The sequence below is a fragment of the Salmo trutta genome, chromosome 7 (assembly GCF_901001165.1).
Source record: "Salmo trutta chromosome 7, fSalTru1.1, whole genome shotgun sequence".
Taxonomy (NCBI): domain Eukaryota; kingdom Metazoa; phylum Chordata; class Actinopteri; order Salmoniformes; family Salmonidae; genus Salmo; species Salmo trutta.
In genome coordinates, this window is record NC_042963.1 from 43,014,005 (window position 1) to 43,076,748 (window position 62,744).

At 42.2% G+C, this 62,744-nt stretch overlaps 3 protein-coding genes across 20 annotated transcripts in view; 2 read left to right on the forward strand and 1 right to left on the reverse strand.

The window, feature by feature from the left end:
* LOC115197446 (lysine-specific demethylase 7B) overlaps positions 1 to 9,220 on the forward strand; it is a 44,461-nt gene extending 35,241 nt beyond the window's left edge. Inside the window, exons 8-21 of one of the 4 annotated variants that reach the window (XM_029758975.1) lie at positions 397 to 484; positions 3,459 to 3,565; positions 3,664 to 3,755; positions 4,010 to 4,096; positions 4,369 to 4,599; positions 4,833 to 4,957; positions 5,249 to 5,457; positions 5,539 to 5,633; positions 5,727 to 5,875; positions 6,050 to 6,198; positions 6,305 to 6,363; positions 6,568 to 6,853; positions 6,981 to 6,998; positions 7,612 to 9,220. In XM_029758975.1, the coding sequence (XP_029614835.1) occupies positions 397 to 484; positions 3,459 to 3,565; positions 3,664 to 3,755; positions 4,010 to 4,096; positions 4,369 to 4,599; positions 4,833 to 4,957; positions 5,249 to 5,457; positions 5,539 to 5,633; positions 5,727 to 5,875; positions 6,050 to 6,198; positions 6,305 to 6,363; positions 6,568 to 6,853; positions 6,981 to 6,998; positions 7,612 to 7,625 (1,709 nt within the window). In that variant the 3' untranslated portion in view covers positions 7,626 to 9,220. Of the gene's footprint in view, positions 1 to 396; positions 485 to 3,458; positions 3,566 to 3,663; positions 3,756 to 4,009; positions 4,097 to 4,368; positions 4,600 to 4,832; positions 4,958 to 5,248; positions 5,458 to 5,538; positions 5,634 to 5,726; positions 5,876 to 6,049; positions 6,199 to 6,304; positions 6,364 to 6,551; positions 6,854 to 6,980 lie in introns of those variants that run through there. The other 3 variants (XM_029758973.1, XM_029758974.1, XM_029758977.1) reach the window with 3 other exon arrangements.
* A 3,267-nt stretch (positions 9,221 to 12,487) lies between these two features.
* Positions 12,488 to 54,102, forward strand: LOC115197447 (CCR4-NOT transcription complex subunit 1). 14 transcript variants are annotated; one of them, XM_029758978.1, is made up of 48 exons: positions 12,488 to 12,596; positions 14,672 to 14,966; positions 17,233 to 17,340; positions 17,549 to 17,647; positions 17,816 to 17,884; positions 18,002 to 18,056; positions 20,314 to 20,517; positions 20,656 to 20,824; positions 20,958 to 21,084; positions 21,179 to 21,289; positions 21,380 to 21,550; positions 21,709 to 21,836; positions 21,948 to 22,308; positions 25,337 to 25,468; positions 25,577 to 25,728; positions 27,375 to 27,546; positions 27,708 to 27,909; positions 28,000 to 28,137; positions 28,539 to 28,663; positions 31,423 to 31,709; positions 31,834 to 31,912; positions 32,073 to 32,312; positions 32,726 to 32,866; positions 32,995 to 33,174; positions 33,270 to 33,386; positions 33,536 to 33,646; positions 34,262 to 34,339; positions 34,432 to 34,645; positions 34,916 to 35,067; positions 35,158 to 35,454; positions 35,550 to 35,690; positions 35,808 to 35,912; positions 36,063 to 36,182; positions 36,330 to 36,524; positions 36,651 to 36,793; positions 36,909 to 37,017; positions 37,181 to 37,350; positions 39,746 to 39,977; positions 50,578 to 50,826; positions 51,041 to 51,204; positions 51,321 to 51,438; positions 51,536 to 51,637; positions 51,722 to 51,895; positions 51,998 to 52,210; positions 52,410 to 52,590; positions 52,673 to 52,805; positions 52,934 to 53,068; positions 53,274 to 54,102. In XM_029758978.1, exons 2-48 carry the CDS (start codon positions 14,865 to 14,867, stop codon positions 53,350 to 53,352), a joined length of 7,284 nt encoding a protein of 2,427 aa, XP_029614838.1. In that variant the 5' UTR covers positions 12,488 to 12,596; positions 14,672 to 14,864; the 3' UTR covers positions 53,353 to 54,102. The 14 variants fall into 14 exon arrangements, with proteins under 14 accessions (XP_029614838.1, XP_029614846.1, XP_029614845.1 ...); XM_029758986.1 differs by having other exon boundaries at positions 51,998 to 52,147; XM_029758985.1 differs by having other exon boundaries at positions 34,432 to 34,609.
* Positions 54,103 to 54,130: 28 nt separating this feature from the next.
* setd6 (SET domain containing 6, protein lysine methyltransferase) lies at positions 54,131 to 59,238 on the reverse strand. Of its 2 annotated transcripts, none has more exons than XM_029758993.1 (9): positions 59,077 to 59,238; positions 58,726 to 58,797; positions 58,427 to 58,571; positions 58,203 to 58,344; positions 57,910 to 58,104; positions 55,579 to 55,702; positions 55,309 to 55,489; positions 54,999 to 55,141; positions 54,131 to 54,784 (listed from the first exon to the last, which is right to left on the reverse strand). In XM_029758993.1, the coding sequence occupies exons 1-9, from the start codon at positions 59,101 to 59,103 to the stop codon at positions 54,464 to 54,466; spliced, it is 1,350 nt and encodes a 449-aa protein (XP_029614853.1). In that variant the 5' UTR covers positions 59,104 to 59,238; the 3' UTR covers positions 54,131 to 54,463. The 2 variants fall into 2 exon arrangements, with proteins under 2 accessions (XP_029614853.1, XP_029614854.1); XM_029758994.1 differs by having other exon boundaries at positions 59,192 to 59,232.
* Positions 59,239 to 62,744: the final 3,506 nt, after the last annotated feature.

The following is a 62,744-nucleotide window of genomic DNA, read 5'->3' on the forward strand; positions in this document are numbered from 1 at the left end:
ATCTGGTATCAGCCATCCATATAATCTCTTGAGCGGCTACCGTCCTCTCTGCTGGGGCCACAGCAGCTCCATGTTCACCCTCCATGACAGAGCATTTATTATGTTTAGGGTCCACCGGCACAGCATTGTCACACCTGTTTGGCTGCACTGCTGCCACATGGAAGGATATATCCTCTGGTGTAATACAATCCTTCCAAAATGTTCCAAATGAAATGTTTAAATGTATTGCATGCAAAGCAGCTTTCAGAGAAACTTGGAACTGGAGAGGGTGATGGATTGATTTTCAGTTGGCACACTGTGTGTGCGTGCGAGTGTGTTTGCCTCGTGCTACTAGCCTTTTGCTCCACATCGGTAGGTCAGCCGTTGATTTGGTCCATCCTCCTCTGTGTTCCCCAGGATGGATCCATGCTGTTCTCACCTCTCAGGATTGCATGGCGTTCGGTGGGAACTTTCTCCACAACCTCAACATAGGCATGCAGCTCAGGTGAGCACCTGGAAAAACTGCCCCACTGGCCTATGCGTATTTTATGAACTTTCTTTGTATTAACCGAAGTAATAACATTATGAAATGAATGGCCAAATACACTGCTGTTATCTTCTTTTTAATGGCCAGTGATGAAGTAGTGGTAGAATGTCTATGGTTTGACCGTGATCCCACTGGGCACAAACTAGATGAATCAACGTTGTTTCCACTTCATTTCAACAACAAGAAAATGTGATGAATCAATGTGAAAAACTGACTGGATTTTGGGAATGTGTGTGTATACTGAACAAAAATATAAACACAACATGCAACAATTTCAACATCCATATAAGGAAAATATGTTGATTTTGAAATACAATCATTAGGCCCTAATCTATGGATTTCAAATGACTGGGCAGGGGCGCAGCCATAGGTGGGCCTGGGAGGGCATATGCTCACCCACTTGGGAGCGAGGCCCAGCCAATCAGATTTTTTTTTTCCCCACCCAAAGGGTTTTATTACAGATAGATACTCCTCGGTTTCATCAGCTGTCCGGGTGGCTTGTCTCAGATGATCCCGCAGATGAAGAAGCCGGCTGTGGAGGTCCTGGGCTGGCATGGTTACACGTGGTCTGCGGTTGTGAGGCTGGTTGGAAGTCCTGCAAAATTCTCTAAAACGACGTGGGAGGCTGCTTATGGTAGCGAAATTAACATTCAAGTCTCTGGCAACAGCTCTGGGGGACATTCCTGCAGTCAGCATGCCAATTGCATGCTTCCTCAAAATTGAGACATCTGTGGTGTTGTGTGACAAAACTGCACATTTTAGTGGCCTTTTGTCCCCAGCACAAGGTGCAACTGTGTAATGATCGTGCTGTTTAATCAGCTTCTTGATATACCACACCTGTCAGGTGGATGGATTATCTTGGCAAAGGAGAAATGCTCACTAACAGGGATGTAACCAAATTTGGGATTTGGGATGAGTTGGACCGCACACCAACAAGTGCTTAGCATATGTGGGAACTCCTTCAAGACTGTTGGAAAAGCATTCCAGGTGATGCTGGTTGAGAGAATGCCAAGAGTGTGCAAAGCTATCATCGAGGCAAAGGGTGGCTACTTTGAAAATCTAAAATATATTTAGATTTGTTTAACACATTTTTTGGTTTGTAGAAAATAGTAAAATAAAGAAAAACCCTTGAATGAGTAGGTCTGTCCAGTCTTTTGACTGGTACTGTATATTCACTACATAACCAAAAGTATGTGGACATTTGCTCGTCAAACATCTCATTATAAAATCAGTTGGCATTAATATGGAGTTGGTCCCTTTTGTTGCTATAACAGCCTCCACTCTTCTGGGTAGGCTTTCCACTAGATGTTGGGATATTGCTGCGGGGTCTTGCTTCCCTTCACCCATGAGCATTAGTGAGGTCGGGCACTGATGTTGGGCGATTAGGCCTGGCTCGCAGTCGGTGTTCCAATTCATCCCAAAGGTGTTTGATGGGGTTGAGGTCAGGGCTCTGTGCAGGCCAGTCAAGTTCTTCTACACTGATCTCAACAAACTATTTCTGTATGGACTTCGTTTTGTGTTCCATACCGCCCTTGTGCAATCTGCAGAATTCACTGCAGTTAGATGTGTTGGTGCCACTCAGGCAGTTTAAATTATTGATTGAGGACCTCTATGCAGTTGAATGTGATTGCTTTTATTAAATATGTTTGTGTGCTGAATTATATTGTTTTATACATGTATGTTTTATTATTCTGTTTTTATTGTAATGTTATACAGGGCAAAATATATTTTTAATCTCAGTGTGACTCCCTGTTTAAATAAAGGCTAAATTAAATAAATCGTCACGCTGAAACAGGAAAGGGCCTGTAACCACAAAATTCGAAGCACAGAATCGTCTAGAATGTCGCTGTAGCATTAAGATTCTCTTCACTGTAACTGAGGGGCCTAGCCCGAACCATGATACAGCCCCAGACTATTATTCCTCCTTTACAGTTGGCTACCTGTGCGGCGGCTCGGCCATGGAAACCAATTTTCAAGTTACCGACGAAAAGTTATTGTGCTGACGTTGCTTTCAGAGGCAGTTTGGAACTTGGTAGTAAGTGTTGCAACTGAGGACAGGCAACAACAACAAAAAAATTAGGCACTTCAGCACTCGCGGTCCTTTTCTGTGAGCTTGTGTGTCCTACCACTTCGCAGCTGAGCCGTTGTTGCTCCTAGACATTTCCACTTTACAATAACAGCACTTACAGTTGACTGGGACAGCTCCAGCTGGGCAGAAATTTGATGAACTGACTTGTTGAAAAGGTGTCATCCTATGACAGTGCCACGTTGAACGTCACTGCGCTCTTCAATACGGTTCATTCTACTGCCAATGTTTGTCTATGGAGATTGCATGTCTGTGCGCTCGATTTTTATACTCCTGTCAGCAACGGATGTGGCTGAAATGGGCATATCCACTCATTTGAATGGGTGTCCACATGTAGTGTATCATTTTAAAAAACTAGACATTGAACTGACATCTGTGCCCAGTGAGATGGGTCTCTTAGGGTGACCACATGTTCTGGACAGTCCCGCATTTTGTCCCGCGCCACGCTACCAAATAATTTCCTGAATTTTATCAACAAATTTAAAATGCCACTAATTTATAAAAAAAAGTTTGATTTGTCCTATATTTCAGTCAGAATTCCTATTCTTTCGATGTGAATTGACTTTCCAACCCACTTATGACAGGACGTATAACATAAGAATGTGTTACTGGTGATGTTAAACACTTTTAAAATCGTTGTTGAGATCTGATATTCTGCACAGCGCAAGAAGAGACATGGGTCAATGTCTTATCGTCAACCAATCACGTACTTAAAAATATTAATGGAGGCTACTGTCCCATAAAATCATCCCCTTGTCCCGTATTTGAGTATTTTAAATGTGTTCAGCCTAGGTCTCAGCCCTGTGGAGCTGTGTTTGATCTCCATTGCTGCATCCTCAACTACAGGTGTTATGAAATGGAGTGGCGGTTAAAGACTCCGGACCTCTTCAAATTCCCTTACTTTGAAGCAATCTGCTGGTACGTGGCCAATAATCTACTGGAGACTCTAAAAGGTGAGAGAAATACCACTCAACGGAGGAGTTTGTTGCTGTTTTGGTGATGTGACTTTTTGCCCTTTTTTTTCCAAACATCCTTCTCATATGATTCTCAGAGTTACGAGAGGATAACTGCCAGCCCCCAGTCTACCTGACAGATGGAGTGAAAGCCTTGATTACTGCACTGAAAAACTGGCTGAAACGAGAGGTAGGATACTACAGAAAAACAGATTCTCGATGGCAAATCGGCTTCTTTTGTCTGTGCAACATCTGACTACAGAATAGGACATTTGTTCACAATATCTACATTCTAATGTAATCTACATTGGGCTCCTTCAAGGCCAATGGTGGGCAGGTTGTATCTGGTGTGATGGTATGATCTGGCTGGGAAACTGTAACCACCATCTGCAGACAAGACTGTACAAGCCCCTCATTGTCCCCCTGCTCTCTGCCTCTCCTCAGGTCACAGAGCAGGCCAGCGAGGTCCCAGACCATATCAGACCCAACCATCTGATTAAAGAACTCACAAAGGAAATCCGCTACCTGGAGGTAAGGCCTAGCGTGGAGACTAGAAGGGGAGAGAGGGCCTCAGGCTGTTATGTGAGAGCATAAAGGAGAAGAAATGCTCAGTGACTCACAAGGACACTGAAGCTTCTTACTTGGAGCTGGTTGTAAACATTTTGTGCTCATTGAGTAAAAGTTGGCTGTCCCTGAATATTTTCCTTTTTCTCTTTTTATAAATACCAGGTCAAAAGCACTTTCTTTGAAGCTGGATATTGTAGCGTTGTGGTTCTGTACTAACTAGCATATCTTGACCACAGGAGGAGGAGCAGAGTGGAGGTAGTAAGCCAGTGAAATCTCAGGGATGTGGACCGTGCCCACTGACGCGGTCGACTCTGGACAAGGCTAGACATCATGCTCGCAGGACAGCCAGACGGCTACGGCACCACCACCATCATCACCATGCGCCCAAGACCCCCTCCAACCTGGAGATCCTGGAGCTGCACACGCGACAGGTGCTCAAGAGGCTGGAGGTGGGACCCTTTGAGGAGGTGAGGGCATTGGCACACTACCCTCTCCCCCATGCTGCTTGTGTAACCCATAGTTTTTAAAATTATTTTATTTAACCTTTTATTTAACTAGGCAAGTCAGTTAAGAACAAAGTCTTATTTACAATGACTCCATTTCTCCTGGTTTATCCATGTCTTCGAGGACGTTACCCATACACTGAGGCTAGGTTAATTATAAACTTTTGTCATAGTAAATCTCTATGCCCTTTTCTCAGGATGTCCCGTTCAGCTCCACGGTGATGGCCAAGTTCAACAAGACGTCCATGGCGTCGGCTGCAGCGGTGGAGAGGAGCCTAGACAACAACCTCCTTCTGGTGATGTGCAACGGCAGGATTATTAGGTGAGCTGGAAGAACTCAACACCCAACACCTCCAACTGGCTTTGACGATGCTCCGCACTGCTCAACTTATTGGCTGGAGCGGTTTCATGTTACAACTCAGAGCTGCCGTTGTGCAGCCTTAACATGTTAGGACGTACCACCTGCACTATGCGATCTTTACATGTTTCAACTCATCACTTAAATAAACTTGAACCTAAATAACAGGAGTTAAGATGGCTTTCAGTGCCATATGCTGTGGTTGTCTATTTGTTTGCCTCTAGGCTTTTTCTCCTCTTACTATTGTGTGCACAGAGATGAGCGTCGTCACACAAGGGTGAAGAGTAGTCCGGTGCGGGATGGTAGGAGGACTGGCGACCACCAGAGGGAAGGGGTCCTGGTGAAGACCGAGCTTAATGACAGCAAGCTGGAACAGCATCAAGACCAAGATAGAGAGGAGAATCCCAGCCCCCTCAGCAGTGAGTCTAACTGGTCAACTCACCAGCTGTCAATCAACGGTTTAGGTAGGCTCATCTTTGAATGCACCAGAATTTCACGTAACATTTAGGTGCAGATATTTAATTCATCCTTCTCTTTTTCCTCAGAGTTTTTTGAAAGAGTGAATTCCGATCTCAGGAAAGGAGCTGTGATGTACTCCGACATTTCAGACTCTGAGTCCGAAGAACGTTGCTCTATGCAGGTAGCTAATCCCACATCCTCCCCAAAGCCCTGTCTCTCCTTCACACAGAACTGTTTAAGTTATAAAGGCTGACACATATGTGTGACTGTGCAGAAAAAGGACTCCTCGGGGGAAGATTCGGGGAGCTCCGAGGAGGAGGAGGAAAGGGAGGATAAGGAGCATTGCAGGATGGCGCGAGGCAGTGTGAAGGACCTACACCAGGCCAGCCAGGCCCTTCACCACTTCCACAAACCACTCAAAGGGTACAGGAAGCATGGATGAATGGACCAAGTGGCGTTCTTGTTCTAAGGATTCTGTATGCATCAATCCAATGCAATACAAATACAATGCGGGAAATTAGTGCATACAGTGCATGATTCATTCATTATCCAGTTGAGTTAAGAGATTCTTTAAGTTGTTCCTATACTCGTTTGCAGACAATGCCCTACCTCTCCAACCACAGAAGAGGAGGCTATTGAGGGCATGCTGTCCATGGCAGGGCTGCTTTATCCTCAGCGACCAGAGGAGAGCAGCACTGCCCAGGAGCCCTGGTGGTCCAGCCTGGCTCATCAGTTCTCCGACAGTGGTACACTCCAGTCCTGAAATGATTATAAACTTCAAGATTTCAATTTGACTAAGCCCCTAATTCAATCAATTTCAGATAGTCAACTTTCTCTGTATTTGTCCTGTAGGTGGAAGAGAGCCTGTGTCAGGGGATGATTCAGACAGCAACTCCACACTGAGCCTTCAGGTAATAATAATAATCAAGAGTGAATGGGTCATGCCTGCACATGCTGAGACTGACATCTCTTAAGACTGATGAGACTACAATTTGAGACTACATCCTAATCACTCTCTGTATTTGAATTACTAATATTCCTCTTTAGGTAACAAGTTGGGATGTTATTCAAAGAACAGCAGATCCAATTTAAAGTATAGTCTCCCCTTCCTTTAGGATGAGCGGAGGGCACAGCAGCATGTGCGTAAGGAGTGTCGAGCCGAGCTTAGCCAGAGGATCCAGGAGAACAAGAACTTCATGGACAATCAGAGCAGTGGGAGTAACAGTAACAGCAGCGAGGCCTGGGGTGACCAAAGCCCCTCTCAGTGTGCCTCTAGCCCCCTCCGCCTGGACCCCAGCTCAGGGACTGACTACCAGTACAGTGAGACTTCCCTGTCACCCCGGCACCCCTCCAAGAGGCCCGCTCCAAACACCCCACCCATCAGTAATCAAGCGACTAAAGGTTTGACTCCATATTTATTTATTTTATCTAGCTAATCTATTGGAGTAGTAGCTGGAATTAGCATAGCATTATTCCTCTCTCGCTCATCCTTTTGTTATTGATCTCTGTGCAATGTTTTTCTCCTCAGGAAAACGTCCTAAGAAAGGTATGGCCACCGCTAAGCAGAGACTAAGGAAGATTCTCAAGCTGAGCAGGAACAACCACTTCTTGCTATAGCACTCAAGACCCTGATGTCTACAGAAATTACTTTGAGAAGGGACAACTCGCCCCCCTGCCCATATACTCTTTCGGTTGTGACTTACATTTTACAAAAATCATTGCTTGGATGGATTGACCTGACACATTAATGGCCACATGCTTGTTGTGCAAGTATTGGATGTAGGGCTTTGAGTTAATCAGTTAACTTGAGTTAATTTTAGTGCACTCTTTTCATTACATTTTTTGTGTGATTAATCGCATTGTCTGAAAGTGTTCAAAATAAACTGAAACATCCAAAATACATAATCTATACAGATAAAAACAACGATGCAATGTCCAACAAGTTGACATTTAGGTTAAAGAAAGTGTGCTTTATCAATTTACCTGATTTGGCTAACTGTTACTTTGGACAAAATGAAGACTTCAATATTCTTGTAATGCTTTTCGTATCAAAAATATAAAATTACAGCTCAATTTGAGCATATTCTGAATTTGCGATTTAATCGTGATTAATCACAGCAATTCCTGGAATTAACTCAATTTATTTTGTCGTTTGACAGCCCTAATTGGATAACAAGATAATGGATTTACACAAGAAAGCACACAATTTCCCATGGTGAAGTGATGGTGCGCTGTAAAAAGAAACTGCATGGATCCTCAGCAATGACATTGGATTGTATATGATCTAGCCATCAAAAGAGCTATACAGTAAATATGGCTTTGTTTCAGAATTGAAGCACCGCAACAACACAGGATTATAGAAAGACGCATTGGCATTTGGAATTTAAATTACGTTTGATAGAACAACATTTGCATCTGAGCCACGAACTGTCATATCCATTTTGGCTGTTGCTTTTTACCTAAGGCTTGCACTAGCCCTTCCAACCAACACTACTTGTTATGCCACAAGAAGCAAATAGTGTTGTTTAAGCCAAGAATGGCAAGTGAAGAAGGCTGCTTTCTGCTACCAGAGTTTATCACCTCTTTGGGACATTGTCATGTGTTGGTTTGGTCTGACTTAAGATCAATAATGACGCTATGGTGTTTAAATGGTGCTGAAGTGCATATTCATGTTGTCCTTTCGTCTACCCTCTTGTTACAATCACCAGTGATTGAATTTGAGAGGGGGGTATATTTTGATGCAGCACTCCAGGCACCTCAGCTTTTACATACTGCAAGGCTATCTGTCGCTAATGCATTAAGCCATTCCAAGAATACCTCTCCCAACACATTAAGTTTACTGGTTCTGTTTACTGAAGGGGTTACGACTCCTCATTGCTCTATAGTTGGATCACTGACCATATCAAATGTGTTCCTTTGGTCCCACCTATTGGTCAAAGGCAGGCAGGAGCTTGAAAGTGCTGTTATTATGAAAGGTTTTTGAAATTGCAAAAAGCTATCAAGTAGCAAATGTACAGAATGTATTTAGAGAAAATATAAGTTATCCTTAATTTATTTAACTTTCTCTTTTGGTGTTTGTGTTTTTATTGTTTTTCTTTTGCTGGTATTGAATTATGTATTGTGAAAAAGTTAATAATGGCTTTGATATGACAATCCTGTTACAATGGTTAATTAACGGGGGTGTGATTATTTTTTTATATTCGCAAACGGGTTGTATATGTTGCCTCTATCACATTTGTATGGGTGGATTTAAGCAAAAATCTACTAACATGTGGATCTAAATTAGATTTTAAATGTTTTGGAGATGATACACATTTCTTATCTTCTAGGTCGGCTAAGATTGATATTATCAAAGAATATTTGTCTTACTCGTTAGTATGATTTTTTTATTTAATGTAAATGTGTCAAGTGACACTGATCATTTTAATATTGTACAAAGTGTATGTGAGAAATGTAATTATGGCTACTGATCTAGTTATTGTTAGTGTCTATCACTATACCCTTTGCTTGAAAGACCTCAGGTTGGATTTTGAATTTGTGGTCTTTTTTTGTTGGTGATAATGCCACATGTGATTACCATGAATGGGCGAAGTGAGAGGTTGCTCCTGTTGTTGTCTTTCTCAGGGACACATTCTCTTGACTTAAGAAACATATATTTTTTTTCATAAGCAACATGAAATTACCCATCATCGTTGACACTTTCTGATCATTGATTTTATTTACATTAAAAAAGTGGCATTGGTATTACGAGTGTTACTAGGAAACCCCTTTAGTTGTGACCTTGACTCCTTTTTATGGACATTGAATTATGCTGCCTGTCTTCCCAACATTCATTGGGAAGTTTGTTCATACATGTTGTCAATCGTCGTCACTTCAGTAAGTGAATGGTGGACTGAGGTACTATGTTACAACTGCTCAGGGCTCTTTGGTGGTGACTGTTTCTAGACTAAGAACTTTGAAATATTTATTTTGTGGACATTGTGCACCAAAAGAAGCAAACTTTTGAATACAAATCCTCTTTCTGCATTTAGCAAAGAGTGTGCCAACAGAGGTGACCCCAAGTGAAGTTGAGCCATCTACTAAATCCTCACCATTCTTATATGCTATCTGCCAAGGCATATTGCACTAACTTCCAGGTTTAAGCATATCAAATGGCTTTAGATGCTCCCATTTCAAGTATTTGTGACAGAACTAAGTTCCCATCATGAACTGACTTTTAATCCACACCCTCATGCTCATGGTGCCATCTGCCTGGCTACCTACTGTATTTAGCCATTGTGCTTGAGCTCCAAATGTATTGAGACAGTGAATTTTTTTTCTTTGTTTTGGCTCTGTACTCCAGCACTTTGGATTTGAAATGATACAGTAACTATGAGGTTAGTCAGCTTTAATTTGATGCTATTTTCATCCATATTGGGTGAACCGTTTAGAAATTACAGCACTTGATGTACATGGTCAAAAGTATTGGAACTAATTCACTTGTGTATTAAAGTAGTCTCAAGTTTATTTAGTCCCATATTGATAGCACGTAATGATTACATCAAGCTTGTGACTACAAACTTGTTGGATGCATTAGCTGTTTGTTTTGATTGTGTTTCAGATTATTTTGTGCCCAATAGAAATTAATGGTAAATAATGTATTGTCATTTTGGAGTCACTTTTATTGTAAATAAGAATAGGATGTTTCTAAACATTTCTACATTAATGTGGATGTTACCATGATTACGGATAATCCTGAATGAGTGAGAAAGTTAGACGTACATATCATTTACCCCCCCCCCCCCCCCAAAAAAAAAAACCAATGTTAAACTCCCCTGATATTAAAATGGTGAGAGGTTAGCATGTCTTGAGGGTATGATATTATTTGTGTGTCTAACTTTCTCACTCTTCATTATTCACAATTCATTCAGGACTATCCGTAATCGTGGTAGCATCCACATTCATGTTTCATGAGCTGAAATAAAAGATCCCAGAAATGTTCCATATACACAAAAAGCGTATTTCTCTCAAATTTGGACCACGAACCTGTTTGCATCCCTGTTAGTGAGCATTTCTCCTTTGCCAAGATAATCCATCCACCTGAGAGGTGTAACCACACGAGCCCAGGACCTCCACATCCGGCTTCTTCTCCTGCAGGATTGTCTGAGTGGGTGCTGAGGAGTATTTTTGTCTGTAATAAAGCCCTTTTGTGGGGAAAAGCAAATTCTTATTGGCTGGTCATGGCTCCCAAGTGAGTGTGCCTATACCCTCCCAGGCCATGGCTGTACCTGCGCCCTGTCATGTGAAATCCATAAACAAGGGCCTTCTGAATTTATTTCAATTTACTGATTTCCTTATATGAACTGTAACTCAGTAATATCTTTGAAATTGTTTTGTGTTATTTTTGTTCAGTATAGAAGTGTTTAGAAACATTCTATTATTATTTACAATAAAATGTACTCTAAAATGACACTACATGATTTACCATGAATTTCTATTTGGCACAAAATAATCTGAAACATAACCAAAACAAACAGTAAAAACATCCAACAAGTTTGTAGATTCACAAGCTTGATTTAATCATTGCGCGCTAGGAATATGGAAGCAAATACTAAACTTTTGACTACTTTAATACATGTGAATTTGTCCCAATAGTTTTGGTCCCCTAAAATGGGTGGACTATGCACAGAAAGTGCTGTAATTTCTAAATGGTTCACCCCATATTGATGGAAATACCCTAAAATTAAAGCTGACAGTCTGCACTTCAACCTCAGTCATTGTATAATTTCTGGAGTACAGAGCCACAACAAGATGCTGTGGAGAGATTCATTCAGAGAAGCTTGACTTCCAATTCTATTCCCAGGCCCTGTAAAACCACAATAACAAGAAGTCTTAAGCTTCTGAAAGGGCGAAGATTTATGAGTTACTTTTCAGTTTCACTTTTCATCGTCCCAACATGTTTGATCATGCATGGCATTACTGGCCTTCTGGCAGAGTCTTCATCTCCAGTAGACTACTATTAATTGTACAGTATTTAACTGAATTTTAGCACATTTTTTGGTCATGGTGTCTATTTCCAGTCTGCGGTTTGGTTGAATGTCTATAATAGTTTATTTCATCATTGAAAACAATAAGCTTGTCTTGACACTAACCCATTGCAATGAATCTTTGAATGTTTATTTCTGTATCCCAATGTGGCCTGTAAATAATTACATCTTTTAAAGTGATGTTTTCCTTATTTATTCTCAACCACTAACCTGCATCATTAAGACTGGGTAAGATATTTCCTTGACAAATGCCTTTTGTGCGGTAGCTAGCCTTGGATCACTTGAATGAACGTCTGTCACCAATGAAAAAAAGATTTGTTTATTTCCATCAACAATGTGCATGCTTGGAGATCAAACAGTGCTAGAGGTTTTCATAGTACCACACTTACATATAGCAGGTTGGTCATCATTATGCAACAGTGCACAAATGTAACTTGCCTTGTGTTAGAGTTCCATATTTCAGCAGTAGGGGGACACAGACAAGACACTAAATTGTTGCTGTGCCCTTTTCTCAATCTTCAGTGCTCACTGATTTGAAAGGCATGGAGTCTGGACAGCCTTAAAACAGTCCATAACTGGTGTAAGCAATATGACAGAAGCTGTTCTCAGCCCAACCAAGTGGGGCCATCTCCAACCCATCTGTAATTTCAGAGCTGTGAACAGTGACACTGACAGTATGAGTATGATCTGGGGGGGCCTGGAAACCAAACAATATACTGTTATTATAGTCCTCCTTTAGAGAAGATCATCATCATCATGAAACTAAATATACAGAGATTACAATGAAGTTGCCATATGACCAGAATCAGCCCTATGGGTATGGTACATTGACTGTGGTTATTGACTGTGGTTATTCAAACTATTTTTGGTGGATGGTATTAGGTGCATGGCCCAAGTATATTTAGGATAAATGTATTATCAATTGATCTCGTTTTGTATTTAGCTCATGTGGAAGCATGGCATGCACAATTACAGTGGCGCGAGCACTAAAGTGAAAACTGCACTGTGCGCGCGCGCGCGGGGATGTCAGTCGCCATTTTATTTTGAAAAATCAAACCGAACTGGAAGGAGAGCAATCCAAAGGGAATGAATATCACAAATACATTTTGGGAACCATGGTACGTGTTTTTTTTACAATATATTGCAAAGAATCGGCGGTATTTTTTTTCAAATTAGGACACATTAGTAAGCGAAAAAGTGTGCGACTAGCTGTTAGCCGTCGTCGTTAACGTGAGCAAAGACAAGCTAGCGTACTACAGTAGCGTTGGCTAAAGTTGACTAACGTTAGCCAGCTAGGAACAGTTGGATGGTCCCATCTCAAAAAGTGGAGTTGGTTAGTGAAAATGACCATATATTAACGTTTAACATGGCTTACTCATTTCGAGTTTGCGGATGCTACACTCCGAGATCATTGTCATGCTAACGTTTATAATAACTAGTTAATAACTAACACTAGTTGGCTAGTTTCAGTACCTGGTCATACATAGCTAAATTGCCTAGCAGCTAGGTTAGCTAACGTTAGCTAGTTACTTTGTTGACAATTTATGTCCATTGAAAATAACGTAACTAATCAATCGCTAGTGTAATGACCAGCTAACTAGTGTTTATGGAGTTGTTGGCTTTGCAACGTAAACAAATGTAACTAACGTTAGGTTGTTTTTCTGTCGTTGGCTAACTAACATACGGCCTTCTGAGTGTTGACGTTAGCTAACATTAGCTGGCTGACATCTGCTAATTTAGCCAGGTAGCTGGTGTTGGTAACCCAATGTGCTTGCTTAACCGGCTAGCTAACGTTAGCTGGCTAGCTCTTTGTCTCAATGGATAAGTTGACTTGTAACAGTATATGTCAGATGGTTAACGTTAGCAAACGTTAACGGAACAAGTTGGCCAGTTATATTGTGCAGCTGGCAAACATGGCTATCGTTGATGTTATTACCTAACGTGAGCGAAGTTTGCCAACTAACGATATGTTGCCGAAGATTTGAGCGAACAGATGCTAGCGGTAGTTGGCTAGCACGTTAACGTACGTTAACGTTATATACGTGGACGACAACACATTTAATTGTTTTTTTAGATGAAACACTCACAACAAATATGCGAACGGTCACTTAGTTGCCGTTAGTATTATCTTACTACCTAGCTAACGTTTATTTGCATTATTACTGGGACACTGAAATCATAGCTAGCTACCTACGTGAGCAATTAATATAACTCGCTTTAAGTAGCTAAGCGACTTTGGCTTGGTTATTCATTGATTAACCACGTGTTGTCAGCGTAGAAGAGAAATATAGGATTTCATCCGTATTATCAGCGCACACGATGCTGATTGGACTGGTAGAAACGGTTAAAGGGTGTGCATCAATTCAAGGCCAAACTTGGTAGTTTTACTAGACCGACGTTGTGGACAGTTTTAGCTAACATTTTTCATTTGTTTGGGCAAACTTCACATATAAACAGTGACCATCGTTATAACTCGGTCATGGTGACTTTCTACCTGTAAGTTGCGAAGTAGCTGATTAACTAACTAGCTAGTTAGTTGTGCTGATGTCTTTTAGTTCGTTTTTAGTTAGCCTACCACCCTACTCTTCTACATTTGCATACACTACATAGATTTTTCTATTTTTCTTTTGTTATTGACTGTACGTTTGTTTGTAACTCTGTTGTTTTGTCGCACTGCTTTGTTTTATCTTGGCCTGGTCGCAGTTGTAAATGAGAACTTGTTCTCAACTGGCCTACCTGGTTAAATAAAGGTGAAATATATATATTTTTTAGTATTGCGGTGGTGTGTGAATCAGGATTATACCAGGCGAGTAGTAGGCTTTGAAGCCTACCCCATTATTTTTTGTGGGCAATGAGGCTCTTTTCCCATGGCAGTTGTACACTGCACTATTGCTATTTACAACCCCTTTTATATATATATATATATTTTTATACCTTTATTTAACTAGGCAAGTCAGTTAAGAACAGATTCTGATTTGCAATGATGGCCTAGGAACAGTGGGTTAACTGCCTTGTTCAGGGGCAGAACGACAGATTTTTACCTTGTCAGCTGGGGATTCGATCTAGCAACCTTTCGGTTACTGGCCCAACGCTCTAACCACTAGGCCACCTACTATGTAGTATTTGCTCAATGATTTTGTACTGTTTTTATGTGCATCTGTATTAACTAGTTTTCTGTCTTGGTTATTTTCAGATTCTGAACTTGATGTTGCACTGAGGGACTTTACCTTGCATCAAGATCCACTGAAGTAGCTTGTTGTAAAACATTTTCACACCTTGGGGAGGGAGGGAGGGGGGGGCAGAAGTAACCTATCACTGAAGTGACTAAAGGGGAATAATGGTGATTTTGCGCCGGGCACGGCCGCCTGCTTCCGCCCCAACCAGCAATGAATCTTGACTCGCTCTCGCTGGCTTTGTCTCAAATCAGCTACCTGGTGGACAATTTAACTAAGAAAAACTACAGAGCCAGCCAGCAGGAAATACAACATGTGAGTAGCATGTGGTATTATGCTCACAAATTTTCTTTTTCTGTGTTTTTGTAGTTTTGCCACTAAAAAGCAGTACACACATTTTCCGACGTTTTTAAGGGCTATAGCTAAGTAGATTTTGAAACATACATGCATTCAAAATTATATATTTTTGTTTTACCTTTTTATTTAACTTCTCTGGGCTAGGTGGGATGTGACCGTCCCACACTATTCAACAGCCAGTGAAATAGCATGGCGCGAAATACAAAACAGCAAAAATCTCACGATTTCATTTTCTCAAACAATCAACTATTTTACACCATTTTTAAAGATGAGACTCTCGTTAATCTAACCACATTGTCCGATTTCAAAAAGGCTTTACGGCGAAAGCATAAAATTAGGTTATGTTAGGACATAAGCTTCACAAGAAAATCCACACAGCCATTTTCCAAACAAGGACATAAATCATAAAAAAACAAAAGTACAGCTAAAATATTCACTAACCTTTGATCTTCATCAGATGGCACTCATAGGACCTCATGTTATACAATACATGTATGTTTTGCTCGATAAAGTTCATATTAATATACAAAAACAGCATTTTACATTGGTGCGTGATGTTCAGAAAATGTATTCCCACCAAAACCTCCGGTGAATGTGCACATCAATTTACAAAAATACTCATCATAAACGTTGATAAACTTTACAACAGTTATTGAAATAATTATAGATGCACTACTCCTTGACGCAACCGCTTTGTCAGATTTCAAAATAACTTTACAGAGAAAGCACATTGTTCAATATGCTGAGTACATAGCTCAGCCATCGAAGCAAGCTATACAGCTACCCGCCAAGTTCTGGCATCAACAAAACTCTGAATTAGTATTATAAATATTCTCTTACCTTTGCTGATCTTTGTCAGAATGCACTCCGAGGACTCCTACTTCCACAAGAAATGTTCTTTTTGTTCGAAATACTCCATATTTATGTCCAAATACCTCCGTTTTGGTCGTGTGTTCAGATCACTATCCAAAGGCATAACGCGCGAGTGCAGTACCAGAGACAAAGTCAAATAGTTCCATTACCGTTCGTAGAAACATGTCAAATGTTGTTTACAATCAATCTTTAGGGCATTTTTAACGTAAAAATGCAATAATATTCCAACCGGACAATGGCGTATTCATTCCAGGAGAAAAGGGAGGGACTCGCCAAATGTGCCTACGCAGTAAACAACTCACTGGTCCCAGGCAGTCCACTCATTGACTGAGCTACTATTTTCTGCCCAGTAACAGGATAATTATGGAAAAACTTTCTGAAGGCTGTTGACAGCCAATGGAAGCCATAGGAAGTGTAACGTGACCCCACAGACACTGTAGTTTCGATAGGGATTCAAAAGAACTACAAATCTCAGATTTCCACACTTCCTGGTTGGATTTTTCTCAGGGTTTTGCCTGCCATATTTATGTTATACTCACAGGCATCATTCAAACCGTTTTAGAAACTTCAGTGTTTTCTATCCAAATCTACTAATAATATGTAAATATTTGATTCTGGGCCCGAGTATTAGGCCGTTTACTCTGGGTAAGCTTTTCATCCGAAATCGAAAATACTGCCCCCTATACCTTGACAGGTTAACTAGGCAAGTCAGTTAAGAACAAATTCTTATTTCCAATGACGGCCTAGGATCAGTGGGTTAACTGCCTTGTTCAGGGGCAGAATGACAGATTTTTACGTTGTCAGCTCGGGGATAATCACAAAATGATTGTAAAACCAATATGATTCTAGTGTTCATAGAATTTTTCTGTATAAAAAATGGGCGTAATTGGTGGGTGTGGCAGGGTGTGTAGCAATGTCGGCATGGCTGAAATTGGTCAGGGTCTTGGTTAAAACATTTTTTGAAGCCCCCCATCTTAGTGACGGAGAATTTGTTTTAAAGCCAGTTTCTCTCAATTCTAGACATTTAGCTATGTAGCCGAGAGAACATTTTGCAATTTAAGCTATGTCTAGCTTTTATTTTAGTGATATTTAACAATATATAGATCATCTTTTTTTTACGTGCTTTATATCTGGTTTTAGTAGTTTAAGTTTACAGTGAAAACATTTTTCCACCCCGAAAAATGTATTTCACTAAAAACAATGTTTGGATATAGGTGGCCTGAATAAACAGGATGTTTCTATGCAGGAAAAAACCCTGGGTTTAGAATTGCATTAGGTCTGACAATTATATTGTGGCTGTGACGGCTGACCTGTTATTTGTTATTTTGTTGAATGTGTTCTGTCCCAACAGATTGTGAATCGTCACGGCCCTGAGGCAGACAGGCATTTATTACGCTGTCTTTTCTCCCATGTGGATTTCAGTGGCGATGGTAAAAGCAGTGGCAAAGATTTCCATCAGGTAATTTCTGATTAGTAATACTCATTACACCAGTTGCTAAACAGATTTTAGCAATGAGGATTAAGGGTTTCTTAAAATTTACTGATCGTCATTGGTATTGTCTGTCTTGCCTTTATTATTTTAGAAAGTGACTCTGCTTTCCTATTTTGTCCTTAACCTGTTATGTCCCCTCTTCTCCCTTTTACCTTCGTTTGCCCGCTTGACCAAGACACAGTTTCTGATCCAGGAGTGTGTTTCACTGATTTCAAAGCCAAATTTTATTTCAACACTCTGCTACACAATCGACAATCCCTTGCACTACCAGAAGGTAGGAGACGTGCTTATTTTCTCAACTATCCTTGTAAAATAATTTTGCAATTCATAAAATATTATTGTACCTTTTCTGCAGTGATGAACGTTAGACCTCGCATGTGCCAAAATTATTCTCTTTGTCAGAATAACTGTGTAATGTTTTCTAAACCTTTATCATTTTCAGAGTTTGAAGCCTTCCACCCACTTGTTTACTCAGTTGAGTAAAGTTCTCAAGCTAAGCAAGGTTCAAGAAGTAAGTAAAGTAATGTGGAAATGTATGTTATCGGATGGTGGTTTTTATTGTAATGTTTAAAAATAATATGCCAAACAATTTGAGATTCTACATAAATCTCTTCTTTATTTCCCTAAGGTTATATTTGGCCTTGCTTTGCTGAATTCGTGCAACGCAGACCTTCGTGGTTTTGGTAAACTCAGTTTTATATTTAATCATTTGACTATACCTGCTGATTTGAAAACATGCAATGTTTTATGTGTATGGGGGGGTCACATGAGTTATTCTGTTATCAAGGTGTCCAAGTGTAGCACATGGAAATGTGTGAAACTCACTTCTTAGCCTGATGTGTCCCTACATGGGCCGTAAAATAGCTAGCTTTTCGCGTGGCACAACTGTTAAAACGATGCTTCGGAAGGGCCAGTCACGTGTGCTAAAAAGGCAGAGGTCCTGTGTTCAAGCCTCAGTGAGCTGAATCAGGAGGAAGCTGTACTCTCTAAGCAAGCAGCTTGACGTCCGTTATACAAGTATAGAGATGAAACGGTATGAAAATTTCATATCACAATTATAGTGACCAAAAATATCACGGTTATCAGTATTATTGCGGTATTGTTAAAATGTGCTGGAAATGTTCAAAAAGTACTGATACACACACACACACACACACACACACACTGAAATCATTTCACCAAGTTTTATATTGAAAACCAACAAATAAAATTAGCAGCACTATGTACGTTTTGTGTGCATAAACATTAAAATATTAACATTAAAGATGGCACCATGTGGCCATGAAGTAAGCTTCCCTAGTGCAGATTTAAATGAATACAACCTTAAGTAAGCAAATCAAATAAACAACAAAATTAGCAGCACGGAAACCTTTATCAGCCTCAGAAAGCCAAGCCTCTCAACAATTTGAAATGGCACCATGTCCTTTGCAATGTAATATGAAAGGGCTGGAGTGAGGTCTTGAGCATTTTTTTTATGTGGGTGTATAAGCACCCTGCCTTTTTTAAATGCTTGCTCGATTGTCTGTGTCACAACTAGATGAGGGACCAGGTGCATCACTGGGTTTGCCTGCTTGCACGCCCACTCTGTAAACAAAGGAATAGCAAATGTAGTATTATTATTGGCATTTTATTATTGTTATTCACTTAAGACTGTGTATATCTTCTGTGTTGCATTTGAGTATATGCAATGACCCCATGCGCAACTTACATAAATACAAATGAGTCTTAAGAAGACAGTGATTGTAATTGCAATGAGCCCAACAATTGACATAAATACTGGAGTCTTGTATAGGAGTCTATAGTGTTTCTTTTGTTGGAACACTTTTACAACGAAGTCGACGACTGCCAGATTTTAAATGAACAAAATATGTTTGTTGGGTAACTAAACTACAAAACATGTTATCGTGTGCAATGGACGAATAGTCTGCAGACACATGACGCATACAGCAGCAGAACAACGTGTAGTGTTTTTACAAGAGTAGGTAACACTGAAAGCTTCAGTTTACATTATTGACAAGCTATTAGCAAGTTAGACAGACAAACCATATCATTTTCCTCCACATCATGCATTGAGCTAAAAGTTAACTTACCTTGCATTCGCTATAAAGTAGTGGATGGTGGTCATGAAGATGACTCAAGAGATTTGATTTGTTAATGTAAATGAATACCTGGTATTGTGGAGGTCAAGAGAACTGTTTTACGTACCAGGTATCTCTCGGTTATCGTCCTCAGGTGGGGCCTTCAGTATGTTGATTGCTACTGTGTGACAGGGGTAGTCAGCAAAGCAGAACACATCTGGGCTCATGAGGGAGTGCTGGATAAATGACAGCTGGAAGAGTGATAATGATCAAGAGGGTTGAGGAGAGGAGTTCATTGATGTGAATGAAGGAGTTTGTTACCTCTGGAAATAAGACAAGTGTTGAGTGTCTTGTCATTTACATAAACCTGACCCATTCTCCTCACCTGTCCTTCAGCATGCTTCCAGGGCTGGTAGATTAGGTCGACAGGGAACACCTCCATGACCAGGCCCCTCTGGATCCCATACACCACCATATGCAGTCACTTGCATGTTCTGCAGACAGGGTGATCATCTTCGATTAAGTTTCCCTCAACACTCTTGTAAAACCCAAAATACTACCACACTTCAGATTTGGTCCTCTTAGAAGGCTGAAAAATCTCCCAAGCGCTGTCACTGCCTTCTGCCATGTTTTCACACAAAACAAACCCATGCTGCGCCTGCGTCAGACTGTTGCTAACTTTGGTTGATGTAGGACAGTATTTACCATGAATTTTTGAAACCGTGGTAATCAAACATGGTTTTAATGATGATTAAAATGTAATACTAATCGTCGGGTATTTTACAGTGGTTTATCGTGAAACCGGTAACCGGTTCATCCTTATACAAGTATTTATTTTAAATATTTCCCCATTTGTCTTTAGCCGCGCAGTTCGTCAAACAAAGGCTCCCGGACCTCCTCCGCTCGTACGTGGACGCGGACCTTGGAGGAAACCAGGAAGGTGGCTTCCAAGATATTGCCATAGAGGTCCTGCACCTGCTCCTCTCCCATCTTCTGTTTGGCCAGAAGGGAGCCAGCGGGGTCGGACAAGAGCAGATTGACGCGTTCCTCAAGACACTGTGCAGAGGTGAGGGGCATAGACGTACTACTTGAAAGGAAATGTTAATTATTTCCAGAAGTAACGCAAACTCTGATTCCTTCATTCACAGCAATCTGGTTGTTTTGTACATGTTGCCCCATCAATTAAATATTCTGTTTGTTTCAGATTTCCCGCAGGAGCGCTGTCCTGTGGTGCTCGCACCACTGCTATACCCTGAAAAACGGGACATTCTGATGGACAGGATTTTGCCAGACTCGGGAGAGTTAGCCAAGACCATGATGGAGAGTTCTCTCGCAGAGTTCATGCAGGAAGTTGGCTATGGCTTTTGTGCAAGGTGACTGTTATTTAGCAACTGAAATGCCCATTACAAATGTATTTAATTCAGTCGTTCTTGATGTCATGCATGACCACTAAGGAATTCAATGTCAGTTACCCCTGTTAATGTATTGTCTGTCTTTCATTCTAAGTCTTGATGAATGCCGCAACATAATCCTACAGTATGGGGTACGAGAGGTTACTGCCAGCCAGGTGGCCAGGGTCCTGGGGATGATGGCTCGCACCCACTCTGGCTTGTCTGATGGAATCCCCCTACAGGTGAGGGTTGACCCGATAACTTACTGAAGCTCTGTAAAAGAAAATATGACATTGCTCTCTAAGTATACTATTGTTTTTCTTTTTTCTTTCTCAGTCCATCTCGGCTCCGGGCAGTGGCATTTGGAGCGATGGAAAGGACAAAAGTGATGGCTCTCAGGCGCACACCTGGAATGTAGAAGTTCTAATTGATGTGGTCAAAGAAGTTGTAAGTTATAGTGGAATTACATGTTATTCCCCTTCAGTTGGCCATTCATGTCTTGCACTTTGTACAGAAAATGTCCTTTTTATATTTTAGAACCCCAATCTGAACTTTAAAGAGGTGACCTACGAGCTCGATCACCCTGGCTTCATAATCCGGGACAGCAAGGGACTGCAGATGGTGGTGTATGGGATCCAGAGGGGCCTGGGCATGGAGGTGTTCCCTGTCGACCTAATCTACCGGCCCTGGAAGCATGCTGAAGGACAGGTAAGGAGGAGAATGGGTCAGGTTAGGAGGAGATTGGGTCAGGTTTATGTAAATGACAACACAACACTTTGTTACCTCCGGAAATAAGACCAAACTCCTTCATTCACATCAATGAACTCCTCTCCTCAGCCCTCTTGACCATTATCACTCTCTTCCAGCTGTCATTTATCCAGCACTCCCTCATGAGCCCAGATGTGTTCTGCTTTGCTGACTACCCCTGCCACACCGTAGCAATCGACATACTGAAGGCCCCACCTGAGGACGATAACCGAGAGATAGCCACCTGGTACGTAAAACAGTTCTCCTGACCTTAACAATACCAGGTACTCCTTTAAATTAATTATTAGAACAAAATCATGCCATTTGATATACGTTATTTGTGATTTTCGCCTCACAGGAAGAGCCTGGACTTGGTGGAAAGCCTCCTGCGCCTTTCTGAGGTGGGCCAGTACGAGCAGGTAAAGCAGCTCTTCAGCTTCCCCATCAAGCACTGTCCCGACATGCTGGTGCTGGCGCTGCTGCAGATAAGCACCTCCTGGCACACCCTGCGCCACGAGCTCATCTCCACCCTCATGCCAATCTTCCTGGGCAACCACCCCAACTCTGCCATCATCTTACACTACGCCTGGCACGGACAGGGCCAGTCCCCCTCTATCCGTCAGCTGATCATGCACTCTATGGCTGAGTGGTACATGAGAGGGGAGCAGTACGACCAGGCCAAGCTGTCCCGCATCCTGGATGTGGCCCAGGACTTGAAGGTAGGGAGGGATTAGTGGGTTTTTTTCTTCAGGAAATGTATAGTTTTGTGAAGGTATGGTGTTCACCCATTTTGCCCAGTGGGTTAAAACGCATTTTGTTGACGGCATTTCACTTCCTTATGTTATAAGATACATTTTACCAAGACAATTGATTCTTCGTGTTCTGAATTGTTCAGTCTGGTCTTTCCCTAACATATCATTAGCATTTTATATCCAAAAAGTTGGATTTTGTAACCTAATACATCCAATTATAAGCACTGAGCTCTGTTAACTTCTTGGGGCTATGTGGGACGTTAGCGTGCCACCCGTGGCGCACCCTATCAACAGCAGGTGCATTTCAAGAGCGGCAAATTTGAAACCAAATAAATGTCAAAATTCAAATTTCTCAAACATACAACTAACTTACAGCCTTTGAAAGATAAACATCTTCTTAATCTAACCACGTTTACCGATTTCAAAAAGGTTTTACGGGGAAAGCATAAAGTTAGGTTATGTTAGGAGAGTACATTGACAATAGCTGTGTGTAGTGTATTGTCGATTCAAAGACAGGCGTCACCAAAACCATAAAATCAGCTAAAATTATGCACTAACCTTTTACAATCTCCATCAGATGACACTCCTAGGACATTATGTTAGACAATGCATGCATTTTTAGTTCTATCAAGTTCATATTTATATCTAAAAACAGCGTTTTACTATGGCGTTGATGTTCAGGAAATCGCTTCCCTCCAATACCGGCAGTCAAGTCATGACAACAAAATAATTAATTAATATTAGAAAACATTGGTAAAATATTATATTGTCATTCAAAGAATTATAGATTTACATCTCTTGAACGCAATGGACTTGCCAGATTTAAAATTAACCTTACTGGGAAATCACACTTTGCAATAATCTGAGCACTGCGCCAGAAAAATACGCATTGCGATACAGACTAACCGCCATGTTGGAGAGATCTAAAATCGAAAATACTATGTAAATAATCCATTACCTTTGATTCTCTTCATCAGATGTCACTTCCAAAGAATCCCAGGTCCATAACGAATGTAGTTTTGTTCAAAAAAGCTCATCATTTATGTCCAAAAACCTCCGTGTTGTAGCACATGATCTAAGCCAGCCGGACTTCACTTCACTTTAAGAACGAAAAAAATATATTTTCGTTCGTTCAAACATGTCAAACGTTGTATCGCACAAATCATTAGGGCCTTTTTTAACCAGAACATGAATAAAATTCAAGGCGGACCATTGGGTTCTCTTTTAAAAAGTTTCGGAATGAGAGTACCCACCATCAACTCGCACGCCAGGTGTCTAATGGGCCATCGCCGTTCCAACGCTCTTCTTCAGTCAGATCTCACTGTAGAAGACTCAAAACACTTTGTAAAGGCTGGGGACATCTTGTGGAAGCAATAGGAAGTGCCAAAACATTCCTCACCCCCTTTGTTTTTCAATGGTATAGGCTTAAAGTCAATTCAACACATCAGGTATCCACTTCCTGTCAGAATCTGTCTCAGGGTTTTGCCTGCCAAATGAGTTCTGTTATACTCACAGACACCATTCAAACAGTTTTTGAAACTTTAGGGTGTTTTCTATCCATATATAATAAGTATATGCATATTGTAGTTACTGGGTAGGATTAGTAACCAGATTAAATCGGGTACATTTTTTTATCCAGCCGTGAAAATACTGCCCCCTATACCCTAACAGGTTAAAAAAGAACAGGAACTTCGCATGAATATGAAGTGTATACTAAAATATGAAAATACTTAATGTCATGTCTCAAAATTGATATCTCTTACCTCAATTGTTTTTAACCTTGTAGGATGGTTGAAATTAGGGTGACTAAATCAGTGGAGACCAGAGGGGGGAAAAATTCTGGAAAATAGCATCGTGTCAGCTAGCAGATACAATGTCATTGTGCAAACACTAGTTAGCCGTGGCTTGCGAAACTACCTCCAACTTTCTTCATACTGGACACTGACATATATAAATGGTGTCCACAAGTTAATCTGACTCAGGGTGAGTATACTGAACAAAAATATAAATGCAACAATTTCAAAGATTTACTTAGTTACAGTTCATTCATATAAGGAAATCGATCAACTGAAACAAATTCATTAGGCCCTAATCTATGAATTTCATGGGTGGGCCTGGGAAGGCATAGGCCCATCAGTTATATTGGGTGGCTGGTCTGACTATCCCGCATGTGAAGAAGCCGGATGTGGAGGTCCTGGACTGGTGTGGTAACACGTGGTCTGCGGTTGTTGGGCATACTGCCATGTTCTCTATAATTATGGGGGTGGCTTATGGTAGAGAAATGAACATTCAATTCTGTCAACACCTCTGGTGGACATTCCTGCAGTCAGCATGCCAATTGGATGCTCCCTCAACTTGAGACATCTGTTACACATCTGCACATTTTAGGTGCCTTTTATTGTTTCCATCACAAGGTGCACCTGTGTGATGATCATGCTGTTTAATATGCCACACCTGTCAGGTGGATGGATTATTTTGGCCAAGGAGAAATGCTCACTAACGGGTATGTAAACAAAACTGCACAACATTTTAGAGGTGCTTTTGTGCGAATGAGACATTTCTGGGATCTTTTATTTCACCTGGTGAACCATAGGACCAGCACTTTACATGTTGCGTTTTATATTTTTGTTCAGTATAAAGGGCATCATTGCCAAAATCCAGAGGTATCCCTTGAATCCTCACACACAATCCAGCCTTACTTATGCAATGCTATTTTCTTGATTTATTACCTTTTTTCTTTTCTGGCCTTCATTGATTTAGTTGCCCTAATTTTGACCATCCTACAAGGGTAGAAACTCCATTAAGTTTTGAATGGATTATGATAGTGACATGAAGTTTGGACCATTTTGTTTTTTTTAGGATTATCTATGTAATGAACACATTTTACCCATTGGTCAAAAGATATATTTTAGATTTTGTACACTATATAAGGCTACTTTGTGCAAGTGTTTTTTGTTGTTGTTGCAATATCCAAACTGTTCCTCTTGTGTTTCAGTCTCTATCTATGCTGCTAAATGGTACACCATTTGCCTTCGTTATTGACCTTGCTGCACTTGCCTCTCGCCGTGAATACCTCAAACTTGACAAATGGCTGACTGACAAAATCCGAGAGCATGGGGTGAGTGGTGTGAGTTGAGCCTTTAATTTACAGCAATTACAACCAGTATACATACACTTTGCTATAAGAAGTTATTGGGATCTAGTACATGAGTCATTGACCTGTTTGCTGTTCTAGGAGCCCTTCATCCAGGCGTGTGTTACGTTCCTGAAGAGACGTTGTCCCTCTATCATTGGTGGTCTGGCCTTAGAAAAGGACCAGCCCAAAAGCGCCCTCCTTCCCCCGGAAACGATGGCTACCATGCTGGGTTGTCTGCAGTCCTGTGCAGGGTGGGTTTACCTACCAGAGCTTGAGTCATGTGGCCTATGATCAAATTTGCTCTTTCATTACTCAGTCATGTTGTATGGTGCCAAAAGGTCTAGTTTCATAATTAATTTAAACTTATCTTGTATTGTCTACAAAGGTCATATTCTTCTAGAAATGTTTTTTATTTTAACTCAGCCAAAAAAGAAACGTCCTCACTGTCAATTGCGTTTATTTTCAGCAAACTTAACATGTGTAAATATTTCTATGAACATAAAAAGATTCAACAACCGAGACATAAACTGAACAAATCCCACAGACATGTGACTAAAAGAAATGGAATAATGTGTCGCTGAACAAAGGAGGGGGTCAAAATCAAAAGTAACAGTCAGTATCTGGTGTGGCCACCAGCTGCATTAAGTACTGCAGTGCATTTCCTCATGGACTGCACCAGATTTGCCAGTTCTTGCTGTGAGATGTTACCCCACTCTTCCACCAAGGCACCTGCAAGTTCCCGGACATTTCTGGGGGAATGGCCCTGATCCAACAGGTCCCAGACGTGCTCAATGGGATTGAGATCCGTGCACTTCGCTGGCCGTGGCAGAACACTGACATTCTTATCTTGCAGGAAGTCACACAGAATGAGCAGTATGGCTGGTGGCATTGTCATGCTGGAGGGTCATGTCAGGATGAGCCTGCAGGAAGGGTACCACATGAGGGAGGAGGATGTCTTCCCTGTAATGCATAGCGTTGAGATTGCCTGCAATGACAACAAGCTCAATCCGATGATGCTGTGACACACCGCCCCAGACCATGATGGACCCTCCACCTCCAAATCGATCCCGCTCCAGAGTGCAGGCCTCAGTGTAATGCTCATTCCTTCGACGATAAATGCGAATTCGACCATCACCCCAGGTGAGACAAAACCGCGACTCGTCAGTGAAGAGCACTTTTTGCCAGTCCTGTCTGGTCCATTGATGGTCGGTTTGCGCCCGTCGGCGACATTGTTGCTGGTGATATCTGGTGAGGACCTGCCTTACAACAGGCCTACAAGCCCTCAGTCCAGCATCTCTCAGTCTATTTAGGACAGTCTGAACACTGATGGAGGGATTGCACGTTCCTGGTGTAACTTGGGCAGTTGTTGCCATGCTGTACCTGTCCCGCAGGTGTGATGTTCAGATGTACCAATCCTGTGTATGTGTGGTCTGCCACTGCGAGGACGATCAGCTGTCCGTCCTGTCTCCCTGTAGTGCTGTCTTAGGCGTCTAACAGTATGGCCGTTGCAATTTATTGCCCTGGCCACATCTGCAGTCCTCATGCCTCCTTGCAGTATGCCTAAGGCACGTTCACGCAGATGAGCAGGGACCCTGGGCATCTTTCTTTTGGTGTATTTCAGAGTCAGTAGAAAGTCCTCTTTTAGTGTCCTGTTTTCATAACTGACCTTAATTGCTTACCATCTGTAAGCTCTTAGGGTGTTAATGACTGTTCCACAGGCGCATGTTCATTAATTCTTTATGGTTCATTGAACAAGCATGGGAAACAGTGTTTAAACCCTTTACAATGAAGATCTGTGTAAAGTTATTTGGATTTTTTCGAATCATCTTTGAAAGACAGGGTTCTGAAAAAGGGACGTTTCTTTATTTGGTGTATGTATATGTTTTTTTTTTTTCAGGAGCGTCTCTCAAGAGCTCTCCGAGACTATCTTGACCATGGCTGCCAACTGTAGCAACGTCATGAACAAAGCCCGCCAGCCACCACCAGGGGTCATGCCAAAGGGACGTGCTCCCAGCACCAGCAGCCTAGATGCAATTTCCCCTGTGCAAGTGTCGGTGTCTCCTCTCCAGGTGAAGAGCGTTTTATCTAACACTTTATTTGGGTAATGTGTATCAGCTAGAAGCATTACTTTCATCATCCCCTAAATTTGATTGTTTTGTCTAATAACATAATTGTGAACATTAGCCTGAAAGGCAGGTTGCTCAACCTGGTGCTCCATTCTGTGTGTTAGATGGATCCCCTGACAGCCATGGGCTCCCTCAACCTGGGCAGCTCTGCCACCTCTCACACACAGAGTATGCAGTGCTTTCCCACCCCGCTGGGCTCTGCTTTCAGCAACCCCCAGTCGCCAGCTAAGGCCTTCCCTCCACTGTCCAACCCCAGCACACCATTTGGGGGGATTGGAAGTCTCTCTTCACAGCTAGGTAACCCAGGTATGAGGAGAGAACATGCCATAGATATTTGCATAGTGTTTTGATTACACCATATGGAGGACTGAAGTGGGATGTTTTTCTTTTGTTTAGGTCCGCTGGGATCAGGCATTGGCTCTGGTATTGGTTCTGGTCTTGGAATGCCAGCGGTGACTAGTGATCCGTTTGGGACGAGGAAGATGAGCACACCAGGCCTGAATCCGCCCACCTTTCAGCAGAGTAAGATGGCCTGTAAGTGGTGGTGGTGTGACTGAGTGTATTTCCTCTGAAAACATTCTTAATATCTCCTAATAGCCTCTTGAAGTAATGAGGGTTTACTTGAATCAATTACAAATGCTTTAACAGTTCTCATCTAAAAATATTGAGTACGATCTGGAAGAAACTGTCTTTCACACATTGAATCAGAGGAAATACAGGTCAGTCCTCCATTAAACGCAAATTATTATGCTTCTAATTGAATGTTTGTCTGGTGTTTTATTGCTTTGATAGTGTAAAGTCTTAAGGTGAAATTGCACTTAAAATGTATTTTTTTATTTGCTGCATTTCATCAGAATATTGAAATGGTTCTGAAGGGTTTTCTTTGGCAGTATTGTTTGATTTGGTCTGGTCTGGTCTATCGCCTTTTTTTCCAGCTGACCTATCTCAGGTGTGGCCAGAGGCTAACCAGCACTTTAGTAAGGAGATTGACGATGAGGCTAACAGCTACTTCCAGCGCATCTACAACCACCCCCCACACCCCACCATGTCTGTGGATGAGGTTAGTTTCTGAATAAAATGGTCTGCAGTAGTGTTGCACGGTACACTGAAACTTAGGTCATTTTTCGGTACTATAACATGAAAAACAGTTTAGTTCTACATTTTTGGTTCTTTGGTTAAATGTGTCGTACACTGACTGACAGGATCATGTCTGGTAATTTGTCGACTGGGCCAGTAACTTCTCAGCGCATTGATTACATTTATATGCTCTGTTGCAGTCTGCTGTAGAAAACTGCTGGTGTCATAGTGAGTTTACTCGTACAAAACTCATGCTATATTTGAGCAGTATGAGTGGCCGCACCCACGCTTCACTTGAGCGAGCTGATGCATTCACACGGCACACACGAGCTGTGCAGACTATTAAAAAGAAGCGCTCATTAATCCACTTGCTGAGCTTATTTTTTTATTTTAGGGAAATTTATTTGCTAAAGTCAACTTTCAATAGTGAAAATGGTAGCAAATTAGCAGTAGGCTACTGTCGATAGTTTACAAAAAGAAAGCTCTACAAAAAGACATCTAGCATTCGTATTGGCTACTGTAGCCAGAACTTTCTCAAAAGAGAGGCTAGCTTAAAGGGGCAACATTATTTTTAACATTGATATAATTTGGCCATAGATAAGCACATTTTGTCTATGTATCCAATTTGTATTATACACTGCTCAAAAAAATAAAGGGAACACTAAAATAACACATCCTAGATAAGAATGAAATAATCTTATTAAATAGTTTTATCTTTTCATAGTTGAATGTGCTGACAACAAAATCACACAAAAATAATCAATGGAAATCCAATTTATCAACCCATGGAGGTCTGGATTTGGAGTCACACTCAAAATTAAAGTGGAAAACCACACTACAGGCTGATCCAACTTTGATGTAATGTCCTTAAAACAAGTCAAAATGAGGCTCAGTAGTGTGTGTGGCCTCCACGTGCCTGTATGACCTCCCTACAACGCCTGGGCATGCTCCTGATGAGGTGGTGGATGGTCTCCTGAGGGATCTCCTCCCAGACCTGGACTAAAGCATCTGCCAACCCCTGGACAGTCTGTGGTGCAACGTGGCGTTGGTGGATGGAGCGAGACATGATGTCCCAGATGTGCTCAATTTGATTCAGGTCTGGGGAATGGGCGTGCCAGTCCATAGCATCAATGCCTTCCTCTTGCAGGAACTGCTGACACACTCCAGCCACATGAGGTCTAGCATTGTCTTGCATTAGGAGGAACCCAGGGCCAACCGCACCAGCATATGGTCTCACAAGGGGTCTGAGGATCTCATCTCGGTACCTAATGGCAATCAGGCTACCTCTGGCGAGCACATGGAGGGCTGTGCGGCCCCCCCAAAGAAATGCCACCCCACACCATGACTGACCAACCGCCAATGTGGTCATGCTGGAGGACGTTGCAGGCAGCAGAACGTTTTCCACGGCGTCTCCAGACTCTGTCACATCTGTCACGTGCTCAGTGTGAACCTGCTTTCATCTGTGAAGAGCACAGGGCGCCAGTGGCGAATTTGCCAATCTTGGTGTTCTCTGGCAAATGCCAAACGTCCTGCACGGTGTTGGGCTGTAAGCACAACCCCCACCTGTGGACGTCGGGCCCTCATACCACCCTCATGGAGTCTGTTTCTGACCGTTTGAGCAGACACATGCACATTTGTGGCCTGCTGGAGATCATTTTGCAGGGCTCTGGCAGTGCTCCTCCTTGCACAAAGGCGGAGGTAGCGGTCCTGCTGCTGGGTTGTTGCCCTCCTACGGCCTCCTCCACATCTCCTGATATATTGGCCTGTCTCCTGGTAGCGCCTCCATGCTCTGGACACTACGCTGACAGACACAGCAAACCTTCTTGCCACAGCTCGCATTGATGTGCCATCCTGGATGAGCTGCACTACCTGAGCCACTTGTGTGGGTTGTAGACTCCGTCTTATGCTACCACTAAAGTGAAAGCACCGCCAGCATTCAAAAGTGACCAAAACATCAGCCAGGAAGCATAGGAACTGAGAAGTGGTCTGTGGTTACCACCTGCAGAACCACTCCTTTATTGGGGGTGTCTTGCTAATTGCCTATAATTTCCACCTGTTGTCTATTCCATTTGCACAACAGCATGTGAAATTTATTGTCAATCAGTGTTGCTTCCTAAGTGGACAGTTTGATTTCACAGAAGTGTGATTGACTTGAATTTACATTGTGTTTAAGTGTTCCCTTTTATTTTTTTGAGCAGTATATTGTTTTGTATGCTGTCTTATATGGTTTTGTAGATGGATTTTAGGCTGTCCACATTTTTATTTGTTTTAACTACAGAAGTCAAGTGGCTAATATGCTATGTTCTTTTGCCTCTATCATTTTGGCATCGAGTATTGTGACTAGAGTTGTCGCGATACGACAATACCTGATTTTCCATGTCAAAAAGGAAAACACAAAGCAGGCTGAACTCTTTGGTCCTTTAATAAATCTACTGTATGCAAAATAGTGGTGCTATAGATTGGAAAATACATGTTTATTCTGGTTGACAACATAAGGCTGCTTGTTATCAACGTTAGGACAGTTTTCCTCAATTTGTCTGCTTTATGTTTTGTTTCCTTACCACAATACCTCCGAGTATCTCAATACTGGTATCGTGACAACCCTAATTGTGATACTAAACCTGGTATTAAAGTAAACATTCTGGTATTGTGACATCCCTAGTCTGCAGGCTGTTGCAGGCCAGTGACAGTGTTTATCAAGCTGGCAGCTGCTAAATCCTTGGTGCCCGTCTCTCTCTGCAGGTGCTGGAGATGCTGCAGAGGTTCAAGGACTCCACCATCAAGCGAGAGCGTGAGGTCTTTAACTGTATGCTGAGGAACTTGTTCGAGGAGTACCGCTTCTTCCCACAGTACCCTGACAAGGAGCTACACATCACCGCCTGCCTGTTCGGGGGGATCATTGAGAAAGGCCTTGTCACCTACATGGCCCTCGGACTGGCCCTCCGATATGTACTCGAAGCCTTGAGGAAACCATTTGGGTCCAAAATGTATTATTTTGGAATCGCTGCTCTAGATAGATTCAAAAATAGGTATGGACTATTATCTGTCTTCAGATGTTTGATGGAATTCCACACTGAATATTTGCATGTTGCGCATGTATGATTCAAATGATCTGTGACTGCTGTAGGGCTAATTTGATTTTTCCCTCTCTAGACTGAAGGACTATCCCCAATATTGTCAGCACTTGGCCTCAATCGGCCACTTTCTGCAATTCCCCCATCATTTACAAGAGGTAATTGGATTTCCTGTATATTTGTGACACAATCGGTCATTCTTCATCTCTACATGTATCTTCCTTGTTTTTATACTGATATCCATAACACCTTAGCCAGAGGTGTGGATCCTACTTCACGATAAATAAGTCTCTCGCTCTGGCACTTTCGAATATCCTGTGCGTGCAGTATATCGAGTATGGCCAACAGTCACGGGACCCTCCGGTGAAGATGCAGGGATCCATCACCACCCCAGGAAGCCTGGCGTTGGCTCAAGCTCAGGCCCAGTCTCAGCCTCCCAAAGCCCCCCAGCCTGGACAGCCCAGCACCCTGGTCACCACAGCTACCACCACCACCACTGTCGCCAAAACCACTACCATCACCCGGCCTACCCCTGGCAGCTTCAAGAAGGATGTGCCGGTGAGTACCTGGGGAAACATCAGGGAGTCACTTGCACCATATATATGCCAATGTTTTTCTCTGGTCATGTAAAATGACTCTCTAGCAAATCAGTGCATCAGAGTTTTCCTGCTTTGCCATAGTTTGTGTCAATGGCAACATTCTGAACCGTTCTGAGGAACGCTCTCTGGTTTTCACATTTGATATGCTCATTTTGGTTTACAAAGACTAAAGGAACGTAAACACCAGGAAATATTTTTAACAAATGTGTGACAAGCCTAAAATAATGAGTTGTTGAAGCTGTGTCACTGAAGAAATACTCCAGTGGTGTGGTTGTTTGGCAAATATGCGCTCACTAAGAATTGAGGTTTCCCAAATAGAGCTTATAATATTGAAAAGCAGCATTTTGTTTTGAATGTATATTGTAATTTCAGCCCTCCATCAACACCACAAACATCGACACACTTCTAGTAGCAACAGACCAAACCGAGAGGATTGTGGAACCCCCAGAAAATGTTCAAGAGAAAATTGCTTTCATCTTCAATAACCTGTCACAATCCAACATGACACAGAAGGTCTGTCATAGATATATTTTTGTTTACTACCTGGTGTTGCAAAAGCATTCTATATTGAGAATCTTGGTTTTGGCCAAAATAAATGTCTACTTCTACTAATGCTTTTGTACTTTCATTTAACTTTCAAGGTTGAGGAGTTAAAGGAGACTGTCAAAGAGGAGTTCATGCCCTGGGTCTCTCAGTATCTGGTCATGAAGAGGGTCAGCATTGAGCCCAACTTCCACAGCCTGTACTCCAACTTCCTGGACACCCTGAAGAACCCAGAGTTTGTCAAAATGGCCCTGAATGAAACTTACAGAAACATCAAGGTGAAGAGTTATTCACTAAATCAACTTTTATGGACAATAGTTTGTAAACTCATCAGATAGAGATATTTAATTGCTAACCTTTCTCCATGTGACAGGTTCTCCTTACCTCTGATAAGGCAGCTGCAAACTTCTCTGATCGATCCCTACTGAAGAATTTGGGTCACTGGCTTGGTATGATCACTCTGGCTAAAAACAAGCCCATCCTGTACACTGTGAGTAGATTTCCTCATTTTTAAATGTTGGCCTGTATTAAACTTTCCATTTTGTTTTCCTCACAACAAATAACCAAATGTTTGTAATTGTGCCCCAAGATGGTATTTTGTGTTTAACCTGTGTTTTATTTGATTATTTTTCCTGTTAGGATTTGGAGGTGAAATCCCTCTTGTTGGAAGCGTATGTCAAAGGGCAGCAGGAGCTACTCTATGTGGTCCCGTTTGTGGCCAAAGTCCTGGAATCCAGTTTACGTAGCGTGGTAAAGCCACATTCTCACCAACATTTTTAAGTATATCAATATGCATCTGGATTCACATTTTAATTTCTAGGGGAAAACCTTTACATTGTTAACAGTGCGAATTGTTCAGTGACCGTGAGCTTGAGCCCAGCACAGACTGAGCCATCTCCGGCAGGCAGGAATAGTGAGACAGCCGACCCAACAGACAATATTTGGGCCTGGGGTATTTCCCCTGACTAAGGCCTGCCTATTACTAGACTATTTTTTCTTGGGCAGGTTGCTTGTTCAAGAGAAATAATGGGCCCTAAGACTGATCCACAGAAAAAGAAAGTGAGCCAGTCCCATCAGGCAGTGTACCTACAGCAGCAGACAGGAAGCCAGTCAGAGCTAGATGACGTAGACCAGTATAGACAGCATTATAGCCCACCTCCAGAAGCAAAGATGTGCAGAGTATGTGTGCAATATTTTTGCTAAAAAAAAATACAATTTGTTTTTGTTTAGGAGCCAATCGCTCTCTGGTTAGTTTATTTGTTAGACTTGTTAGCACTGGGTTTGTGTATTGGCACATTTCTTAGCTATTATGCCTTCAATGTTTTTAAGAGCAGGTTGACTTAAACGCCATTTTAATATCCTCAGATTTTCCGACCCCAGAATCCCTGGACGATGGCCATCATGAATGTTCTGGCAGAGCTGCATACGGAGCATGATCTCAAGGTCAGGGAACCCTGTCTCTTTCATCGACCAGTCACACCATGTTTCTAAAAGTTTTCAGGTACTGATTTGTCATTGTGCTTTTCTCACTATAGCTGAACTTGAAGTTTGAGATTGAGGTGCTGTGTAAGAACTTATCATTGGACATCAATGACCTGAAGCCTGGCACCCTTCTGAAGGACAAAGACAAGTTGAAGAGCCTGGAGGAACAGCTCTCTGCACCAAAGAAAGAGGCCAAGCCCCCTGAAGAAATGCTCCCTGTTGTTAGCACAGGTATCCAGCACTTTCAAATTGGGATGCCCCTTGTCGGTGTGTGGATATCTTTTTAACAAATGTATTTCAATGTTTGTTTCATGTGATTGTAATGTTGGTCCCCATGTACATTGAAATGGAAATATTTCATCACAATTTGATGAATGATTTAAGCTCATAATACAATCATTTCGATGTAGAATAATAACCTACATTTGTTCGTGTTTTGCCAAGAATATTTAACCCATTGCTTTTTCATTTGTTCTGTTAATCGAGCTGCTGCTCTCGGGCTGTATTTTAATCAAAAGAGCGTTTTGTAACCAACAGGAGACTTTCTTCCATTTGCAGCTGCGCCATCCACTCCTGCCGCAACCACCACTTGCTCAGCTACTGGGCCCCCTACCCCACAGTTTAGCTATCATGACATCAATGTGTATGCCCTTGCAGGGCTAGCCCCTCACATCAATATCAACATCAACGTAAGTAGCACTCTCACTCAAACACCTGGGTTTTGACCTACACATGGTATTTGGGGATGTTGTGGTACTAAGACTCTTCTCTCCCTGCAGATCCCCTTGCTCCAAGCCCACCCTCAGCTGAAGCAGTGTGTGAGACAGTCCATTGAGCGGGCCGTGCAGGAGCTCGTCCACCCTGTGGTGGACCGTTCCATCAAGATCGCCATGACTACCTGCGAGCAAATTGTCAGGAAGGACTTTGCCCTGGACTCCGAGGAGTCGCGCATGCGTGTGGCCGCCCATCACATGATGCGTAACCTGACCGCCGGCATGGCCATGATCACCTGCCGGGAGCCCCTGCTCATGAGCATCGCTACCAACCTGAAGAACAGCTTTGCAGCAGCCCTCAGGGTACAGTCGCCTTCATTCACATCCACAAAGCGCTATATAAAATAAATCTTATTAGTGTTCCTTTTGCTTATAGCTTTGGTCCTGTCCCCATCCAGGCCCCCACCCCCCAGCAGAGAGAGATGATGGAGGAGGCTGCTGCCAGGGTTGCCCAGGACAACTGTGAGCTGGCCTGCTGCTTCATCCAGAAGACTGCGGTGGAGAAGGCTGGCCCAGAGATGGACAAGAGACTGGCCACGGTTAGTGGTTATGGGCCCATCACCATATTGGCACTGGGATGCTGCTCTTGTCTGTATAGTGTCCACAACTTTTGTCTGATGGCTGACTGTTTTACCTTTACTCATTCTCTCCTGTAGGAGTTTGAGCTGAGGAAGCACGCCCGTCAGGAGGGTCGTCGCTACTGCGACCCTGTGGTGCTGACCTACCAGGCAGAGCGCATGCCAGAGCAGATCAGACTCAAGGTGAGCACACCTAGGTTATAGCACTCCACTTTCTCTCCTATTATCGGTATAGTCGAGAAAACGTGAATGAAAAAATGCTTAATCAATGCAAATGATATCAAAGACTGCGTTTGCATCTGGACTATTTACAGAGCTAAATTTCTACCACAGGTTGGAGGAGTAGACCCCAAACAGCTGGCAGTGTACGAGGAGTTTGCCAGGAATGTTCCAGGCTTCCTACCCAGCAACGACCTGTCTCAGCCCACTGGATTCCTTGCCCAGCCCATGAAGGTAGGCTCTCATACCACTGGAAGAGAGGTGATGTTGCATTTTCTGATGTTGCATTTTCTGCTGTCTTTAACATAACCCAACCTGATTTTAAGGTTAAGAACTTTACTCAAGTACCATATAACTGTCTCTGTCCTGTGTTTATTACAGCAACAGGCATGGGCCACAGACGACGTGGCTCAGATCTATGACAAGTGCATGGCGGACCTGGAGCAGCACCTCCATGCCATCCCCCCAGCGCTGGCCATGAACCCCCAGACTCAGGCCCTGCGCAGTCTGTTGGAGGCAGTGGCCCTGGCCAGGAACTCCCGGGATGGCATTGCTGCTCTGGGCCTGCTGCAGAAGGTCAGGGACTACTCCGCACACAAACAACACTAGGAAAACATACATAGATAGTTGTCTTTACGAATACACAGATCTCAGTAGAAAAGATCTCTTCCTGTGTCCCTCAACTCTCCTTCCTTGTTCTAGGCTGTGGAGGGTCTGCTCGATGCCACCAGTGGTGCCGATGCTGACCTGCTCCTGCGGTACAGAGAGTGTCACCTGCTGGTGCTCAAAGCCCTCCAGGACGGCCGGGCATACGGACCACAATGGTGCAACAAACAGATTACCAGGTTGGTATCCCCTTAACCTTCCCATGATAGGGTTAAGTTTTTTGCTCAAACGAAGAGGGGAAACTAAATCCACTCATTAATTTGTTAATGTATGTGATATCTTTACTTGTTCCAGGTGCCTGATTGAGTGCCGTGATGAGTACAAGTACAACGTGGAGGCTGTGGAGCTGCTGATCAGAAACCACCTGGTCAACATGCAGCAGTACGACCTGCACCTGGCACAGGTAAACACCACTACACACCTTTTAAGCATTGAGATATTGTAGGGCGAGCAATGCCATCTGTCAGTAGTCCATCTTGATTCTATACAACTGAATAAAGGGCATGTGGTGTATTCCGTCCCTTTGTCACTATCTTAACCCCTGTGTGTATGTTTCTCTTGTCTAGTCTATGGAGAACGGTCTGCACTACATGGCAGTGGCATTTGCCATGCAGCTGGTAAAGCTGCTGCTGGTGGATGAGCGCAGTGTGAGCCACATCACAGAGGCCGACCTGTTCCACACCATCGAGACTCTGATGAGAACCAGCGCACACTCTAGGGCCAATGCACCCGAGGGGTGAGTCCTTTTCTGTCCTAATTTAATTAGGATTTTGGGTTGTGTTCATTAACTTCCCTGGGCTAGGTGGGACGCTTGCACCTAGTCAACAGCCAGTGGAATCGCGTGGCGCGAAATACAAATACCTCAAATGCTATAACTTAAATTTCTCAAACATATGACTATTTTACACCATTTTAAAGACAAGACTCTCATTAATCTAACCACATTGTCCGATTTCAAAAAGGCTTTACAGCGAAAGCAAAACATTAGATTATGTCAGGAGAGTACCCTGCCAAAAATAATCACAGCCATTTTCAAAGCAAGCATATATGTCACAAAAAACAAAACCACAGCTAAATGCAGCACTAACCTTTGATCTTCATCAGATGACACTCCTAGGACATTGTTATACAATACATGCATGTTTTGTTCAATCAAGTTCATATTTATATCAAAAACCAGCTTTTTACATTAGCATGTGATGTTCAGAACTAGCATACCCACCACAAACTTCCAGTGAATTTACTAACTTCCTTACGATTAACGTTCACAAAATACATAAGTTATTTTAATAATTACAGATACAGAACTCCTTTATGCAATTGCGGTGTCAGATTTTAAAATAGCTTTTCGGCGAAAGCACATTTTGCAATATTCTGAGTAGATAGCCCGGCCATCACGGCTAGCTAATTTGACACCCACCAAGTTTGGGGCTCACCAAACTCAGAATTACTATTAGAAAAATTTGATTACCTTTGCTGTTCTCCGTTAGAATGCACTCCCAGGACTTCTACTTCAACAACAAATGTTGTTTTGGTTCCAAATAATCCATAGTTATATTCAAATACCTCCGTTTTGTTCGTGCGTTCAGGTCACTATCCGAAGGGTGACGCGCGAGCGCATTTCGTGACAAAAAATGTCAAAATATTCCATTACCGTTCTTCGAAGCATGTCAAACGCTGTTTAAAATCATTTTTTATGCTATTTTTCTCGTAAAATAGCGATAATATTCCAACCGGGCAACGTTGTATTCATTCAAAGGCTGAAAGAAAAAAATGGAGAATTCTCGTTAACGCGCATCTCCAGTGTCACTGTCCCCAGGCTGACCACTCACAAATTCTCCTGCTGTTCTTCGCCCAGAGACAGCATTACACTTTCTGGCGCCTTCTGAGAGCCAATGGAAGCCTTAGAAAATGTCAGGTTACAGCAGAGATGCTGTATTTTCGATAGAGATGCAACTGAAGGACAACAAATTGTCAGACAGGGCACTTCCTGTATGGAATCTTCTCAGGTTTTGCCCTGCCATATGAGTTCTGTTATACTCACAGACACCATTCAAACAGTTTTAGAAACTTTAGAGTTTTCTATCTAAATATACTAATTATATGCATATTCTCGTTTCTGGGCAAGAGTAGTAACCAGTTTAAATCGGGTACATTTTTTTTTATGCGGCCGTGCAGCTCTGGTAAACATTCCTGCAGTCAGCATGCCAATTCCACCATTTGTCTTAGGCCTCACTCCCCCTTGTCTGAGATATCTACTGCAGCCCTTTATCCTCCACATGCAACACCCGTTCTGCCAGTCACATTCTGTTAAAGGTCCCCAAAGCACACACATCCCTGGGTTCCTCGTCTTCTCAGTTCGCTGCAGCTAGCGACTGGAACAAGCTGCAACAAACACTCAAACTGGGCAGTTTTATCTCAATCTCTTTAGACTCAATCATGGACACTTACTGACAGTTGTGGCTGCTTTGCGGGATGTATTGTCTTTACCTTCTTGCCCTTTGTGCTATTGTCTGTGTCCAATGTTTGTATCATGTTTTTTGTTGTCGTGTGTTGCTGCCATGCTGTGTTGTCTTAGGTCTCTTTATGTAGTGTTGTCTCGTTGTGATGCGTGTTTGTCCTATATTTTTATTTTTAATCCCAGACCCTGTCCCACAGGAGGCCTTTTGGTAGGCCGTCATTGTAAATAAGAATTTGTTCTTAACTGACTTGCCTAGTTAAGTAACTTGAGACATCTGTGGCATTGTGGTGTGAGAACTGCACATTTGTGGCCTTTTATTGTCCACAGCACAAGGTGCATCTGTGTAATGAGTGCTATTTAATCAGCTTCTTGATATGCCACACCAGGAAAAATGCTCACTAACAGTGATGTAAACAAATTTGGGCACATTTTGAAAAGCTTGTTGTGCGTATGGAAAATGTGTGGGATCTTCTTAATTTCAGCTCATAAAACATGGGACTAACACTTTACATGTGGCATATTTATATTTTGTAGTTCAGGCGGTCCCTATTTTCAGTTTGTCTTCAATTTGGTGCGTAATGAATACGACCTTGGAGATGTGGAGTTTATTGGGGTGTTGGTGTACATATGTTTGTAGTTTTCTAACTGATTTGTGTCCTGTGATCCCCAGGCTTCCTCAGCTGATGGATGTAGTCCGCTCTAACTATGAGGCCATGATCGATCGGGCCCATGGAGGACCCAACTTTATGATGCACTCTGGCATCTCCCAAGCATCTGAGTACGACGACCCGCCGGGCCTGAGGGAGAAGGCAGAGTACTTGCTGAGGGAATGGGTCAACCTGTACCACTCTGCAGCCGCCGGCCGGGACAGCACCAAGGCCTTTTCTGCTTTTGTGGGCCAGGTACAGCACACACACTTGTCTAATCTTTTAACCATCTTTGCCTTATGACAGGTTCCTCCAAGGCAGTTACCTGGTTTGCCTTACAATACAAGAGCACAGCACAAGTCATGTCCTTGACAGAGTGGGTCTTAGTGCTCATGGTAGCAACCCCATTATCTTGGAACCCACTGCTGGGCTCACCAAGCAGCAGTGTTACTTATGAGACTGGACATTTATACTAAAATCTTAGAAATGTGGGTTCCTGGATCCATTCACAGCATTACAAGGCTATGTTGAGACAATGACTTATCAATGGCCCAGCTCAGCTTACCCCTATCATTGTGACGCTGAGTTGTCATAATGCTTCAGCAAATGGACATTATACCAGGGGTGTTGGTAAACACAATGTAACTAACTTAATTTATGTCTCTCTGAATGCCTCTGCTGATCCTACAGCTATTGTATGCAGTAATCAGGTGCCTATGAACCAGAGTTAACTGTTAGCACTGAGGTGGTGTGCCCTAGCAGGAAGTCCACTGTGTGCAGCTCACCCTGCACTAATATAAATAGCATGAGCATGTCTACTTCTGCTAAGCTTCCCAGTAAAACATCAAGCATCCCAGAAAAGTGCTAAAAAAAATAGCCCACATTAACATATGTAGCTTAAGACACAAGGTTCATGAAATTAACTTGCTAGTAACAGATATTCATATTATATCTCTGAAACTCACTTAGATAATACCTTTGATACAGTGGTAGCAATAGATGGTTACAAAATCTACTGAAAAGACAAATGCCAATGGTTGAGATGTTGTGGGTTTTATATTCAGAACCACATTCCTGAAAAGCTTTGAAGATCTCATGTTAAATACTGTTGAAGTAATACGACTACAGGTTCATCTGCCTCACCTAAAGCCCATTCTGGTGGGAAGCTGCTATAGACCACCATGTACTAACTTTATCTGGATATCGTGTGAAATGCTTGATAATGTACAGTCGTGGCCAAAAGTTTTGAGAATGACACGCATATTAATTTCCACAAAGTTTGCTGCTTCAGTGTCTTTAGATATTTTTGTCAGATGTTACTATGGAATTAACCAAGCATTTCATAAGCGTCAAAGGCTTTTATTGACAATTACATGAAGTTGATGCAAAGAGTCAGTATTTGCAGTGTTGACCCTTTTCAAGACCTCTGCAATCCACCCTGGCATGCTGTCAATTAACTTCTGGGTCACATCCTCGACAGCTGATGGCAGCCCATTCTTGCATAATCAATGCTTGGAGTTTGTCAGAATTTGTGGGGTTTTTGTTTGTCCACCCGCCTCTTGAGGATTGACCACAAGTTCTCAGTGGGATTAAGGTCTGGGGAGTTTCCTGGCCATGTACCCAAAATATCTATGTTTGTTCCCCGAGCCACTTAGTTATCACTTTTGACTTATGGCAAGGCGCTTCATCATGCTGGAAAAGGCATTGTTCGTCACGAATGGTCTCAGGATGCTTTACTGTTGACATGACACAGGACTGATGGTAGCACTCACCTTGTCTACTTCGGACAAGCTTTTTTTCCGGATGCCCCAAACAATCAGAAAGGGGATTCATCAGAGAAAATGACTTCAGCAGTCCAATCCCTGTACCTTTTGCAGAATATGTCTGTCCCTGATGTTTTGGAGAGAAGTGGCTTCTTTGCATCAGGCCATCCTCCAAAAGTCTTCACCTCACTGTGCGTGCAGATGCACTCACACCTGCCTGCTGCCATTCCTGAGCAAGCTCTGTACTGGTGGTGCCCCGATCCCGCAGCTGAATCAACTTTAGGAGACGGTCCTGGCGCTTGCCGGACTTTCTTGGGCGCCCTGAAGCCTTCTTCACAACAATGGAACCGCTCTCCTTGAAGTTCTTGATGATCCGATAAATGGTTAATTCAGGTGCAATATCCTTGCCTGTGAAGTCCTTTTTGTGCAAAGCAATGATGACGGCACGTGTTTCCTTGCAGGTAACCATGGTTGACAGAGGAAGAACAATGATTCCAAGCACCATCCTCCTTTTGAAGCTTCCAGTCTGTTATTTGAACTCAATCTGCATGACAGTGATCTCCAGCCTTGTCCTCGTCAACACTCACACCTGTGTTAACGAGAGAATCACTGACATGTCAGCTGGTCCTTTTGTGGCAGGGCTGAAATGCAGTGAAAATGTTTTTTGGGGATTCATTTGCATGGCGAAGAGAGACTTGGCAATTAATTGCAATTCATCTGATCACTCATAACATTCTGGAGTATATGTAAATTGCCATCATACAAACTGAGGCAGCAGACTTTGACACAAATATTAATTTTCACATTCTCAACTTTTGGCCACGACTGAATGTGATATCAACAGAGGTATATTTTCTGGGTGATTTTAAGTATTGACTGGCTTACATCAAGCTGCCCACTCAAGAAAAAGCTTCAAACTGTAACCAGAACCTGAACCAGGTTGCAGGCAATCAGTCAACCTACCAGGGTAGTTACCAACAGCACAGGAATGAAATCATCATGTATTGATCACATCTTTATGAATGCTGCAGAAATTTGCTTGAAAGCAGTATCCAAATCCATCGGATGTAGTGATCACAATATAGTAGCCATATCTAGGAAAACCAAAGTTCCAAAGGCTGGGCCTAATATAGTGTATGAGGTCATACAATACATTTTGTAGCGACTCCTATGTTGATGTAAAGAATATTTGTTGGTCTGTAGTGCCGCTGGACACTTATGAAATTGCTTATTCCAATTACTAATAAAATGACTCTTAACCTGTTAGGGTATAGGGGGCAGTATTGAGAATTTTTGAAAAAATATGTGCCCATTTTTAACTGCCTATTACACCAACTCAGAAGCTAGAATGTGCATATTATTGTTCAGGTTTGGATAGAAAACACCCTAAAGTTTCGAAAACTGTTTGAATGGTGTCTGTGAGTATAACAGAACTCATTTGGCAGGCAAAACCCTGAGACAGATTCTGACAGGAAGTGGATACCTGATGTGTTGAATTGACTTTGAGCCTATGCCATTGAAAAACAAAGGGGGTTAGGAATATTCTGGCACTTCCTATTGCTTCCACAAGATGTCCCCAGCCTTTACAAAGTGTTTTGAGTATTCTACTCTGAGATCTGACCGAATAAGAGTCATGGAACGTGATGGCCCATTACTCACCTGGCGCGCGAGTTGATGGTGGGTACTCTCATTCCGAAACGTTTTAAAAGAGAACCCAATGGTCTGCCTTGAATTTTATTCATGTTCTGGTTAAAAAAGGCCCTAATGATTTATGCGATACAACGTTTGACATGTTTGAACGAACGGAAATATATTTTTTCCGTTCTTGAAGTGAAGTCCGGCTGGCTTAGATCATGTGCTACAACACGGAGGTTTTTGGACATAAATGATGAGCTTTTTTGAACAAAACTACATTCGTTATGGACCTGGGACTCTTTGGAAGTGACATCTGATGAAGAGAATCAAAGGTAATGGATTATTTACATAGTATTTTCGATTTTAGATCTCTCCAACATGGCGGTTAGTCTGTATATACAATGCGTATTTTACTGGCGCAGTGCTCAGATTATTGCAAAGTGTGATTTCCCAGTAAGGTTAATTTTAAATCTGGCAAGTCCATTGCGTTCAAGAGATGTAAATCTATAATTCTTTGAATGACAATATAATATTTTACCAATGTTTTCTAATATTAATTAATTATTTTGTTGTCATGACTTGACTGCCGGTATTGGAGGGAAGCGATTTCCTGAACATCAACGCCATAGTAAAACGCTGTTTTTAGATATAAATATGAACTTGATAGAACTAAAAATGCATGCATTGTCTAACATAATGTCCTAGGAGTGTCATCTGATGGAGATTGTAAAAGGTTAGTGCATAATTTTAGCTGATTTTATGGTTTTGGTGACGCCTGTCTTTGAATCGACAATGCGTTACACACAGCTATTTTCAATGTACTCTCCTAACATAACCTAACTTTATGCTTGCCCCGTAAAACCTTTTTGAAATCGGAAAACGTGGTTAGATTAAGGAGATGTTTATCTTTCAAAGGCTGTAAGTTAGTTGTATGTTTGAGAAATCTGAATTTTGACATTTATTTGGTTTCAAATTTGCCGCTCTTGAAATGCACCTGCTGTTGATAGGGTGCGCCACGGGGGGCACACTAACGTCCCACATAGCCCCAAGAAGTTAAGCATGCACCCATTAACCTCTCTAGGACATATGGGACGGTAGCGTCCCACCTCACCAACAGCCAGTGAAAGTGCAGGGCACCAAATTCAAAACAACAAAAATCTTATAATTCACATTTCTCACACATACAAGTATTGTACACCATTTTAAAGATAATCTTCTCGTTAATCCAACCACATTGTCCGAATTAAAAAAGGCTTTACGGCGAAAGCATAGCATTAGCTTGTTAGGACAGCGCCTAGAAAAGAAAAACCACACAGCCATTTTCCAAGCAAGGAGAGGCGTCACAAAAACCAGAAATACAGCTAAAATGAATCACTAACCTTTGATGATCTTCATCAGATGGCACTGATAGGACTTCATGTTACACAATACATGTATGTTTTGCTCGATAAAGTTCGTATTTATATAAAAAAAAAAACATTTTACATTGGCGTGTAATGTTCAGAAATGTTTTGCCTCAAATATCCGGTGAATGAGCACATCAATTTACAGAAATACTCATCATAAACTTTGACAAAAGATACAAGTGTTACGCACAGATTTATAGATAAACTTCTCCTTAATGCAACCACTGTGTCAGATTTCAAAAAAGCTTTTCGGCGAAAGCAAGCTTTGCAATAGTCTGAGTACAGCGCTCAGATATTAAAACAAGCCATGCAGATACCTGCCATTTTGGAGTCAACAGAAGTCACAAATAACATTTATAAATATTCACTTACCTTTGATCTTCATCAGAATGCACTCCCAGGAATCCCAGTTCCACTATAAATTTTCGTTTTGTTCGATAAAGTTCATATTTATGTCCAAATACCTCAATTTTGTTCGCTCGTTTAGTCCAGCACTCCAAATTCACTAAGCTCGTGAGTTTACTCCAGATGAAAAGTCAAAGTAGTTCCATTACAGTTCTTAGAAACATGTCAAACGATGTATAGAATCAATCTTTAGGATGTTTTTATCATAAATCTGCAATAATATTCCGACCGGACAATTCCATTGTCTTTAGAATTTAAAGGAAAGGCAGCTTGCTCTCACGGCCGCGCGCATGTTTGAGCTCGTGCCAATTTTCCAGACACACGACTGAATCAGCTCTTATTCTCTCCCCATTCACAGTAGAAGTATGAAACAACATTCTAAAGACTTGACATCTAGTGGAAGCCTTAGGAAGTGCAAAATGACCCCACAGACACTGTTTATTAGATAGGGAATCACTTGAAAAACTACAAACCTCAGATTTCCCACTTCCTGGTTGGATTTTTCTCAGGTTTTTGCCTGCCATATGAGTTCTGTTATACTCAGACATCATTCAAACAGTTTTAGAAACTTCAGTGTTTTCTATCCAAATCTACTAATTATATACATATTCTAGCTTTTGTGTCTGAGTAGCAGGCATTTTACTTTGGGCATGTTTTTCATCCAAGCTACTCAATACTGCCCCCCTTTCTTCAAAAAGTTAAGAAAATGACTGTAAAAACTGTTTAATCCCTGTGGATTGGTAAGGAATTGAAAAATTGTATGTTTGAGAGGGATGAGACAAAAGGAATGGCAAATAAGTCTGCCTGCACAACCGATTGGCAAAGGTATTGAAAATTGAGAAATCATGACTAAACAATAAAATAAACTTTACTTTTCCAAGTATAACTGACCAAATTATGAAAGACAAGCGCTGTAATTTTGAATTCTGTAAAGTGAGTGTGGAAGAGGAACAAATGTTTGTCTTTCAATAATGACAAGTCACCGGGATCTGATAACTTGGATAGGAATGGACTGAGGATAATAACAGACGATATTGCCACTCCTATTTGCCATATTTTCAATTTAAACTTAGTAGAAAGTGTGTGCCCTCAGGCCTGGAGGGAAGCATAAGTCATTCCGCTACCTAAGAATAGTAAAGCCCCCTTTACTGGCTCAAATAGCAGACATATAAATCTTTTCCCAACCCTTATTAAACTTTTGGAAAAAATGGTTTGACCGATACATTATTTTACAGTAAACAAACCTTCAGCATGCTTATAGGAAAGGACATTCAACAAGCACAGCTGTTACACAGATTACTGTTTGGCTGAGAGAATTTAATGATGATAAGATGGGGGGGGGGCTGTTCATTACACAGATTACTGTTTGGCTGAGAGAATTTAATGATGATAAGATGGGGGGGGGGCTGTTCATTACACAGATTACTGTTTGGCTGAGAGAATTTAATGATGATAAGATGGGGGGGGGGGGGCTGTTCAATTTCAGTGTAGCTTTTTACATTATCGATCATAGTCTGCTTGTGGAGACTTTTTTGTTATGGCTTTACACCCCTGCTATATTGTGGATAAGGAGTTACCTGTCTAACAGAACACAGAGGGTGTTCTTTAATGGAAGCCTTTCCAACATAATCCAGGTAGAATCAGGAATTCCCCAGGGTAGCTGTCTAGGCCCCTTTTTTCTATCTTTACTAATGAGTAAAGCCAGTGTCTATGTGTGCGGATGACTCAACACATACTCGTCAGCGACTGAAATGACTGCACCACTTAACAAAAAGCTGCAGTTTCAGAATGGGTGGCAAGGGATAAGTTAGCCCTAAATATTTGTAAAACTAAAAGCATTGTATTTGGGACAAATCATTCACTTTAACCTCAACTAAATATTGTAATGAATGTGGAAATTGAGCACGTTGAGGTGACTAAACTGCTTGGAGTAACCCTGGATTGTAAACTGTCATGGTCAAAACATGATACAACAGTAACTAAGATGGGGAGAAGTCTGTCCATAATAAAGCGCTGCTTTGCCTTAACCTGTTGTGGTATAGGGGGCAGTATTTCCACGGCCGGATGAAAAACGTACCCAAATTAAACAGACTACTACTCGGGCCCAGAGTCAAATATTTGCACATTATTAGTAGATTTGGATAGAAAACACTAAAGTTTCTAAAACTGTTTGAATGATGTCTGTGAGTATAACAGAACTCATATGGCAGGCAAAAACCTGAGAGGTATCCAGCCAGGAAGTGGGCACTCTGAGGGTTGTAGTCATTTCAAATTATGTTCTGTCCAAACTACAGTGTCTATGATGTCATATTGCACTTCCTAAGGCTTCCACTAGATGTCAACAGTCATTAGAATGTTGTTTGAGGCTTCTACAATGCAATTTGATTGAATAATACCCGGAACAGTAAGTGGTCTGGCTGGGGTCACTTCATTACCTCATGTGCAGTCACGAAGGGTTAGCCATTTTTTATTATTTTTTTCTGTAATGAATGTGCTATTGTCTGGCTTTAATATTATCGCAATTCTACGTTAACACCCTAAAGATTGATTGTGAACATGGTTTGACATGTTTCTACAAACGCTGAGGGAACTTTATACCTTTTCGTCGACGGTGGATAGACGCGCTTCATGCATTTTGGAATGGTGATCTGGACGCGCCAACAAAACTGATTTATTTCGACAAAGTTCATCATTTATTGAACAAATGAACATTTCTTGTGGAAGTGGGAGTTCTTCCGAGTGCATTCAGCCGAAGATCAGCAAAGGTAAGAAAATATTTTAAACATTTGAGTTTTGTGGATGCCGTGGCTGGACGGCTAACTGTATAGCTTGGATTGATGTGGCTCAGTACTCAGAATATTGAACAATGTGCTTTCTCCGTAAAGTTATTTTGAAATCTGACAGAGTGGTTGTGTAAAGGAGTAGTTTATCTATAATTCTTTAATTGTTATATATTTTGTTATATACGTTTGAGTATTTCTGTAAATTGATGTGCCCATTCACTGGACATTTTGGGGTGAATACATTTTCTGAACCTCACGCGCCAATGTAAAATGGGGTTTATGGATATAAATATGAACTTGATAGAACATAAAATGCATGTATTGGTAGTCATCTGATGAAGATCGTCAAAGGTTAGTGCATAATTTTAGCTGGTTTTCTGCTTTTGGACGGCTACCCTTGCTTGGAAAATGGCTGTTTTTTTGCAGGGGTGGTAGCCTAACAATCTAATATTTTGCTTTCACTGTAAAGCCTTTTTGAAATCGGACAATGTGGTGTGATTAACCTCTCTAGGGTAGGTGGCACCAAATCGTCCCACCTACGTAACAGCCAGTGGAATCCTGTGGCGCGTTATTCAAATACCTTAGAAATGCTATTACTTCAATTTCTCAAACATATGACTATTTTACAGCATTTTAAAGACAAGACTCTCGTTAATCTAACCACACTGTCCGATTTCAAAAAGGCTTTACAACGAAAGCAAAACATTAGATTATGTCAGCAGAGTACCCAGCCAGAAATAATCACACACCCATTTTTCAAGCTAGCATATAATGTCACATAAACCCAAACCACAGCTAAATGCAGCACTAACCTTTGATCTTCATCAGATGATATGCCTAGGACATTATGTTATACAATACATGCATGTTTTGTTCAATCAAGTTCATATTTATATCAAAAACCAGCTTTTTACATTAGCATGTGACGTTCAGAACTAGCATACCCCCCGCAAACTTCCGGCGAATTTACTAACAATTTACTAAATTACTCACGATAAACGTTCACAAAAAGCATAACAATTATTTTAAGAATTATAGATACAGAACTCCTCTATGCACTCGATATGTCCGATTTTAAAATAGCTTTTTGGTGAAAGCACATTTTGCAATATTCTAAGTAGATAGCCCGGCATCACAGGGCTAGCTATTTAGACACCCAGCAAGTTTAGCCTTCACCAAACTCCGATTTACTATTAGAAAAGTTTGATTTACCTTTTGGTGTTCTTCGTCAGAATGCACTCCCAGGACTTCTACTTCAATAACAAATGTTGGTTTGGTCCCAAATAATCCATTGTTATATCCAAACAGCCGCGTTTTGTTCGTGCGTTCAAGACACTATCCGAAAGGGTAAATAAGGGTTACGAGCACGGCGCATTTCGTGACAAAAAAATTCTAAATATTCCATTACCGTACTTCGAAGCATGTCAACCGCTGTTTAAAATACATTTTTATGCTATTTTTCTCATAAAAAAGCGATAATATTCCGACCGGGAATCTGCGTTTAGGTAAATAGACGAAAGAAAATAAAGCACGGGCTCGACTCGTGCACGCGCCTAAGCCCATTATCCTCTTATCGGCCACTTGCCAAAAGCGCAAATGTGTTTCAGCCTGGGGCTGCCTCGATATCATTCAGCTTTTTTCCCGGGCTCTGAGAGCCTATGGGAGCCGTAGGAAGTGTCACGTTACAGCAAAGATCCTCAGTCTTCAATAAACAGAGACAAGAAGAACAAGATCTTGTCAGAGAGGGCACTTCCTGTAAGGAATCTTCTCAGGTTTTTGCCTGCCATATGAGTTCTGTTATACTCACAGACACCATTCAAACAGTTTTAGAAACTTTAGGGTGTTTTCTATTCAAAGCCAATAATTATATGCATATTCTAGTTACTGGGTAGGAGTAGTAACCAGATTAAATCGGGTACGTTTTTTTATCTGGCCGTGTAAATACTGCCCCCTAGCCCTAACAGGTTTTAAGGAGAAGTGTATCTTTCAAATGGTGTAAAATAGTCGTATGTTTGAGAAATTTGAATTATTAGATTTTTGATGTTTTGTATTTCGCGCCCTGCTATCCCATTGGCTAGGGGTTCCGCTGGTGGAACGGGGTTCTGCTAGCGGAACGCCTAGAAGCAAGAGGTTAACAACACTATAAACAAGGCAGGTCCTACAGGCCCTCGTTTTGTCGCACATGGTCTACTGTTCAGTCGTGTGGTCCGGTGCCACAAAGAGGGACCGAAGGGCAACACGGCTGGCCCTTAAATGTACACGGAGAGCTAACATTAATGATATGCTTGTCAATCTTTCCTGGCTCAGTGGTGGAGAGAGTGACTTCATCACTACTAGTTTTTGTAAGACGTGTTGACAAGCTGAATACACCGAGCTGTCTGTTTTTAAACTGCTAGCACACACAGCTTGGAAACCCACGCATACCACACAAGACATGCCACCAGAGGTCTCTTCACAATCCCCAAGTCAAGGACAGACTATGGAAGGCGCACAGTACTACATAGAGCCATAACTACATTGTAGAATCGGATAAAAATACTCCTTATGGAACAGCGCGAACTGTGAAGAGATGCACAGCTACTGACACATGCGCGCACACACACACACAATGTAATATTGTGTTGTCATACATTTTGTGTTGTGGATATGTGGTGTTCTATGATGTAATGTAAGTGTCTTAATGTGTTTGGACCCCAGGAAGAGCAGCTGCTTCCTTGGGACCAGATAATGGGGATCCCTAATAAAATACAAATACACAGTAGCTGTTTCTTTCAGGAAAAAATCTACGACAATTCTAACTACATTATGGAAGACAGTAGAAGCGTATGGCAATGCTCACTACTGTACTTACTGTCCACCCCAGATGCACCAGCAGGGCATTCTGAAGACTGATGACCTGATCACGCGTTTCTTCCGGCTGTGCACAGAGATGTGTGTGGAGATCAGCTACCGCGCCCAGGCTGAGCAGCAGCACAATCCTGCGGCTAGCGCCGCCATCATCAGAGCCAAGTGCTACCACAACCTGGACGCCTTTGTTCGCCTCATCGCTCTGCTGGTCAAGCACTCTGGAGAGGCCACCAACACAGTCACCAAGATCAACCTGCTCAACAAGGTAAGAATTAGGAGGATGCTCACCATGGAGGCTGAATAATAAGCTTTCTGCTTTGTAAAGTTCTCTCAAAGACAATCTTACATTTGAAAACCTCAAACTGCAATATCAACAAAATGTAGTTTTTTTTTTTTTTACACACATCAGACTTCAGATAAGAAATGCTCTTGATGTCATGATTACTGGGCTCATCTGAATGCCCCTTGACTGGTCTCAGGTTCTAGGTATTGTGGTTGGTGTGCTGATCCAGGACCATGATGTAAGACAGACAGAGTTTCAGCAGTTGCCTTACCACCGCATCTTCATCATGCTGCTGCTCGAGCTCAATGCCCCCGAGCATGTGCTGGAGACCATCAACTTCCAGACCCTCACCGCCTTCTGGTAAATGCTGCCATCATGTCTGTTAGACAATATTGATCACTAGTTGTCAAGACATCTTAAAGTTTACTTTCCTCAATTCTGTATGATGTATAGTTTTTTTTCCCTTATGTCCACAGCAACACTTTCCACATCCTGAGGCCTACCAAAGCCCCTGGCTTTGTCTACGCTTGGCTGGAGTTGATCTCTCACCGGATCTTCATCGCCAGGATGCTGGCACACACCCCACAGCAGAAGGCAAGAACAAGTCACTGACGTGTTAGTGCAATGTCTGGGTGGGTGTTTTTGCTGCTTAAAAGCAACCATTGATAACCTTTGTTTTCTCTTCTCTTAGGGTTGGCCCATGTATGCCCAGCTGCTCATTGATCTTTTCAAATACCTAGCGCCCTTCCTGAGGAATGTTGAGCTCAACAAACCTATGCAAATCCTCTACAAGGTATGTAAACTGCTCTAAATGTTTGTTTTTTTCCCCTTGAAATGACTAGTAACCTGACTGACTGGATTTTTCTCCTGTCCTCAGGGTACCCTGCGTGTTCTGCTTGTCCTGCTGCATGACTTCCCAGAGTTCCTGTGTGACTACCACTACGGCTTCTGTGACGTCATCCCGCCCAACTGCATCCAGCTCCGCAACCTGATCCTGAGTGCCTTCCCACGCAATATGAGACTTCCAGACCCCTTCACTCCCAATCTGAAGGTACAGCTGAATGACAGACCCTAAATGCATTATTACACTGGAAATGGTCTTCTGTAAACCTTAAGGTTTAGTCAATATATTTTTTGACTTTTTCTTTACTAGGTTGACATGCTCAGCGAGATCAACATTGCTCCGCGCATCCTCACTAACTTCACCGGAGTGATGCCCTCTCAGTTCAAGAAGGATCTGGACTCGTACCTGAAGACGCGCTCCCCCGTCACCTTCCTCTCTGAGCTCCGCAGCAATCTGCAGGTAGGGGGCGCCACTCTGGGTCCCTGGAAGTATTTGCAGCACAACGACACATCTTTAGACCAGGTTAAGTTTTGACTCTGAGTGAATGTTCAAATGTGGATTTTTGTCATGCGTTGTTTCTGAAATGTCATCGTACATGGGTGTTTCATTGCATTGCTTAGATCTATAGACACGCAATCTGGAAACAAAACTAGTCTCCTTCCATTGCGTAGTGTGGGTTTTACATTTTTGTTCTCCTTTTTACCCAACAACCCTCTTCTAGGTGTCAAATGAGCCAGGCAATCGTTACAACATCCAGCTGATCAATGCACTGGTGCTGTATGTGGGGACCCAGGCCATCGCACACATCCACAACAAGGGCAGCACTCCCTCCATGAGCACCATCACTCACTCAGCCCACATGGACATTTTCCAGAACCTGGCTGTGGACCTGGACACTGAGGGTAAGACACACACACGGCGCGAAAGCATACTTTAAAAAAAAAAAAATGATACAGTGGTATTCTCTCATTCCTTTTTTCCCAGGGCGCTATCTCTTCCTGAATGCGATTGCTAATCAGCTGCGCTACCCAAACAGCCACACCCATTACTTCAGCTGCACCATGCTCTACCTGTTTGCTGAGGCCAACACAGAGGCAATCCAGGAGCAGATCACCAGGTAAATGTTGTTCTCTACAAAAAGTTATTGCATATGAAAACCAGGCATTGCAGAACTACCTGCATTTCATGGATCCGTTTCCTTTCCAAGTGTCTATTTCGTTAAGTAGCCTTTGCTCCTGTCTGCAGGGTTCTTCTGGAGAGGCTGATTGTGAACAGGCCTCACCCCTGGGGACTGCTCATCACGTTCATCGAGCTCATCAAGAACCCTGCCTTCAAGTTCTGGAGCCACGACTTTGTGCACTGTGCCCCGGAGATCGAAAAGTATGTGCTCATTCACTCTCTACCAGAGTTGGCTTCTCACTCAGCTGAGATGACTTCACCTGCAGAGTAGTAGCTGGAGGATAACCAGTTAGCAGCAAGTTGTGTTCATGCTCTGCTTTATTCAACAACAAAGAAATATCATTCTAAGATAAGCTGCAATGGAAGGGCTTGGATTAAACGCCCTCCGCTGTCTTCTCTCTCTCAGGTTGTTCCAGTCAGTGGCTCAGTGCTGCATGGGGCAAAAGCAGGCTCAGCAGGTGATGGAGGGCACTGGTGCCAGTTAGTCAGCCAGCCTGCAGGAGAGGTGCTAGGGCCAAACCCTCCATCCCTGGACCCACCCCACAGATGCGCCCCCCCCACACACACACACACACACACACACACACACACACATTACTGTTAGCACTGGATGAACTGGAAACGCTGATTTGAAGTTTAAGGACTGCTGCTCATGGATCTAAGTTTTTTTCTTTTGGCCTGGATATGGAGAAGTTAAATACTGTTTAATATAATTTATGTAAATATTAAAAGGGAGAGAGCTACATGTCTGAAAGGAGTGTCCAACAAATTATCTAACATGTAAAGACGACACATGTACAGACACACACATTCACTCACTACCAAAGCCCTGTTTTGTCTCCCTCCTACATATTTCGTTTAGCATATTTCTTGACTGATTTATTTGCGTTGAGGCTTAATGGATAGTGGATTAAAAAAAAGCAGCCTGATTTTTGATTTGAGTGGGAAGAAAGGCAGTGCACTAGATTCTCCTGGGGGTGTGGTGGGGGTCAATGGTCTTTCCATTTTAAAGTGGGTTAGGTTCTCCCTGCCACTTTAGAAAATTTGAGATGACTAATTGAACCTTAAAATTTGTACAAAGATCCAAATTGTGGACCAATACAGCCCATTTTGTAAGGATTTTGAATGTTTTGTAAATGTATTGGTCCGTGTGTATTTTGTAGTCCTTTAGTTCTTGCTACTTATTTCCTGTATGTATGCATACTGTAGTTAACTCATTAAACAATTCAACTGCATTTGTTTCCCTCAGTGATAACAAATGGAGACTGCTATTTGTTTTATTATGCAAAACATGATAGCAGTGTACATTACGATATGTTTAACAAGCAGTTTACTCAACAGCTACGGCCACCTAAGGTTCATTGCCGGTTTGGGTAACTTATAGTGACCCATGAAGGACCTTGTATGGCGCAGTACTTCCAACAGTCTCAAAGAAGCCATTGCTCATCAGTCACATACAAATTCACAAGGATATACAGTTAAATCAGTTGTTTTCCAAATATGTTCAGTTACAATAGAGCCAGTGGCCAGCTTTAGGCTTGTTTTGAGTGGAGATCATAACATCAGGGAGTGCTTGGGGATGGATTTTGTGGGAACTTATGGTTTGGTAAGCTCCAGAAGCTGATGCAGGATAGTCTTCTGTCCGTAGCGGACCTGCAGTGCTCTCCTCTGCCGGCTGCTCAGTTTAGCATAGCCATCTTTATCCTCCAGCAGCACCTTGTCTTTCAGCATGTCCTCCCCATAAGAGTCCAGTGTGAAGATGGCTGCAGCGTGCACCAGACGCCTCCAGAGAGGGGGCAGACTAGGCAGGCCCTCGTTGGAGAGCGCCTGCAACATTTTCTCCTCGTCATCATCTGCCTCCTCCCAGCCTTCGTTCTCTCTGAAGTCCTCAAACTCCTCTACTGACATGCACAGGATCTAGGGAGAGGCAAACAGTAATGTAAACTGGGTGGTTCGAGCCCTGAATACTGAAAGCCGTGGTATCAGACTGTATACCACATTTTTTACAAGGCACCTTGGTTTGTGATGTGACTAAGAACAGCCCTTAGCAGTGGTATATTTGCCATATACCCCACCCCCTCATTGCTTAAATATACAACTGAGCTCTTCATATGGTGTCTGTCATGGTTACCTTGAGTGTTGTGTACATCTCCGTGTCGGTGAGGGACCCTGACTTTCCGAAGATAAACACTCCCTTGTCTCCAACCATCTCCATCTCACACAAAAGACTCCACTTCTCGACAAGGAGGCGCTGTTCGGCTTCAGACCGAGTCACTGAGATGTGGAATAAGAGGATGGAACAGATGTGAATTTGTCAAAGTAAAACCATAAGGATAATTTAGAAATGTGGTCTCTAATTTGGGTTGATTCAGTTTGTAGTGTATTAATAACAAAATGTGTCAGTTGTCTACCCCTAGTCAGCATGTCTGATCAGTAGTCACCTTGCACAGCTGCTTTGTATACATTGGACATGGGTATGTCTGCTGTGTCGTTGCTATTGCTTTGATATGGCTCGGCAAAGCCATACATGTGTAGGAGCTGCCAGTTGGCCATCTGACCATATGTGTTGAACACTTCCTCTCCTTTCCGGATGCTTCGCACTGACACCATCTTCAAACACTCCTGTGAATGCAGAGAGAAAAAGGACATATCATATTCTTGCTATATAGGATTAGTGAACAGAATGTCAACTGTAGGGGGGTTTTACTCACGGGTGTGTATTCCAGATTGGCGTTGTGATTTGACACATGGTTCAACATGTCCGCAATTGGCACCATCATGGGAGGATTGGGGTCCTTCTCATCCTCATCCTCCTCATCCAGGGGCTCCTGGAAACTGCAGAGGAAATGAGAGTGGATTATGGGATTGTATTCAGAGCCGAACAGCAAGCTGATCAGCACTTGAGTATCAGTAGCACTACAAAAGCATCAAACACTCCAGCCGTTCCATCAAAATGGACAAAATACCGAAGGACAAATCCTTGACAAGTAATGAGGGAGAAGGTGAATGTTGTAAGACACTGGTCTCACCTGGGGTCAAGGCTCTGCCGAGTCCCCAACAACCGGATGTTCCGGTTATCAGGGGAAATGGAAAAGAGCCTGTGATGAGTCACGTGACTTCCACTTTTGGATGTTAACACTCCATCTTAACTCCTCCACATTTACTGAATTGGTTGAACAGGGCAGAAGAGAACCTCCTGACAGTTTTTTTTTTTTTCTTGTCAAGAACAGTATGCAGGGGAACTAGTTTTGGGTGTTTCTTTTACACCTGCTATGTTAGGTTACCTGGGATGTGGTGTGTGTAAATCATCACCCAATCACAGGAGTGGCTTTTGAAAGAATATTATGGAGAATCTGGGTTGAATGTATGCTGCCAGAAACAAACCTGTTTCCCCCAAAACACAAAGTTTTAAGTTGCTGTTCCTTAGTTTGGTTATCCAGTTACACTTCAGCTTTATCAGTGATTTGTGTAAAATGAATAATACAAATATGGGCTTAAATTGAAAATACAAAGATATTGATCTATACATAGAAGTACTGTCAACTTCTGTAACTTCAATTATGTACCTTTGAAGTGTAACTGATTGCTTTGCAGTAGTGGTCTTCACGGGTCCAACAACTTATTTATTTTTGTATTTATCATCATTTTATTATTGTTGTAGGCATATTTAAAAATCTAAGCCAGTTCTTTATATATGCAAAAAGTATTGTTTCATTTTGTTGATACATTTGAAAAATTGTGTTCAAACTGTCTTTTTAATTTTGTTCTACGTATTTATTTATTTTTTTAACCATAGGCCTGTTGTAAAATAAATAGCATTAGCCTATTGCTGTAATTTGTTGGGTTGGTCTGCGGTAGGCACTCGCTTTGTTGGTAATTTCAGCAAGCTAGCCATAGCCTGTTCAAAACTTTTGTCTAGGCTTAAACCAGTTCTTTAAATAGGATATGCAACACGTGTTTTGTTTAATTCTGTTGAGCCATGTTCTTGGCCAAATTAAGTTTGTGTTGGCCGCAATATAATTACCGGCAGGCCTACTCGCACTCAAACCATGAAAAGGAACAACCAAAAGAGGGCAAGATGCAATATAATAACCTGTTCATATTTTCCCAATAACATGACTCAGGCCTAGTTTTGATATTACCCTAATAAAGTTACAAAACGTTTGAAGGTTTAGTGTGTTATGGCTATTATTAGGCTTAGCTATGAAGGCAGTGCGCATCAGCGTTCCAACTGACTCCTGAACTTGAGGTGCAGAAGACTGTTTTAGGTCTACCAGTTACTCCTTTAATCTAACAATATAATGCTCATCTTTGTAAAAAAAATATTCTGATAGAAAATTTGCCCCCTTCTGTACGACTATATATAGCGGTAGTTAACTCTGACAAACATAAAGAAATGCATGTCGATGTCGGGAACAGGGCGCTGGCACATCTTTCTCTTGGTCTCTCTAGAGCTAGGTTTCTCTTGCCTTATATTTTAAATATTAATATCGTACAGTGGCGCTTAGGCCTATATAAATACAATGCCTTGATGTATTCAGCACTCAAATCTCGGACAGCTGAACATTGAGGTGGACAAAAAGTAAAAAACAATAGGATATAACATTTGGAATATGCTACACCGATGATTTTTGTATATTTTTTTTATTGGGTTATAGGCAGTTTAAGGACAACTGTGGATCATTTGGCCAATATCGCTCATTTATTGATGGCGCTGGTAGCAGCCAGTCAGAGGTTTCTTTCTCGCTCTTTCTTCTCTCGGATCCGAAACAGCACGGTCTGTTTGGATCTGTTTTTCCACTGGCCTTTTCGGAACTGGTCTGACTGTTCTCAGATCCATTCGGAACAGGTCTTGGTTTTAAAATGTTTTAATTTATGCATATCTGGTCGGGTGGGAAAGCCACAGATCCAGTTCGGAACAGGTCTAACTTTTGAACTCGTGAAGACCTCTGCAATATGTTCCAAATGTGCAAGCAGCTTAGTAGAAAGCCTGTCACCCCACTCCTCATGCTTTCCTTGGTGCTTGAGCCATACAACCTCACCTGTAAGCCATGACAAAAGCCACCAGGCTTCTGTAGAGGTCCAGTGTATGTCTCTCTGGGTCCCACAGGTCAGGGTGTAACGTGATGAAAGGTAGGACGATGTCTTTGTACTCTTTCTGGATGTTGGTGAGGTCAGTATCCACCGCCTCTGGGATCCCTGTCCCCTTCAGGAGTCTGTCCCGCTCATCCTTTGACCTACAAATCACATCCACAAAATACAACTCAGAATACTCAAATGCAACAGTTTATTCAACTCAAGAATATTAGAAAATACTGTATGTGTTTGCCCTTACCAGAACATGGGGTGATCCAGAGCTGTGAAGTCAGACCAGAGGGATAGGTAAGGCCTCCAGTGGGACTGGGGAGATGTGTACTCGTACATCAGTGCCAGGAGGAGGGGCACCCATCCAGACGTGTTCTCCAAAGATGCTTTACCTAGGGAGGAACAGATGTTTTCTTTGGGAGCCTCCGACAAGAGGTATGTGTGTGTGTGTGTGTGTGTGTGTTGCAGTCTCACCCTCCTCCAGCACAGCCAGGACCTTGGTGGTGCCTTGGTGCAGGAGAGCCATTCTGGGTATAGTAAAGAGCAACTCCCCTTCATCTATGTCCTCCTTAGCCAGCATGCCATACTCTGCCACTGTGCCCTCCTTGCTGATGTACACCTTGGAGAATGAACACAACTGAATGACCATTAACACAGAACCCATAGCAAGTCTGGTGAGTTCCACCCCCAATACTCCAGTAGGTATGTGAAATACATGGCTTTTTACAAATTGCAGACAACGTCTTTGTACGTTTTCTGATTGTTGTGATTACCTTGTTGTTGAGTTTCAGCCCCACTCCTTCACACCACTGCAGGAAGCTCTGGAGAGGGTCGCTGCCCTCTGTCTACACAGGAAACAAGGATCAGACTCCCATGACCAAACAATAATCAATGATGCAGACTGGTAAGATTAAACATATTGACACGTGCAAAAAAAAACAACAGCACTATCAAAGATTCTTATTCACCTAGCTTGCTACTTTTTGTAACTTTACAGCTAGCTAGCATTCATAACTTGAAATCGTGAACCCAAGAGCTAGCTAGCTAGTCGCATCACTAACAACAACGCGTTTTCCAACATAGCTGACAAGTATGAAGCTTAGCTAAATAAACCATATCTCTACCTTGAGTCTTTTAGCATCGGTTGCCATGCTGTGCAAGAAACTGTGCTGGTGGACAACTCAAATATTAGTGTAGTTCACGAATAATTTATTACAAAGTAGATTCCAGAAAGCTTACGCTATTGGCATGTGTTCATTTCCGTAAACCACGTGTGTCGCATCTTTGACGTCATGTCGCAGTACTACATGGTCATGTCAAAACATAAAATATTTATTTTAATTTTTAAAGTTTCTTTCTGCATGGTTGGTCATTGTGATTAGATTTTGATTTCCCCCTTACTTTTCAAAAAAAATCTGACTGTGTTTATTATTGAAATATATAGCCTAATGTGAAAATGGCCTATGTCTACATATTTTCTCTCTAATTATGCTCTTGTAGTCTATAATTATGCTCTTATAGACCTACTTGGGAATTCTTTTTTAAATTAATGCTCTCAGTAACCATAATGACTCAGTAAATGGCATGGATGGTGGGAGGGAAGTCAGACTTTGAACTTTATTAAAATGTCAAACAAAAACCATTGCGTGTTAAACATACAAAAGACATAACAAAACTTTTCACCCAAATACAAGGCTGTGTGTGTGTGTGCATACTGCATAGCCTACTAGATGGGCCATATTGAATCTGTGTATCCTACTATGGCCTATACTCACAGGCACAACAAAACTGGAACACAATTGAGATGTTCATACTTGTGAAATCCAACAATTTAATTGATACAAATGAATAAGCTTGCCTGATTAATACCCTTAGAAATGCAAGGAAAGCGATATCAGCAGTCAGCACTTATTAACTAGCATTTTTAATTGACTGCATATCTTCACCTTTGTCATACTTACTTATCAGACTTTGAAGGACACTCCAGTATGCTAGTTTCTCTGGGAAGCATTGACCTTGAAGATATCTACACAGTTTAATAGATTTCAGTAATCAAAGTAATAATTGTACTCTTAAATGACCTCAATAAACAGATTTGCTCCATCTGTACAAATACAAGTCCATCTGTACAAATACATTTTCTTTAATGAGTGCTTTCACTCTCTTTAGAGTAGAGAGACAGATGACATTGAAGTCATTCTATCCAGTTTGTGACAAGCAGAGTATGGTGCTCAGCCTTACTGGCTGCTTCTTAGATATCCACAACCACTTTGTAAGGTTTTGGTGCCTGTGTCACACCAAACACAGGGGTGTAGTCAGGTTCCCCTGCGTCCTCAGGCCAGACAAACTGGAAGCGTCGCAGCAAAGTGACCAAAATCCAGAACAGCTCTATGCGAGTGAGTCCCTCTTCTAGTCACATACGGGGCACTTAAACATAAGAACTGATAAGATGTACATTCGGTGCATTCTGTGCAGACAAACAAAAAACCCTCCCTCACACGATGTCCATTGAAGGACCAGATACAATTTGTTTCAGAATACCTCAGAAACAGGAATTATTGAACAAACTCAAATTACAGGATCCTTGAATATCTGTGAACTCTCACCAACGGAAAAGGGCATGGAGGATTCATGTTTCTCCAGCTTTTCCTGTTCATCCAGGAAGTTGTAAGGGTTGAACTCATGAGGGAACTTCCACTGACCCTCCTCATACAACCCAGACGAGAGGTTTGGAATAACAAGAGTGCCCTGATGGTGAGATGAAAGAAGGAGAAAGAGGGAAAATTAGACATTAAATCACAATTACATCATTGTTGGTGCAGAAAAAGTTGCAATACATATCAAGAGTCACCTTGGGGATTTTATAGCCCATCAACTCTGTCTTTTGTGGTGCAATGGAAGACACTGAGAGGACGGGTGCTGGCAATATGCTGGGCTTCATGGATCACTGCCTGAGTGTAGGGAATCCTGTGTCTGTCCTCGAAAGAGGAAACTTCTTTACCCCTTTCTCCTGCTGACACCTCTCTGTAGACAAGGGCATATAGAGGCACAGTTACTGAGTAAGATAATGAACGTATAAACTGTGGCATACAGCAGGTCAGCCACCAGGGGGAGACTCGTCGAGGCCTGGTGACAGACGGAGTATACATTGAGGCAATGGCTCCATCTGCTGGACGTACCAGGTCTCGACGGGCTCGCCGCCCAGGACGAATCGGGGCTGATTGGGGAGTTGGTGAGTAATCAAGGGCTGATTGCTCACCAGCTGTACAAGTCCCATGAAGCTGCCAGAAGGGCAGCACACAGGAGAGGACTGGGGGAAGTGAGGTGACTTCCATGTAGGTGTAGACGGTTACCCGAGCTAAGACGAGGGAGTTGTGTTTGTGTGCCCGACAGGATACAGCAAGACCCGGAGCCCAGAAGACAGTATCCCGGAGAGGGTCTCATGGGGGAGACCTATCCTTTTCCTTTTGATTTATTATTTAATAAACACCCTTGAAACCGAGCTAATTATACTCTGTCCGTGTCTGATCTGTGTAAACGTCTTGACCAAACCCCCTGGTCTGCCACAAAACACTAATTAATTGTTTAAGCTATAATATTTCAATTATTTCAAGGCTATAGCCTACAAAGAAATACATTGTGAAGCATTTGCGAGTGTGACACTAGGCTGGTAGGAACATAAAACGCTCAGCATTTAAACATTTCATTGTAGTCTAGAAATTGCTCATATAGGCTGTGACTTACTTAGAATTAAATACAAATTAAACAAATCCCTTATTAGGCTCAGTCTACAGTGCCTTTGCATTAATTTTTAGAAACATGAGTTTGGCCAGAGTCTGACTTCAGGCTCATGCAATGGTGCCTGGAGAACAGGCCAGCAGCGGAGAATATACTCTCCACACTTGCAGAGCCACTGGGGATGCTAGACACCCTTTGGGCCACTCTTGCCAGAGTTGTTTATATTTATATAGGTAGGCCTAATCAAAACAGAAAGCTCCTTGAAAGTGGGAATATGCCAGGCCTATTTGGCAAAAATCAATTATGGCCTATTGTATAGACAATATAAAAACATTTACAAAACTTTGAAGATATCTGATTTTTACTTTAGAAATACTTTTCTATAATGATATTTGTTAGCTACCCCTTTCAGATTCCTGAATGATTCTGTAGTTGTGGACACTACATCACTACACTCCCTCTCTTGCTTTTGGTCCTTTGTAAGTCACCTTGATTTTGCGCCTGTGTGTTTTATCAGTTTATTTATGAAAATATTTAGCGAATTTCATGACAGTAGCTAAAGCAGGGGGCTATAGCAGCACACAAGCAGACTACAAATGCATGCTGGGCCAAGCATGCCCTGAGCTCATGAAGTGAGCGCTACTGAAGCGGGCGAGAAGGCCGATGCTCCAGCCTTTGTGAATCTTGCTCTGTGCTCCAGTCAAATTGGTTCCGCACGCTCCGATTCTCATTCCGCTCCAGCTCCGCTCAGCTCAGCTCACATACTCTGACCTAGTGTTGTAGTAGCCAGTCCGGTCTCAAGACCACATATTGAGTGTTTCGGTCTTGTCTCTGTGTCGTATACTTTAGTACTCAGTCTTGACTCTGTGTCGGACAGTGAGGATTCCTAATGACTTCCTGAGACCAGCCGAGACCAGCAGAGTAAAAAACTCATTATCAGCTTCCATACAGTCAGCGCATAAGACTGCTTCTTGAAACAGTATCTTAAAAACTTCTTAGGGATGGGGGGCAGTATTTGGAAGTTCGGATAAATGAGGTGCCCAAAGTAAACTGC

Coding starts and splice junctions, on each gene's coding strand:
- setd6 (XM_029758993.1), bottom strand. CDS start 59,103: ATGGCAACCGATGCTAAAAGACTCAAG. Junction 58,798..59,076: donor CCGATGCTAAAAGACTCAAG/GTAGAGATATGG, acceptor TTTCCTGTGTAG/ACAGAGGGCAGCGACCCTCT. Junction 58,105..58,202: donor CTGGATCACCCCATGTTCTG/GTAAGGGCAAAC, acceptor TGTGATTTGTAG/GTCAAAGGATGAGCGGGACA.
- LOC115197447 (XM_029758978.1), top strand. CDS start 14,865: ATGAATCTTGACTCGCTCTCGCTGGCTTTGTCTCAAATCAGCTACCTG. Junction 17,648..17,815: donor ATCCCTTGCACTACCAGAAG/GTAGGAGACGTG, acceptor TATCATTTTCAG/AGTTTGAAGCCTTCCACCCA. Junction 52,806..52,933: donor ATCCAGGAGCAGATCACCAG/GTAAATGTTGTT, acceptor TCCTGTCTGCAG/GGTTCTTCTGGAGAGGCTGA.